Source organism: Phocoena phocoena, chromosome 4, assembly GCF_963924675.1.
Source record: "Phocoena phocoena chromosome 4, mPhoPho1.1, whole genome shotgun sequence".
Classification (NCBI taxonomy): domain Eukaryota; kingdom Metazoa; phylum Chordata; class Mammalia; order Artiodactyla; family Phocoenidae; genus Phocoena; species Phocoena phocoena.
In genome coordinates, this window is record NC_089222.1 from 58,145,921 (window position 1) to 58,218,009 (window position 72,089).

General features: G+C 38.1%; 1 protein-coding gene across 2 annotated transcripts; it reads right to left on the bottom strand.

The window, feature by feature from the left end:
* Positions 1-20,334: 20,334 nt before the first annotated feature.
* ZMAT3 (zinc finger matrin-type 3) lies at positions 20,335-45,689 on the bottom strand. Of its 2 annotated transcripts, XM_065876792.1 has the most exons (6): positions 45,433-45,689; positions 41,585-41,911; positions 25,985-26,104; positions 23,108-23,274; positions 22,887-22,987; positions 20,335-20,955 (listed from the first exon to the last, which is right to left on the bottom strand). In XM_065876792.1, the coding sequence occupies exons 2-6, from the start codon at positions 41,852-41,854 to the stop codon at positions 20,744-20,746; spliced, it is 870 nt and encodes a 289-aa protein (XP_065732864.1). In that variant the 5' UTR covers positions 41,855-41,911; positions 45,433-45,689; the 3' UTR covers positions 20,335-20,743. The 2 variants fall into 2 exon arrangements, with proteins under 2 accessions (XP_065732864.1, XP_065732865.1); XM_065876793.1 differs by lacking the exon at positions 45,433-45,689 and having other exon boundaries at positions 20,744-20,952; positions 41,585-41,854.
* Between the last annotated feature and the right edge of the window lie 26,400 nt (positions 45,690-72,089).

Here is a 72,089-nt window from a genome sequence, read left to right on the forward strand (position 1 = left end):
TAATATTATCAAGCTTTAAATAGGAACATGATGATTTATTTTTTAAGCTTCCACGTTGTTGGTGAAGTTATTGAACTAGTATTGTAATGAAGTTCAACCTCACTATTAATCAAAGAAATCCTGTGTAAAATTTTAAAATACTCTTTTTTCCTTTTAAATCAGCAAATTTTCCTAACTCATAATATTCAGCGTTAGAGTATAGTAAGTCTGGCGTGCTCATGGTCTGCTTCTAGGAGTCAAAATCAGTACAAATGTTCTGGAAACAAATATATATCAAGGGCCTTTTAATTTTTTTCCCCCTTCTGATCTAGCAACTCCCCTTCTAGAAATATAACCTAAGAAAATAATCAGAGAATTGGACAGTTATCAGGAAAATATGTTTACTTAATGTTATCTACACTAGTGAACAACTGAAAACAGACTAAATGTCACAAAAAGGCCATTGAAGCAACACTATGTTATACAACAATTAAAAGTGGTGCTTTTCAGGGACTTATAGCCTAAAGAGAATCCCTATAATAAAATATTAAGTAGAAATAGTAGCTATAGCTCATACCTCACATTAGTTTTGTGGAGATGTATTTTTAAAGCCCTGGGCTTCTGCTTCTGGGAAGGTGGGGAGGATGTACTTTTCTCTAGTCCTCCTGCTAAGTAAAATGTTATATGTAAGACAATCATAGGAATAATCAGAAAGGTGGAGAAAGGAAGGCCCAATGGCTAGGGACCTCAAGATGCAAGGAATGATATGGTCGTGAGTACCCTGGATTTTCTGTTTGCCTCATATATCCCAGACTTGTACAATAGCTAAGGAAGCCAGCTACTCAATATAAGTGCAGATATTTAAAAAGCTCCGACAGGGGTGGGACAGGGAGGGTGGGAGGGAGGGAGACGCAAGAGGGAAGAGAGATGGGAACATATGTATATGTATAACTGATTCACTTTGTTATAAAGCAGAAACTAACACACGATTGTAAAGCAATTATACCCCAATAAAGCTGTTAAAAAAAAAAAAAAGAAAGCTCCGACAAAAGCCTGCTGTCTCTAGCCAAAGGACTAGGAGAGGGGGAGCCAAGCAAGATAGTAAATGTTCAGACAGAAACAGCTATACTCTAGGCAAATACCACAGAAAAACCTGTGGTTCCTAACCCCACCCATGCCAGCCAAGGCTGAGTGGGGAGCTAGACTTCCACCCTCACCAGGTACCCCAACACCCCTGCCAGGGTTGCATCTGAGAAGGCCAAGTAGAGAACCTGGACTTGCATTCCCATCGGCCAGTAATGAGCCCCCACTCTAGCAGTATCATTGGAGATCACATGGGAGCCTGGACTTCCATCTCCACTTAGTGCCCCCTGACATCCCCAGTGGCATGGATCAGAGGAGGCCTACTGATGAGTCAGGATCCTCACCACTGCCCAGCAGTGATGAGGCCACTGGGTGTCAGTTGAGGCTATCTGGTGAGCAATAACAAGGCACTCCAACCCCTTCCAGCCAGGCAGGTGTCAGTGGAGGCCAAATGGGGAGCCAGAATTCCCACCCCTGAAAGGCAGTAATAAAGAGCCTCCTCTTCAATGTCAATAGATGCCAAGTGGGAAACCTGAACTTCCAGCCTCACTTGGCTGTCTCAATGTTCTGCCGCCATTTCCCTGCTGGAGCAGGGCTTCACGAATCCAGCTGATACAGAAGGTTTAATTAAGATCCAAGGTCTCATAACAAAATGCTACCCAAATGTCCAGATTTTGTTAGAAAGTCATCTGTCATACTAAGAAACAGGAAGATCTCAAATGGAATAAAAAAGACAATTAATAGATGCCAACATTGAGATGACAGAATTATCTGACAAACATTTTAAATTATCTATCACAAAAATGTTCAATGAGCAATAATTAACACACTTGAAACAAATGAAAAAAATTGAAAGCCTCAACAAAGAAATAGAAGATATAAAGGAGAGTGAAATGGAAATTTTAGAAATGAAAAATACAATAACCAAAATAAAAAACTCAGTGAATGGGCTCAGGAGCAGAATGAAAGGGACAGAGGAAAGAATCAGTGAAATAGAAGATAGAATGATAGAAATCACCCAACCTGAACAACCAGAAAGAAATACATACTTTTAAGAAATGAACATAGCCTCAGGGACTCGTGGGATGATAACAACAGATTGAACATTTGTGTCATCAGAATTCTAAAAAGGGAGGAGAAAGAGGAAGGGGCTGAGAAAGGACTCAAAGAAATAATGGTGAAAACTTCCCAAATTTGGCAGAAAACATAAACCTACAGATTCAGTTTGGGAGAAAATCCCAAATAAGGAAATCCATACCAAAACACATTATAGTCAAACCTCTGAAAATGAAAGACAAAGAAAAACTCTTAAAAGCAGTAAGAGAGAAATGACATGCCATCCATAGGAACGAACTATTTGAATGAAAATGTATTGCTTATTCGAAACCACAGAGGCCAGAAGGAAGTGGCACAACATTTTTCAAGTGCTGGAAGAAAGAACTGTCAACTGGGAATCCTATATCTAGCAAAAATAACCTTTAGGAAGGAAGAGAAAGACAGTACATTCCCAGATGAATGAAAACTATGAGAATCTGTCACCAGCATACCTACCCTAAAAGAATAGCTAAAGAAAGTTCTCTAAACAAAAAGGAAATGATAATAGTAGGAACCTTGGAAATACAAGGACCAAAAATATGGGTAAATACAATAGACTTTCCTTCTGCTCTTCAGTTTTCTAAATTATGTTTGAGAGTTGAAGCAAAAAAGATTGCACTGTCTGACATGGTTCTAAATGTATGTGGAGGAAATAGTTAAGACGATTATAAGGAAGCAAGGGTAAAGGAAAGTAACAGGGGTAAGGTTTCTACACTTCATTTGAAATAGTAAAAGGACAACACTAGCAAACGGTAACATTAGGTATACATAATGTAATACCTAGAGCAACCATTTAAAATGTTATACAAACAGATATCACCAAAACACTATAGATAAATTAAAATGAAGTCTAAACAATGTTCAAGTAACCCCCAGGAGGGTAGGAAAAAGAAAACAGAAACAAAAAGCAGAGAGAACAGAAAGCAAAAAATAAAATGGCAGTTTTAAGTCCTAACATATCAATAATTACATGGAAATGGTTTAAATACAATAATTAAAAGACACAAGTTGGCAGAGTGGATTAAAAATCATGACATAACTATATGATGTCTATGAGAAACTCACTTTATTTTCTTTTTTTTACTTTTTCTTTTTTTATTGGGCTATAGTTGTTTTATGTTGAGTTAAGAAACTCATTTTAAACATAGCAATATAAGCATGTTGAAAGTAAAAGGATGGAAAAAGGTATACCATGAAAACATTCATTTAAAAAGCAGTAGTGGCTATATGAATATCAGATAAGTCTTCAGAGCAAAGAAAATTACTAGAGACATTATATAATAATAAAGGGGTCAATCCACCAAGCAGATATAGCAGTCCTAAATTTAGATACACCAAATAATAAAGTTCAAAATATGTGATGCAAAAATGATGAAACTGAAAGGAGAAATAGACAAATTCACAATAGTTAAAGACTTCAACACTCCTTTCTCAACAATTACCAGAACAACTAGATAGAAAATCAGCAAGGATATAGAACTCAAAATCTTATCCATCAACATGATCTACTCATTCATAGAATATTCCATGCAACAGCAGAATACATATTTTTGTCAAGTTCCCAAAGAATATATTCCAAAATAGACCATATTCTGGGCCATAAAACAAACCTCGACAAATTTTTAAAAATTGAAATCAGGCAGGGAATTCCCCAACAGTCCAGTGGTTAGCAGTCCACACTTTCACTGCCAAGGGTGTGGGTTTGATCCCTGGTCAGGAAACTAAGATCCCACAAGCCATGCAGCACAGCCAAAAAAAAAAAAAAAAAAAAAATCAAGCATCATTCTTTGACCACAGGGTAATCAAACTAGAAATCAAAAATAGGAAAATCTCCAAACACTTGGAAGTTAAGCAATACGCTCCTCACTCTTAAATAATCCACGTCAAAGAGGAAGTCTCAAGGGAAATTTTTAAAAATATATTAAACTGAACAAAGTGAAAACACAACACATTAGCACTAAAGCTGTGCTGAAAGTGAAATTTACAGTGTTAAATGCATAATTAGATACAAAGAAAAATCTCAAATTGATAATACAAGCACTTGCCTCAACAGTCTAGAAAAAGAAGAGCAAAATCAACTCAAAGCAAGCCTAAGGAAGGAAATAGTAAAGAGAAGAGAAGAGATCAGTGAAATTGAAAACAGAAAAACAATAGAGAAAAATCAATCGAATGCAGGAGTAATTCTCTGAAAAGATCAATAAAACCAACAAATCTCTAGCAAGACTGACAAAGATTAAAAAGAGAAAAGACACATATTACAAATAAAATGGAGCTAGCACTACAGATTCTGCAGCCAACAAAAGGATGATAAGGGAATACTATGCATTTGAAATAGTATATATAACAAACATTGACAGTTTAGGCAAACTCAACCAAGTATCGAGATTTTGCTAGGTTACTCATTTTAATAATAATTCCAGCAGTAAGTTAATTGAAGCTTGAAAACAATACCTTCTTTTCATTTTCTTATCTTTTAAAACAAAAACATTCCCTCTAAACCACTGTGGGTACTGCCCCCCAATCAGGTTCACCGTAGGTACCTGCTCAAAATGCAGATTTCTGGGTTCAAGCCCAGGTTTACTTAATCCAGACCCCTGAAGGTGGGGCTAAAGAACCAGCACCCCAGGGATTCTAGTGCACACTGAAGCTTGAGAACTCCAGCCTCACCTCAAGAAGCCCTGAGGTGAAAACAGCCTGATTGTTTTCAGAATATTACCTTTCGTTCTTCATTCTTGTTCTATCTTTTGTTACCATCCCATGAGTGAAAAATAATTGCCGTAACTAAAGGGCTTTTAGCCTTGCTTCCTAAAGCAAAGATGATGATGCAAACAAGATTTTCACAAAACTAAATATGGAAAAACCAGCCTCAATGGGAAAATGCAATTTCCCTTTCCCACATTTTTTTTCCCATTACTTTACCCATATATGCATCCACACTTTTGGTTGTTTGGTTTGTTTACTTTGATTTAGGCTCCTGACTAAATTTGTTAAACGTAGTTGAGTGTTGCATCCCTGAATCAGGCATATCGTCCTCCCATCACTCCATGCAGCTATATTCCTGCCTGTGTTGTGGTGAATCAGTTGTGCATGTCTTCACAGGATGGTTATGAGACAATGGAAAGATTCCCACAGACATCAAGCATGTAACGTTTATTTAATGGTAAGGATGTGAAAACTTTGAAGATGGTTGTGTAAAGCAGGCAATAACACAAATAGAAGCAAATACATTCCACAGGGAGATTCATGGCTGTGGATAAACCACCCTTCTGGGCATGAGAATTTGCTGGGCAGGAGACATCTTTTCCGCTCTCATGGAGACTGGTGCCTCTCTGTTCTGGAAACCACCCGGACTATGCCAGACTACCAAACACCCCCAAATCCTTCCTAGGTGTTTACAGCAATGCTGGGGAAAGCAAAGGTACTTTTTCCAGAGGCATGTTCCCCCATGTTCTGGACAGTCTGTCCATTCCTGTATCATTTCCAAAATATGTCAGAGCCTCAAGCACTGTGGTTTCTGGAAGTGCCACAAGGAAAACCAACAACAGAGGAATGGTGCCATTTGGCAAAAGTAGAAGTTTAGTTGCCAAGAACTTGACAATGTTCTAAGAGGCAGGCACAGTGTTACTCATATTTTAGGAGCTTTTGAAAAACAAGACCAAGACCAATTTACTCTTCCTCTTTTTTCACTTTCTAGTCAAATTCAAACAAGGTCACCACCTCCTACAATCACACTGGCTGGCTTTGTCTCCTGCTCCATTGGGAAAATTTGGGTCAACTAATATCACCCATCTCAGCTTTCTTTTCCCTAAGTATGTATTTTCTACATTAGCTTCCCTTAAGAAACCATGAGACATAGTGGTCAAGAGCACGAACTTTGAAACCAGATTACCTGGCCATCTGACTATGTACCAGCTGTGTGATCTTGGGTAGTTACTTAACCTTTCTGTGCCTCAATTTTCTAATCTGTAAAATGGGGATAATAATAATACATACCTCACAGGATACAAGAGTCCTTGTGAGGAAGAAAGGCTTACACTCGTTAAATATTTTGAAAACACTCAGAACGTGCCAGGCACATAGGAGATAGTTTTTTGGCTATCATTACTCCTATCTCAGAGAATGAAGAATCCTTCACCTTTTAGAGGTAAGCACCTGCGTCTGCACCCCTGATGCCCTTCCCATCATCTCCAACAAGAGCGGGCTCCATCAGTGTCTTCTCCCTCTATCTGCAATCTCTCCCTCTCTCCTAGTTGTTTCTCCTCAGCCTTTAAAGATGCTCGAGTGTGGAGGAGTTAGGTAAGGGTCCACAGAAGAATGTAAACTGAAGCTGGCCTTGAAGGCTGAGTAGGAGTTTGCTGATGGAAGGAGAGGAACAGGGAACCGGCATAGGGCTGCAGGAGTGGGGTTACAAGCAAAGCAAACAGCACTAGCAAAGGGCTTTGATGTTGCCTGGAGTGCCTGAGGACTTGCTCTGGGTGGTCATGCTGTAGAATACCTGGAGTGAGTCACTAAAGGAGAGTCTCTAGGACAGGGTCACAACTGCAAAGGCCTGCAGAACCAGGAAGGTAAACTGAACGAGCCAAGTTGGCTGGTTAAGAAAATTGGGAATGGAGGAGGTCTTAGCCTTGGTGCCCACCAAGCAGAGCCTGCGACAGGGGCTTAGGTACAGGCAGTTTATCTTAAGGAGGTCTTCCCAAAGAATGAGAGTGAGGGACTGGAAAGAGTGAAAATGAGGAGAGAAAACCAATCCAAGGGTGAAGGTGATCTGGTTACTGTGGTGGAAACCTGCAGCTCCGTTCCACTGGGGACTCTCCAGGAGCTATGGAGAACTACTACATGGAACATAGCTTGGAATTATTCCCCCAAGACATAAAAATAGGGAGTATTTATCAGCTGGCTCTTGATCCTCATTACCAAAGGGCTGCCACATAGGTTATTAACACCTTGACGCTTACAGGTTTGCACCTATAACAGAAAGGTTAGAGTTCCTTCCTGCTTTCCATCCTGCAGCAGCAGAGGAGCTGCGGGGCAGAGAGCAGGCTTGTAGTTCCAGAAGCCCCAGAGGAGTCCAATAAAGGGTGGCAGCCCGGCAGTTTTTGCAAAGTGGAGAGCTCATGCCCCATCCAAAAAGTGTAGCCACAGCTCACACATCATCATCGACTTATACAGAAATGCTGCCCAATATGGCCAGAAATCCAAATTTTTATGGTAAATCCATTGGCTTTAGTCTCTTAGGAACTAATTCTAATTTTTCTAAAACACTGTGGCGCTAGAGAAAATATATCTGCAAGACAAATTCAGCCTTAGGCTGCTGGTTTGTGAGCTCTACTTTAAAAAGACTTTAATTCTATGACAATAGGGAAGCAGTGAAGGTTTTAAAGGCAAAGAATGACACGGCCAGATTTGACTTAGGCTCCTTCCTCAGATGCTTGGCTTTTACTCTTCAGGGCAACAGTCTATGAATTCCAAAAGTGGCAACCACCTGTGATAGGGCAATTACAAGGTAGCACATAAATCTCTCTTGAAATCCAGCATAGGCCACAGTTTCTCTAACTGGTAGTGACTCTGTAGAGTCCTTGAACCCAAAGATGAATTCCTGTTTTCCTTGCCAGCTACCGAGTGATAAAATGGCGATCACACGCAAAGAAACATGAAGCTGCTCATTTTCTTTCCTCGGTCCACTAAGAAGGACTTGGCAGGAGGGCATGTGGATGAAACACATGGCGGCATCAGGCAACAGCCATTCTGAGAGTGCCCATCTGCAGAACACAATGAGCACTTCCTAAGGCCTTTGCTTGTGAACCCATTGGGTGGATACTGTGCTGCCAGCAATCAAAGAGAATTCCTAAGGAACAAATTTCATCATCCTCATACACAGGTGGAGGAAGGGAACAGAGGAAAAACAGCATCACACTCAGCAAACGAAAATCCCCCAGGCTGCTGACTGCGAGCCACTGGCACTAGAGGAAAGCGACAGTGGGTCCTCACGCAGAAATAGAGGCACAGTTCTCGTCCCAGGGAAAGGCTTTGCCTTATAGTTTTATCCATCCAAAACAGGAAACATATAACTAAGGTGTCGCTGCTTGCCTTTTAAAATACAATTCTGCTACAGCAGTGAACTCTTCAGCTTTGGTCATTTGTTTTAATTCTCTAGCGTGTATTTTTAAGCTGTAACGGGGGTGAATAAATTCATATCTAGTGTCACACATGGAAGAATTTAGCAAATCTGGGCTAGAGATGAGAACATATGGTTAAATAAGAAGCACTATAACAGATACTAAAAGTTAAAGGGCTTAGAAAACTTCTCCAGTAAAACATAAAAGCTACATACTTAGAGATACAGTGAAATAGGTTTGGAAGGATGCACATTATGCTAGTAGTACGAGTTACCTCTAGGAAGGGAAAGTGGGGTTGGGGAAATGGGGATTTTAAGGAGCATTTTCCCTTTTCAAAAGTGTTGGAATATTTGACAGTGAAAATGTTTGTATGTCTACTTACGTGAGTAAACATGAACTTAAGTAATGGGAAAAAACAAATTTTTGAGAAAGTTCCTTCAGGTCACATAAATACACTTCAAAATAGCTGATCCAGTTGTGACTTAATGCTCTGTTCTATAACTTATTTGCAAAAATGCAGCATAACTGGATAGGTGAATAATTATTCCCAAGACTCCACTGAAGGTCAGAAATTCTTCCAATTTTAGTGTTGGGCAGAAAAGCCCACATCACTAAAGGGACAACGTCCCAGGTTCTGTTTCTTTGGGAAGCGGCAGTTTTTATGCACTCAAATCCTATGCCCTGTCCAGTAAGTGGGTGGCAGCTTCCCCCAGGAAGAGCCCCAGACTGGATGCTGAAAATGGACTGCTTCACAGCCCGCTGAACGCAAAGCACAGAGCCTCAGCATCCTGCAGTGCGATCTTTCCTAGGACTAACGTATTCTAACTTTCTGTCAAACTGCACTTTTTCACTCAAAATTTCTTAAGTGGAAAGGAAATTTTGCAACAAATTTTAAGAGAGAGAACATTAACAAAGTGCTCTTTAGAAGATTATCTGATATATAGTTAGTGCCTTACAAGTGTGAGGTAAGCAAATTAAGCTCTATGGACTAAGAACTAATTGTACTTAAAATAGGACAAAGCATTTGCTCAAGTGTTTTGAAAATTTCCTGCAATAGAAATTCCATCATAATATCTACCTGCCTGCTCTAGCCCCTTGTTGGTAAAACTGTCCTTTCTAAAGAGCCATCCCAGTAAAAGCCAAGCGACACACACAATGCAGCCACGGCTGTTTTGGTCCAAGCAGTCATTCTAAATCTTGGCTACATATTATAATCACCTAAGAAGCTTTAGAGGTCTCAGGAGACTCAGGCACATCCTAGAGCAATTAAATCAAAATCTTTGGGGAATGACCCAGGCATAAGTTTGCTGTTATTGTTATTGCTGTTGGCTTTAACTCCCCAGGGGATTCAACTGTGGGACTGTTTGAGGACAACTGATCAAATTTTAATATGCCTACAAATCCCCTGGGGATCTGGCATAAAGATAGGTTCTAATTCAGTAGGTCTGGAGTGGAGTCTGGGATGCTGCATTTGTAACAAGTTCTGAGGTGATGAAGCAAGGATCCAGTTTCTAGAGTCTATTGAGATAAATTTGTAAAATCCACTGCAGTATTGTTTCTAAAAAGGAAATATTGAAAAACCACCTAGACGTTCATCAACAGAAGGATGAATTCAGACAGTGGGACACTATATAGTATTTAAAATGAATAAATTATAGCTAAATGTATATCAATAAATCTCAAAAACAATGAGAAAAAAGAAAAATAGAGATATCTGCATATTGTGATGCCATTTATATTAATTTTGAAAGCATAAACAATATTACATATTGTTTACGATACATATGATATTAATATAGTAATGTACGTGGAATAATAAATACCAAGCTCAAGATGTGGGTTTTTCTGGGGAGAGATGAGATTAGAATTGGGAAAATGTGCACAGTGGGCTACAGCTGAATCTGTACTTCAAAATATCAGAATAAAATATGGCAAAATGTTAGGATTTGACAGTGCTGGCAAGCTTTGTGATGAGTATATGTACGTCTGTTCGGTTTTCCTCTATATTGCATATATGAAATAATTCATAATTTTTAAAAGTTTAAAATTTTTGTACACCCATGTTCATAGCAGCATTATTCACAATAGCCAAAAGGTAGAAGCAGCCCAGATGTCCATCAACAGATGAATGGATAAACAAAATGCAGTATATACATACAATGAAATATTATTTGGCCTATAAAGGAAAGGAACTCTGACACATGCTACAACTTGGATGAACCTTGAGGACATTAAGCTAAATGAAATAAGACAGTCACAAGAAGACAATTACTGTATGATTCCACTTACATGCGGTACCTAGAATAGTCAAATTCATAAAGACAGAGAGTAGAACGGTGGTTGCCATGCTCGGGGTGGGGTGGTGGGCGGGAAAGAGCGTTTTTTAATGAGTTACATAGTTTCAGTTTAGGAAGAAGAAAACAGTTCTGGAGTTGGAGGGTGGTGATAGTTGTACAACAATGTGAATATACTTAATGCCACTGAACTGTAGACTTAAAAATGGTTAAAATGATACATTTTGTTATGTATATTTTACTACGATTTTTAAAGGTTTTTAAACTTAAATCACAAGAATATATACATCCATCAGTAGAGGACCAACAAAAGAAATTTTGGAAATTATACAAGGGAACACCACACTGTCAAAAAGAATGAGATCCACATGTGTTGGTACAGAATGACTGCCAAGGCACATTGGTCACTGGAAAAAGTGTATGAAATGCCACCATTCATATTGCATAGAATATCTCTGGGAAAATAGCTAAGAAACTGGTAACTGTGATCGCCTCTGGGGAAGGAAACAGGGAAGCATGAGTTCAGGGGTGAGATCAAGACTTATCTATTCAAAAAACTCAACTGATTTTTAAATGATCGATTCTCTAAACTATCCATACTACTAAGAGGGATGAAAATAAATAACTAGAACTCGCACCTAATACCCCAATTCTGAATAACTGAATGTTAGAGAGGTTAAGTGACATGCCCAAGAGCACACAGGTAACAGAACTGGAACCAGTTATCTTAGTATGTACTTTTTCTAAACGTTTGAAATATTTAATAAAAGACTTAAAAATATGTCTCTTTATGTACTGCTACCTTACTGAGGCAGAAAACATTATGTTCTCCAAAATAAATTATGTTTGAGAAAACCTCAGTATTATCTAGTTTAGTTTGTATATTGTCAGCATGATTTACACATGTCTGTTAACATTTGTCCCTGTATATAATTTTTAAAATTTTCAACAATCTTCTTTGATGGTTTTTCTAGTCCTTTCCTTCTAGTTTGGGACTTTTGTTGACCATCATTTTAATGTAGTTTCCATGCTTGTTGTTCACATACCCAAAAATGTATGGATAATGGATTCTTTAAAGCAAAATAGACATTTTTTAAAACATCACAAAAAAAGTCATAGACACATATGCATATATATACAGACATATACATACATATGTATCCTGAATCCAGATCTGCCACTTTTCCCACTCTGCACACTTTAGCAGATAAAGTTGTAAAAGAATACACTCCTCAATATCTCCCAAAGACATATCTGCCTTTGCTTTATTTACAGATAAAAAGTCCTTTCCACCACTAGGTGTTTTTTAGCCAAAGATCCTGCTTCAAAGGTAGTGTACCAACCACATTCAAACTGCTAACTGCAAGATTTAAAGAATCCACAGGGTGGCACTATATACCTTTGGTCAAAGTCCATAACCTGGTAAGCTGTTTCCAGAAAACAAGGATAGAGAACACCCTCTATCATCAGCAAAGATTAAAAAGTTGAGGCTAATATGAGACATCTTGTTCCTGTCTGGAGGGATGGCTGCCAGCCAAAACACATTTGAAGCTCCAATTACATACTTAAAAACTTATCCAAAATGCCAAGCAGAAGTTATAGACTGCCCGTGGTGGAGCATATTTCTTCCAGTGGCAAATTTCCGTCTGTTCCTTTGGACATACTTCATTACAAGTATTTGATCATCTTAAAACATATTTCCATCTTTCCATCTACTCCCCCCAATACACATCTCTCTCTGTCTCTCTCTCTGTCTCTCTCTGTCTCTCTCTCTCTCTCACACACACACACACACACACACACACACACACACACACTATGGAGTGTATTTTCAGGTGACTTTTGTTTTCTGATACAGGGTAAGAACTCATAATCACATCTCTATTAAATAATATTTATACTTCAAAATAGTTACCTGTCTTTATCTTTTTCTAAGTTCCCAATTTTCAACAGTTTATGAATGTCTCACAAGTAGGAATAAAACTTGGTGGGTTAAGTTTCAACTCAGATGATAAAAATCTTAAAACTTATCACAACAAGATCTATTTCTGATCTTAACAATCTTGTATCAATTTATAACAGACTGGGAAAGTTCAGTGTTAGTCTTTGCCATACAGGCAATTTTAAAAGATAATACCCCATGCGTGACCTTGAATAGATTTTCAGCAAACACATAAGCCTCAGAAATGCCTGAAGAAAGAAAATCTGACAAGCTCAAGTGGTTTAAAACTGTTTTTATGCCCATTATCGTGGCTTTCTTTTAAGCTAAAAATCTCCTGTAGATGATTTAATAAAATATGACGATGCCTTGAGTATTTTACAACACACAGACAGATTCAATACAATCTGTTCACTTCATTCAGAAACATTTTTTCTGTGCAGACACAAGAATTTTTCCCACGACAGTAAGGGTATGTGTCTTGCATCCCAATTAAAAAAACCACAACAGCACCTTCCAGGCCTATAATCTTCTTTTTAAAATAAGCATTCAAGTTCAAAAGCACATTGCATACAGTTAACCAGGGTGCTTAAAAGACCATACCCCAGTAATATATTGTTTATATAAGCTGATTATATTTGCAAGAGTATTTTATATGTGAAATACACAAAAAATTAGCGGGCATATACGCCTTTTAATATGTGTTTATTTCCAGAAGCAGCAGTTATGGTCCCGCTAAGCAACTTTTCTCAGAATTTGAAGGAAAGATAAACTTTAAAATACATCAACAAAATTGAGAACTCACTCCAGTCCCAGGTGAACTCCAGCGATGGGGGAAAGGGGTAGGTAGCGTGGGCAGCTGGGTCAATTCTACTGCAAGCCCAAGTAGCTGACAATACTCTGCAAGAGTTCAAGAAGCAGGTGGTAGAGTACATGCAGACTGATGAATGGTGAATCCACAGCCATCAACCATCTGCATCAAAAATAACACCTCAGCACCTCAGTGCTGACAATGTGCCTTCTTTCCTTGATCTCCAACTCATAAGCAAATGATGTGCAGACAAGACTCAGAAACTCTTTTATTAAATTGAACGCAAGATGACTGTTATAATAATGTCAAGCCTTTATCAGAAATCAATACATAAGTGAGTATACACAGCCAAAATGAGCCATCAACATAAGCAGTGTAAATTTTAAATAACTTTCAGATTTCTCTATCCAATATGCTGAAGAAAATAAAACCAAAAGAGCAATTTCAGTTTCACAATTCACAGTTGAGTGGTTTTAATCCCATGACACTTTTGTCATTTATGTAGCCTCAGAACACAAACAGATTTCCAAAGTGGTGACTGGCACATCGCATATACAGCATATACAGATGTTAAACCCCTGTATGACATTTAGGGAAAATTGTAGGAAACAATCCCAATTTCATACAGTTTTGGCTGGCATTTTTTAGCTATATCCTTTACCAGAGACCTTGTCCTAGTGAAACAGTAAAAGCAGTTTTAAAAGTTTGCCATGCCATTAAATGAAGGGTTCTAAAGCCTCCCTTGGTTTTCCACTATTTTATTCTCTAATTTAAAACAATGACTGCGCTAAAATGCAACATTAACAGTGAAAGCAAAATCAGTTTTGCTTCTGGATCTAGAGCATACATCCAAGAGAGGCAACTTACTGTCCTAGCAGATACATGAAATGCTGTAGAGCAGAGTCTGACATACTCTAGTAAGGCATTTCAAAGCAGACACACCACACCCAAAGTAAATTATTACGGCAGCCGAGGATACCACAAGGTGAACACCAATTAATACAGAATAACATGAAATTCTTACAAAACGACACACTAATTTACAAAACCACAGAAATATGCTCAAGTACCAAAAGAAGGCAAAACAATGACCAGCCACTCTAAAAGAGTTTTGTTCCCATAAATGCCAGATTTTTCAGAGTAGAAATAAACTGCTTTATATGTGCTTTGCCCTAGGGTAATATCGTTCATCCAGACACATGGGGTTACTTTTCCTTAAAAAAATATATCATGTAGAGAATATACATATAATCAGCGATATAGAACATTTATTTTCACTAGTGAGGGGGTCACTTAAGCACTTACATAGAAAGAGTTATGAATGAATCAAGAAAGTTATCTAATGCAAAAGGAAATCTGATAAAACCTGTATTGTTAGTGAGATTTTTAGCAGTTGCATTGACTTAATGAGGAACTCTGACCATGGAAAAATCTTGAAGTTCAAAGAATTGTGAAATGTCTAAAAGTGAAAGTCTAATTAGTAAAAATACATATTTTCATTTTAAGGGCCCCAAAGGAAGTGTTATTTTGAAAGCCATGAATTTTATCAAGCAAGCACAAGAACATGCATCAGGAATACTGACGTTTCAGTTCTGACTTACCCGCTGAATCTTCATGACCTGCAATAAGTCACTTAAATTCTTCCGATTTTGTCCACAAAAAAATTGGCATAAAAATAAAGGCATATGTCAAAACTTTTCCCTAAACAGTACTAGAGTAAAGCTGAAGACAGTTACTAAGGCTCACAATTTCAACGACTCATCGTACAGTACAATCATTTTTAATCCTGCTAATTATGGCTAAGAGAAAGCACGGGCAATTACAATTCTCAGGGAAGTCAAAGGCTTCAGATAAATTAATGGTTCCACTTTCTAAACTACTCAATCTGTTCCTGTAGAGTTGATTAAAACAGCTAATAGTCTACGGGGTTGACTCTTTACTCCTCTCTACTTTCTGGTAGAACATGTGAAAGTAGTAAAAGAAGTGATACCATGGGGGAAAGCAGCAGTAGATTGAAATGAGGTATAGCTGATTTAATAAACCCCAATCAGTAATTTACAGTTTTCTAAAGAAGCTGCATAGTTCAGCAAAAATACACCATAAGAGGAGGGGTAAAGAAAAAATTCTTGTCATGAAGCTTTAAAATGTATGACAATTAGCATTTAAAACGACCAACACCAGAAAACTTCAGTTTGAAAAGGAGTCGTCTTCCCTCACTCTAAACACATACAGAAACTGAAAGTGGAAGGCTAAAGTCCACAGAAGAAAAGGACATATGTTAATTGGCTCAGGTTTTCAACTTCATACACAGCTTTTTAAAAGATGTTAATATGCAGACAAATACTAAACTACAGTTAATGCCACCTATGCTAAAGTGTTTAAGGGAAATGTCTGAAATTTACATTAAAATGTGTATTTTTTTAAAACTCCATTGTTTGATGGATAAATAGAGGGATAGACAGATATGCAGTAATACAAGTACTGGAAAATGTTGATGGTAGAGTCTAGTGGTAGTGTATTGTAAAATTCTTCAACTCTATGTTTAAAAATTTTCATAATAAAATGTCAAGAAAAATGTTAATATTTCTACAAGAAAATTAATTTAGCAGTGTGTTTTAAAGACTCAAAGTACTCAGGCAATTTAAAATTTTAAATTAATTGAAGCAAGGAAAATTTTGTTTTAAAACACCTTGAACCTGATTTGTGAAGATGCCTGTTTTTAATGTAGAGACGAACTAGTACAATTAATAAGTATTGTGAAGACAGTCTCTTCACACACTTCATTTGCAAATACATAATTCTATCCTCTCTACAGTATTAGATAAGTTTGAAAAAGACACTGGAATAACGTTTTTCCAGACTTCGATATCAAGCTCTCCCAATCCACCACACTACTATTCACTAAATATAAATGTAACACAGATCAAGGCGAAAAACAAAAATCAATGACTGTTGCCAGCCTGGGATAACTGGATTCATTTTCAGGGTGTATGGTTCCTGATCAATAATGATACAGTCTTAATATCAAATTGAGATTGCATAAAGAAAAAAAAAGATGTAGAACACAGAATGCGCATAAAGCTTTGTTATTCCAAGCTCCTGTTTTATGAATCGTGATTAATGGCAATAATTCTATCATCTCTTCTCTCTGTGAAATGCTAAAACTTGCTAAAGGCACTCATAATTCTGGGCTTATCAAAGACAGGGTCACATGGTACCATAAGCCAGGTTTTTTTTGGTAGCTACCCAGAAAGGGAGTTGATAAATGATCCTCCATTCATAACAAGAAGGCAAAGTCAAACAGCTATCAGTAGAAATATCATATGAGAAGCTATTTACACAGCTATTTGTCCATTCAGTTAGACTGACAGTAATAGCTCACAATGGCAGGGGTCCAACACCAAAAAACTAAAGCAACAACAAAATATTCTTTATTATGCCTGAAGCTCCTGAAGGGTGATTTTGCTGGTTAAAAAAAAAAAGTTGGTAAGGTGGAGTATTTTTAAAATATCTGTTCAAAAGCCTGCATTAAACTTTTGCCTATACTGACAAAACATTTCTCTATCTCTAAAGCAGCTCTGTTGTCTTTAGTACATGTCCCAACAAGTTTTCTTAGAAGGTACTTCCAGCCTATGTTCTGACACTGAGGAAACAAAACAGATTAGGTTCCAAATCCATCACTCCTAGGCCTCTCTGTAGAGCATATTATGCAGAACAGTTACCTGTCTCCCCTGACACAAGCAAGACTCGTTTCACATGGGTCACTGGATAGTCCTCAAACTGTCGTTGCTCATAATCCCAGCCAATTCAGGAGTGAAGGAATCATTAATCCCACCACTAATCTATCTACAGAGGAAGATTTAACCAGATATAGATATATACATATATCCTTTTATCCTTGTTCAAAGTGTAGATAGTGTAGCTACAAGCAAGCACACCAGTACTGGAGAACAGCTCTGTAAAATAAAGTGGAAGATCTCATGCTTTCCTTTTAGTTGTTTAAGTAAGAGGGACATGGGGATGATCTCTGATAGCCATGGTTCTTCATTCAATCTCAGGGTTTCAAAAACTCTAAATGGTTTTCTAAGTTTACCAACTAATGAAAAGGGGCAATAGGGAGGAGGAGTTGGAGGCAGAACTTTTTCTAAATGAATCGTATAAAACAAGTATTCACCTTGCGGAATTCTGTGCTATAAGAGACAAGCAGACAAACGTCATAAACAACATGCACATATTTACAAGTTGTAGTACGTGATACACAAAGACAAGACCAACACAGTGTTTTCAATGTGGGGTCCAAAGGATTACATGGCACACTCGGTTCTGTAGCTGAACATTTTTGAAAAAACACTTCGAAGGCATAAGCAATCCAATCTTTTAATTGGAACACAAAAATTTTTCCTTCACAACTTCTTGCCCTCGATATCTTAGAAGAGTTTCTAATTGTTATCTTCGAACACTGATTTTTGAATGACAACTTACACAAAGATATTCACAGAGAAAAGAGACGTTGATGCTCTGAGTTCTTGCAGATGATTACTGGAATCTACTTACTTGACTAAAGGTTTTCCATTGGTTACGCCTCTGTCCGTCCTTATATACAGAATATAAAAAGATACTAACATGATTCCTGGGGAGCACAGAGTGCAAATTCTAAAGCACAATAAAGAGCAGGACTCGATTTCACTAAATGAAACCAAATGAGATCACGTATCACTGACTGCAGTAGTAACAATAGCCTTCTTTGACAGGGGAAAAAAAACCACTGTCTGTAAGGAATGCATGAGTATGAGAAATTGTACCATGAAGAGATGTATTTATTTAGGCATTTCCTTTCTGACACCTTTGTCACACTTTGTTTCACCTATGGAACACAGGAGAATATTGCAAGGTAACAAGCTCAAAACATAACCCACTGTCACAGAGATGTGTGATTTTTTTGGACGTGTATGTAACCTTTATAAATGATCATAGAAGTTATTTATCAACTTCCTAGAGTTTGGAAATTAAGGAGCAAACCCAGCTATTGTAGGCAATATGGTATCTAAAGTGTCATATAAAACAAACACATCACTCTTTTTTAGTGCAAAGAAATGTAACAAGTAAGAATTAACACTACAAATCTAACTTTTTTCTTTAAAAGAAAATGAGTTTATGGATTCATAACATCCATTAAGGGCACTGAGAGATGAGAAACCTGAATATGCAAGGCCAGGAAAAACATTAAGGCCTTAAGTCCACTGCTGTTATATATATATAATGAAATTGTTACGTGGGGAGAGTAAAGGGACTCCTTCCTTTAATTTTATTTGCAAAGGAAAAACCGAAAGTGGATGAATGCCACTTTTATAAAATGTAAATTTTTATCCACAATCTTTTACTGTTATCTAAGGATTCAATGAAATCTTCTCTATGGTATCACATAAAGCTATATGTACATAGTTTTATACATATATGTGTGTATATATATAAATACATATATATATACACACACACATACCTATACATGTGTATACATATATATAGTCACACATACAGAGAGGGGAAAAAATGAGATTTTTAAATAATCACAGAACCATGTGGCCAGAACTGTCATATTAAAATCTACCAAAAAATTATACTTAGCAGCAAAATAAGTAACCTACTGACCAATAAGATAAGCTCTAAATTGCCCTAAAATAATCAATTATACTTTATAGGTTACTACAAAAAGGGTTATTATACTAAGAGTCACAGGTCTACATAGAACCTCAACAGAATATTATTTCATTCTTTTGTTTCTGGGAGAAAATAAAATTACTAAGCAATTTTACTTTTAAAAAAACCACCACTTCAACAGAAGGGCAACTTGGTGGTGTACCAGAGGTAAATCACAAAACTTAATTTAAAATATGGGTCTGGTATTTAAAAATTGTTCAGAAGTACTAAAGGAGAGGAATGATGATTATCATTTTCCTTCTTCTCATCTCTTTGCCTACAGAATTTTCAAGAAAAATAGGAGTTTTATTTTTAATTAATAATATAAGCAATCAAAAGTGAATTTACCATAGTACACAGATACTGCTCAATATAAACTACCTGGTGAACATGGCCTTTCAAAAGAAGTATGGATGAGCACCAGTCTTATCCATGTAAATATAGTAAATAGGTAAAACATGGTTAATGAAAGTTCGTAGAATCCTCCATTATTTAATCTAGATGTAACACTAGAGCTTCTCATTTTAAAAACAAAGAATAAAAATAATAATACTGTTGAAATTATCAGATATGAAAGTAATCTATAATATATTTTTATTGTCTTCAAGGAAGCTAGATTATAAAGAATAATACCAAAGTTCAGGTATTTTTCTATTGGAAATGATGATACTAAAATTTGATTAACTTTTTAAAAAAATTCTTCTCTATCTCAGAAATAGTAAAGGTGTGGTATTTTTCAGGACAGTCAACAAACTAGCAAGACAAAGAAGAATGTAAGTAAAACGTAAGGATCTGTTTACCTAAAAGTACACCAAAACAAACATCAAGGGATCTGAACTTACAGTTGAGACCATCATATAAGTACATGTTATTATCATCAAGTAACTCTAAATTGAAATATCAAACACATTTCATTTCCTAAAACCAACTGAAAAAAACGTATATTTTTTTTTTAAGTCACATCTATTCTAAACTCATTAGATATTCAAATGTGAGGCTTGGAAAACCCACAACATAGCTGGGGCATGAAAATGAGCTTATTGGATAAGCTAATTCAACTGGGGGAAGAAAAGAGGTGGGAAGAAGGTGAATTTAAATTTGTGAAATTCACAACTGGAAATGAAGTTTCACTGTTTGGAAGTACACAAGCACATTAGAACTGTCTGAATCCAAGAAAACCTGCATTTCAATAATTGGAGGACAAGACAAAGAGAAAAACTGTCCTGGGAAGGACTCTAAAGCAGTTTTACATAGTATATCCTACTGACAACGCATTGAGTCGAGGTGGTGATTCCAAAGAAGCCTTGGGAAACTAAAATCTTTGCTTACCTGTTTTTACTATGATCTGAAGCAAGAACTCAATAAAATTATTTATTTAGCAGTATGTAACATTAAAATTGCAGAAAAAGATGACGTTTTTAAATAGCTGAAGCTCTAAGTGGTCAGGCTACTAGTTGACCAGAACTCGGTCAAGATAAAACGTTATTTCTCATGGGGTAGGTAGGTCACAGGCTTTAAGCAGCTCAACACAACTGACCTGAAAAAGCATCATGACTTAAGCATGTTCTCTTCCTTCCCCAGTTTTGACACCTTGTGGTACCACTGCAGGTTAGGTGTATTAACATTAAGCAGAGGAATGTACTCATATCAAAAGAATCACAAAGCAGAACATGTTGACAGAAGGCAAACAACAGGCAGGACAAGCTGCTCTATCTGAATATGACAATCACTATACATATCCCAGATTCTCCATCTCATTCCTGTACCGCTGTTCAGACACCTTGCTTTTATGTTGCTTGCTCTCTAAATGCTGCCGGAATTCCATTTCTTCGCCAGCCCCAACATTACACATGGAACAGTAAAACTGGCCACTTGGAGTAACGCACATGGCCAGATCCCGTGGAATTCTCTGCCGAGAGCGGGGATTGAAGTAAGGACCTGCTAAAGCAAGAGGCAGAAGTAATGTACTCACTTCAGCATACTAAGTGAATGGTGGTCTGACCAATTATCACTGTAATTTGTAATTCTAAGCTCAAAGTATAAAATTCACAGATTCCTAGCTTTAAAAGAATGTAAAGTTAATGGGTGTTTTAAATTACAATTTTATACAGGTTCAACCTAAAAAGCTAAAATGATTCCTCCAACTATCGTCAGAAATGTTACTGTAGAGCCAGACCCAAACTCTAAATGGCAATGTCTCTAAAAAGTAAATATAATTTAAAAAATACTTTCATTTCCAAGCATTATATAAAAATCTGTATAATTATGCTAATTCTTTAATCCAAAAATTCTAAGAATTATACTAAGAAAATGTTGAGAATTTTTGCATAGAGATTTATGAACAAGGACATTTATTTCATCAGAGTTTATAAAAGCTTTTTTGGGAGGGTGAGGGGAAAGGAAAGATCCAAAAATATAACTCGAAAAATCATGGTAATGAATGCAATGGAAAACTATATAGTCACTAAAAACAAGGTTATAGAAAACTCTTTAGTAACAATATTTGATTATAATATGCTATTAAGTAAAATAAAAATATCACAAAATATGATTACATTTCCATTTTACAGAAGTAACATACACAAAGAATTGGAATGATGTATACAAAAATGGTGGAATTATTGATAATTTTTTTCTTTACGTAACTGACTTCTTAAGTTGGACCATTAGCTCAATCATTTTCTGCTTTTCCTTTCTACTATAATAATAAACATTTAAGGCTTTTCTCAAAATGTTACTTTAACTGCATGCTACAAATATTGGTGTATTTTTATTACTATCTGGGTCTAAGAATTCTCCATCACCAGTATGATTTCTTCTTTGGCCCATGAGTTATTTAGAAATGTTTAAAAACTTCCAAACACATAAAAATTTTGTTTGCTTTTTTATATTTTTATTATTGACATCTCATTTAATTATACTCTGATCAGAGAACATAAGTCTAAACCACCTTCTATCCTAAAGTTTTTTTAATCTAATATTAAGAGACCTACCTCAGCTTCCTTCATTTCAGCTGAATATTTTTTACCTAATCTTAAAATCTTTGTCTTTTAACTGGGACTTTAGTAAGTTTACATTTATTGCAACTACTGATATATGTGTAGATTTTCATTAATCTTATTACATTGTGCTTTCTATATGTCCCTTTTTTCTATGCTTCTCTTGCCTTTTCAATTAGCTTTTTGTTGTTGTTGTTTGTTTTACTGTTCACATGAGTGACCTCTGCTCATATGTGTATGCATTGGAGGCTGGGGTAGGGAAAGGATGAGGGACTGCTCAGTCCTACTCTCCCTACTGAAGGTAATCAGAAAATGCAGGAAATATTCCTATAAACTAGTAATTCTGAACTGAAGGTATATATCAGAATCACTGAGGAAGCATTTTCAAAACACACATATGTCTGAGTACCACTCTAAATTTACTGATTGAAAATCTCTAAGTCATGGTTCAGCCATGTGTATTTTATAAAAACTCCCCAGATAATCTGAGTCACTATCCTGGTTGAACACTACTGCTATAATTTTTATTTTCCCCAATAAATGGGGATTTAATATGGTGCAACTTTAAACCAAACAGCCCATTTTTATAACGCATTTAAATGTCTCAGCTGACAAATACCAGAAGAAACATAAAGGTACTATAAGAGACCTTAAAACATAGACTTGGTTTAAAATCAAAATAAATAATACTCTAAATAGGAAATAAATAAATAAGACCTGAAATAAATACCAGCTTGAAAAACCACTAGACCAATTCCACAAAACAACAGCTAACCCCAAATTCTCAGGGCTATCTATTACCATTAAAGGAAATAAAAATAGAGGAGACCATTTGCAGAATGTAGTGAAGGTATGTGGAAATCCACAGAATACCTGAATTATTCTGTACTGCATACATATTTCTCCTATTAGGCATCATCTTATATTCATTCCCTTCTTTCCGGGACCGCCGTTGACCAACCTCTGAGGATTCTCTGGAGAAAAGAAATTTTAAAAGTGAGACTTCTAAACAAGGATCCCTTTCAACTCTTTTCTCTCTAGAGACAGTTAGTCTCACATAACACGCTGGCCTAAGAGAAAACAGCAATACCTACGAGAATGAGTTACTCTGAGCTTCCGCCAGCCGCAGCCTCTTGGCATGATTCTTCCCTTGATAGTGAGCCTGGGCCACAGCCGGAGAACTGAAGGAGGCATCACAGAGCTTACAGTAATCATTCTCTGTGGCCAGAATCACTCTGCCTCCTGGCTTAAAGGAGCTCATCTGACAGCAAAGACATGAGAAACAAGGTTTAAAAATGTGCACTTTATTCTCTTCTTCTCAAAGTTCCTTCCTTCTAAGAGTTGAAAAATAACCAAACGTTATGGCATGACCACGAACACTCAGCTTTATAAGGACAGGAAATAATTCATTCCAGAAAGAAAAAAAGAAAATATGGCTGGGAGACAATCGTGGTTTTGCATTACAATCACCTGTGTACCAAACTGATGAAAGCCTCATTGCTATCTCCATTGAAGAAATTTTAGAAAAGAAGTTTAAAAACCCAATATGGAAGATTTAGGGCAGTACAGGTAAGGCCTAAAATCACATTACCAGAAAGAACAAAGTCCTCCCAGAATCCACCAACAAGTATTTACTGAATGCCTACTGTTTATAGGGCTTGCTAGCTAATGCAAAAGTGATATACAGACATGTATTTAAAAAATGAGCCCCTGTCCTCAGCGTCTGTAAATTAGCTACAGATATAATATAATTAGGGGGGAAATAACCAGCAGATCCAGACAATTGTATTCAGGTTGGGAAACAGTGAGTTAAGGGAAACTTAACACAGTGCCTGGAAAACAGTATGAACTCAGTAAGTATTGCTGGGTTAACAAAACATGACACATTAGATTTTGGCTAAAGAAGAATAAAATATACAATAAAGAATCTGGAAAGCATATCATATCAGGACCAGCTGAAGGAAATAGCACTGTTTCACCTGGAAGGGAAGATTTTTCTGGGGACAGGATAACTGTTTTCAAAAATCACAAAGGGCTATGCTATGAAAGAAGCCTAAGGCTGTTTGCCCAGGAGGGTGGAGCCAGTTGAAAACAGTCCCTAACAGGAAGCAGCTGTCCATTTTTAGAGCAGCCTTCAGGTATTAGCACTGTGACAACTACTCAGCCTGAAGATCTCTCTGGGTATTTTCTTGTCCTCTGATTCTCTTTTTAACATATCTCATTTTCCCCACAAACTCATGAGGACAAGAATAGCTAATATTGCTATCCACACTGTAAGTACTGAAAAACTGACACTCAGAAAAGTAAAATTATACCATGGTGTTTAGGAGTAGAGGTCTAAGGTCAAGAGAAATCATTTGCTCCACCACTTTATAAAATTTGTAACATGATGGACAAGTTACTTAGTTTACCTGGGCTTTTAATAAACTTCCAGGTGAAACCAATGCTGCTGGCTCATGGATCATACTTTGAGAAATAAGGTCAATACCTCTGAGTTGTTGCAAGCATTAAAAGAAGTCAGGACCCAGGCCAAGAATGAGGCAAGGGAGGCACTTGCCATGGGCACACAATTTAAGGGAGCATCAAAAAACTCAGCAATCAGGATTAAAAATACTTAATGGGGGGTTTCCCTTGTGGCACAGCAGTTAAGAATCCGCCTGCCACTGCAGGGGACATGGGTTCGAGCCCTAGTCCGGGAAGATCACACATGCCGTGGAGCAGCTAAGCCTGAGCACCACAACTACTGAGCCTGTGCTCTAGAGCCCACGAGCCTCAACTACTGAGACCACGAGCCACAACTACTGAAGCCCGCGTGCCTAGAGCCGTGCTCTGCAATGAGAGGCCACCGCAATGAGAAGCCTGCATACCGCAACAAAGAGTAGCCCCCGCTCGCCGCAACTACAGAAAGCCCGCGTGCGGCAACGAAGACCCAACGCAGCCAAAAATAAATAAATAGAATAAAAGAAAAATACTTAATGGAATATTTTTATCAATCAAACTTATTGCAAAAAAATCAATGAGGAACAAAACAAAAATCAAAATTTTAAATAAAGACAGGATCAGCAACAGTGCCATGCCAAGCCACATTGCTGCCTAAGGCAAAAGGAAAATTAATAACACTTATCCTGTCTTTAAGTTTTTGACATTTTGTTCACCATTGACTTTTTCACGTTAATTTTGAATTTTAGAAATATCACATTATTTATCTTGATTACTGAGTATTTTGGCTCCCTCTTAAATTCTGTGCCTAAGTCAAGGGCATCCCTCATCTCACCCTAGGCCCAGCTCTGAATGAAGTAATGCATGAAAAGTGCTTAGCAGAGTACCTGGCATAGTAAGTACTCAATTAAAGTGATTATTATTTATTATTATTTATGACCTATAGAAAAATAATACTTCAAAGACAGAGTAGCATCCATACTTCAGAGGCTACTAAAGTACAGGAATATCTTGCCTCAAAGCACCTGATCTATCTCCCAAAGAGTGAAAGGAACTTGGCTCTCAAGTGTGTGTCATGATACCAAAGTCCAGAAAGAGTTTATACAGGCTCTCTGCATAGAGGTAAGGAAAGGGCAGCCTCAAGAAACTGATCTTGCTGGAAGGCAAAATATAAAGTCAATGGGATTAACTGCGATAGAGATATAAATGTTTAAAAATCTCTCATTCAGGGCTTCGCCTAGACATTCAGGGCCATTTAACCCAGAATTTTGAGAAATGCATAGAGAAAGACTCATGAAATAATTTTGTTTCGTCATTTCATGCACCGTAACCAAAGCCAATGAGAAATCTTGGGATTCATGGATTTTTGCATGCATTAAATCCAGCACCACGGAGTTCAAGGAGTTAAAAGCACTAAGTAGGACCTTTTAGGAATATTTGCTCAACTGTACCTTGATGGGCACATAGACAACAAATTTTACCCATGACCATCTGTGCATAGGACAGTGCCCACCTTGACACATGTGTCTCACCTGCGGAGGGACTGGAACAGCTGGAGTAGCCACAGGTTCCACTGCATTGCTCATTCCGGCAGGAGGAGGACAGCTGTTTGCTGCATAGTAATTTCGGAGTTTCTTACCATGATTTTTACCCTAGAAGTAACATGAAATGAGAAATCACTGTGAGGAAGATTTGTCAAATTGAGTTAATGTATTTATTAATAAATAAATTTTATTCTTTCAGAGATATGCAACAGTGGGATAAACAGACCACTAGCTAGATTTGATTATTACATCTTGAAGTAGAAGAGTCTACTCTTTGATTCTAACAGAATGATTAAGTTTATCTGGGAACGATAAGAGAACAAAGCCAAAAGACATTAATTTCCTATATATTTCTGGAAAAGTACCACATTTTCCAGATCTGTGTCCTCTCCCAACTTGTTGCCATTCATATGCTACTGCCTAAATATGAATTTTATGACACTCTGATCTAATCTACTTTGTAAGTCAGTAATGAAATGGATAATCCAATTACTTTTACAAAAATAGCACTTACAGAGCATCTTTTTACTTACAAAGAACTCTCATATGCATTAGCTCATTTGCCACTCACAAAAATCCTGTAAGAGGAATTTGTTAATGTTATCCACATATGACAGCTGAGAAACTGCAATCCAGAGAGTGTGGGGAACTTGCCCCCAACACCTTCAGGAGGCCTAGCAATGGGGCCGGAGCTTGAGGCAGGCCTTCTGAATCCAAAGCAAGGCCCTTTTTCAGTACAGCATGATGGCTTCAGGATACACCGTGAACCTCTATTAAAATGGCTTTCCTCTCTCATCATGTTTCGTTTAATTTATTATTCACAAGTTTATGGCTGAGCTGATACAAACTGGTGGGAAGGGTCAGTGGTCTAAAAGCATTTTAAATGAGGGTAAAACCGTATATTACTCTTTAAACTGCACTGTAAAATCCAAACCTGTAGACAAATATTTATTCACCATCTACTACATGCTTAGCCCTAGAAATAAATAGGACTAGCATATGATCTAGAGGAGGAGACAGATACGTAAGCAGTTAAAGGAATGAGCTAAGTTCCACTTTCTGGCCACTGGAATGCTGTAAAGGTGCTTTTACCATGGTCACAGTGATCTCCAGGAGTCAAATACAACAGTCACGTCTGTGCTGTCATCATGCTCTAACTCTAAGAAGCACCAGACTATTCATACTCCCTCCTTCTATTGTCTTCTATGACTACCTCTTACCTCCCTACCTCTCATTCTCTAAATGCTGCAGCGTCCAATGCACTACCCTCAGCCCTCTTTTATCTCCATCTATACACAAACTCTAGGTTATTTGACCCAGTCTCCCAGCTTTAAAATATAATCAATAAGTTGGTGACTCCCAAAATTACCTATATCCATCCCTGTTATGAGCTAATTGCTTGTGTCCCTCCAAAATTCCTATTTTGAAATCTAATCCCAATGGGATGGTATCTGGAGGTAGGACCTTTGGGAGGTAATTAGGTCATGAGGGTACAGCCTAATTAGTGCCCTTTAAAGAAGAGGCCAGAGAGCTCCCCGGCCCTCTTTCCACCATGTAAGGATATAAGGAGATCTCCTTATATCCTTACATATAAGGATATAAGCCTGTCTGCAATCTGGAAGAGGACTTCGCCAGAACCCACGCATGCTAGCTCTCTGATCTCAGACTTCCAGCCTTTAGAACTGTGAGAAATAAATGTTTCTCGTTCAAGCCACCCAGCCTATGTAATTTTATAGCAGCCCCAACAGACTAAGACAATCCCTGACCTTCAGAGCCATATACCCAACTGCCTTCGTGCGATCCACACATTGCATTCTTAAGAGGCATATCCAACTTAAAACATCTAAAACATAAATTTGGGTTCCCTCCCCACCACAGAACTTTCTTATCAGTGTCACCACCACTATTCATCCACATGTCAGTAAATGGCACTACTCTCCACCCCGTTACTCAAGAAAAGCCGAGGGGTCTTTTTCTTGAGTCCATCCCTCCTTAAAGCCAACACATGCAATCCATCAGCAAGTCTTGTCAGCCTACCTCCAAAATATATTTCCTAAGTCATTCCATTTCTTTCCATGGACACTCAAATGCCACAGTAATCTAAGCTACCAACTTTTTTCACTTGTAGTAGGCAGCACCTCCTAATGGTCTCTGCTCTACACTCTCATCCCCCTAGCATTCTCCTCATAGAAGCCATACTGACAATTCTAGACATAAGTCACATCTTGTCACCTCTCACTTAAAATATTCCGATGGCCTCCCAGTACACATAAACTAAAATCCACAACTCTTTCCTGTAAGTCCTATTTGATCTGGTCCTGTCTATTCTCAGACTTGATTTCACACAGCACCCCTTCCTCCTCATCACGTTCCTGCCTCACGGCCCATCATGCTGTTCCTTAAACATGCCAAACACATGGACTCTAGGGCCTGTGTACTCGCTATTCCTTCTGCCTAGAATGTTCTTCTTTCCAATCTCTACATGGCTGGCTCCTTCTTATCTTTCAGGTCTCAACTCAAACAGCATCTCACTCAACCTGAGATGTCACCCCCATCGCCCAAACCCACTCCCCACACACACTCTCCATCACACTGTCTGCTCTCACTTTATCATAGTGCTACTTATCACTATCTGAAATAATGTTTGCTTATATTTTTCTCTTTCCTACCCTCTGGAATGTAGACTCCTTGAAAATAAGGGCCTTGTCTGTCTTGTATAGCTCCAATTTCTAGAACAGCTTCTAACATATAGCAGGCAATCAATAAATATTTGTTGGATAAATGAATCACTATTATAGTGGAGATAAGGAACAAACTGCTTAGGAGAACACAGAGAAGGAATGGCTTACTTCTGCCTGAGTGTGTCAGGGAAAGCTTCCCTGAAAAGGGGACGTGTGAGTTATCTTTTAAAATGAGCAAGTTTACTAGGCAGGTAGGGAGTGAGGGGAAAGAAAATTGGGAAAGAGGAAATAGTGTGAGCAAAGGCCCAGTCTGCTGGAGAGATGGTCTTCAGGATCCTTTGGAAAAGAGGTAGGAATTGATATACACAGGGAGCTAATTATTCATGGTTTTGTCCATGATACAGAACTCAGACTTTAGAGGCAGTAGGGGGGCCTCTGAATGATTTTAAGCAAAGCAGTTACATGACTGGATCACATTTGGTAAATATCATGGGAAATGTGAAGACAGAGAAGAGAGTCAAAGACAAAGCCCTAGGATGATACAATATAGTGCAGTAGAGAATGAGGATCCAGAAAAATGAGATTGAGAATGCCTGGTTTATGAAGTAAAATGAAAACCAGAGAAGTGTGGCATTGTGGAAGTCTAGAACAAGGTGTTTCAAAAGAAGAATCTAGGTATATACATTATTAACCCAGGAACTTTTACTTCCAGGTATTACAAAACAGAAACACACATATAAGGAGGTATCTATAATAAATGTTCCCAGAAGGACAGTTTGTAACCACTGAAAAGTGGAAACAACTTGACGGTTTGTAACCACTGAAAAGTGGAAACAACTTAAGTGTCCAACTACAACATAATGGATAAACTGTTCATACAATGTAACACTATACTGTAGTGAAAGTACACATCTTAGGCCATGCGTGTCAACATAAATGATTCTCATAACAAAATGCTGAATAAAAAGAACATGTTGGAAAAGAAGATATGTAAGAGTAATCATTTTAATCTGGGGGTTAAAATATGAAAACCACTACATTTTTTATAGGAAGATACATATGTAGCAAAAGTACAAAAAAGTGGGGGGCATGAACAATAAATACCAACTTAGTATCGTGGCTACATCTGGGAGCATAGGAGCATCTACTGTTGGGAAAGAACACAGCTTCAATTGAACTGATAATTTTCACTCTTGAAGCTAGATGGCAAATACACATGTTCATTATATTATTTTAAATACTTTTTATGTCTGAGGGACTTCAAAATGATTTTAAAACACCAATAACCAAAAAAGGAGTGGTTCACCAGGTCAGGACGGAGAAGTAATACTTGGATTTGAAAAGACACAGGTCAAGAATAACTTTGGTAAGAACCACTTCAGTAGAGGAGCAGGGGATAAAAGGTCATATGAAGTGGCTTAGAGAGAGAATGGGAGATGTGAAAATGGAGACAACCCATATAAGCAGCTATATAGAAGAGTTCTACCACGACAGGAAGCAGAGAAATAGGGTACAGAGTTAGAAGGGGAAATGGGTCAACAGAAGATTTTTTTTAAGATGGCTTAGGCTTCTTTGCATGACAACAGGAGGGAGTCAATAAAAACAAAAGAACAAATGATGCAGGAGCTAAAGCATAGCTATAGAAGCATAGTCCATAAAAAGGCAGAAGAAGATGAGGTACACAGGACTACAGGAGGGATCAACTTCAGATAGTGTCAAGCATTTTATTTCCAAAGCAGTATCCACAGTGGTATTCGAGCAGATACTGCATCCATACATAATGATAATAATGGCAATTAACAATTTTGAGCACTTATGTTACAGGCAGTATTATAAACACTTCATAAATATTATTTCATTTAACCTTCACAAAATCCCTATCAAGTAGGTAAAATTATTATCCCTATTTTACATATGAGGAAACTAAGTTCAGAGAGTTAAAAATTTGCCCAAGAGCTTTCAGATAGCTAGGTAGAGGCTGCCCAGATTTGCATTTCTACATATATCCTCTATGAACAATATAGAACAATAAGAAAAACAAATAAAACTGCACAAAAACCATGTCCTCCATACAACTAGAAGCCACAGAATGTCCAGACTCCAAAATAACTGTAAGTGAAAAAGAAAAAACATCATATCCCAGTGAGTAATCATTCATGCTCCTGCCACAAGCCTTCACAGTAAGTAAAATCTTCACAGTCCAGCAAAAACTGAAGGACAGAGAAAAGAGGAAGCTAGCAGCAGGCCTAAAATTGTTTTATAACCACTACCAGAAAAAGTAAATCCATTAATTTTATAAATACTAAAACATGATCCAGTCACTGACTGCTGGAGAGGGACTTAAATGTACACATGATCTGAAGTGGGTATCTTCAAAGTGGCTTCTAAAGGAGAAAAAAGGCAAAAAGGAAGGGAGAGGCACCCTTTGGCAACTGGCAGGTGAAAGGGAAAAGAAGCAAAACAGGAAAAGTTAGCGTCCTTTAGGACAAAACAGAACAAAACAAAAATCAGAGGACATGCAAACACTCTCCTGACCACCGTAAAAAAAAACACCTCACAAATTATTAAAGAACTGGACTTTGATACAGTAATAGAAGAGGTTGCCATTGAATTAAGAATCTCATAAACTACCCAAAATCCACATAATGAACAGACAAAAACAAATCAATTCTATACAAAGTTACTACCAAAAAAAGCAATACATCTCAGCAAATGAACAACCCCTCAAAGAAAAAAGAAACAGGGCTTCCATGGTGGCGCAGTGGTTGAGAGTCTGCCTGCCGATTCAGGGGACATGGGTTTGTGCCCCGATTTGGGAAGATCCCACATGCCGCAGAGTGGCTGGGCCCATGAGCCATGGCCACTGAGCCTACGCATCCGGAGCCTGTGCTCTGCAACAGGAGAGACCACAACGGTGAGAGGCCCATGTACTGCAAAAAAAAAAAAAAGAAGAAGAAAACAACGCTCCAAACTGAATTAAATATAGTATTCAAACAAAACTTTGAGGATATAAAAAATCACCTTGAATCAGGAATTCAAAATGTACAAAGAAAAATGGGCAAAATGTAATGAGAAATGAAAAGAAGGAAAATTAAACCCAGGAAAGAAAAAGATAATTATGCCCAAAATGAGGAGTAAATACAAGTGTCAAAGAAGAATAGACTCAAATGAAAATGTAATAAGAGGCATTGAAGAAAGACAGAAAAGTAGTCAAGAAAATAAAAATGATACAAAGAAAAAATTTTAATGGGTCAGAGAGGAAGCAATGGAAATGAAGACAAGTAAAGAAGGAATAACTTATGTAAAACTGGAGTCCCTGAAGAAGAAAAGCAAAACAATCAAACAGAACTAATATTTGAGGGACTTCCCTGGCGGTCCAGTGGTCAAGACTCTGCACTTCCGGTGCCGGGGGTGCAGGTTCAGTCCCTGGGTGGGGAACTAAGATCCCACATGCCACTCAGCATGGCCAAAAAGAAAAAAAGAAAAACTAATATTTGAAACTATAATTGTCCAAAATTATCTAAAATTGTCCAAAAGTAAATGAAGATCTGAATCTACATACTGAAATGGCATACCAGGTATCTGGGAAAATTAACCCAGAACAGTCAAATCTGGGGTAGATCTTTTAAAAGGTATGAGACTTCAAAGAAAAAGAAAAAAGTCCTCAAGCTCTCCAGGCAAAAAGATCAAATAACTTACAAAGGCAAAAGAATTAGAATGGCATCCACAATATGCAAAACAAGGCAATAATGGAGCAGCATATTTTAAAAAATAAAGTGTGAAACAAGGATTTTATGTCCAGCCAACTCTTCCTATATCAAGTGTCAAGACTATAGAAAAACAGTTTTAAATATATAAGACCTTAGGAATTCAATACTTAAAAGTCACTCTTCAGAAACCTATTAGAGCTTCATTCAACAAAGAAATGACTGGGAAAACTTCAGCAAAAAGGCTGATGGTAAGTATTTTCATATGTCTAATTGTATCAAAGACTAAATAAAAGGTGAAGATGAGGGTGAAAGATCAATGTTCAAATATTATACATTATGATACAATGGAAATAATGCAACAAAAAATGGGAAGAAAAAGGACAGGGGAAAGTAGAATAAGCTATTGATTCTGCAATAGGTAACTGTCGGGATACCATTAAAAACTGACAAACCAGACATTAAAACATTAAATAACCAAACAGGCTGGTAAAATCATTTTAAATAGTATAAACAATATGAAAATGGACTACAAAGGATGGTATGGTATGACACTTTTCTAAATATACCTTTATGTATGATTCTGACTTTTAGAACTATGTTAACATTTTACAGACTTAGAAAAAGAATCAAAGCCAACAAGAATTGGGGAAGACCCGAAATGAAATACATACAAACAGAAATAAGCCTAACTATATGAAAAAATAAATACCATAACCGCACTGAAGGCGGAGGGAAGAAAAAAACTATTCACATATTCACATAGTCTCAAAGTATCTCCCCCATGATACTTATTAAGCACAAAAAGAAAAACAGTAACTTTACAAAGGACAAACCTAGTAGGTAGCACCTTTGTAAACTAAGTAACTTTGTAAAATAGTATTTTAACTACACACTGTAATGCTAAAGACAAAAAGAACAATGCACAAATATTTTCTTCTCATTAGTAGGCTTGTTTTTCAAAAGGACATAGATTATCAATCCCTGAACTACTTTATGTGTACTGTGAGTGAGTGAGTGTGTGTCTGTGTTGTGAATAATGAAAGTCCAGGTTTCTCACTATCAAAGAAAGGAGTTAAACATTAAGATAAGGTGGAAAGCTGGAATGAACACTGTCATGTTGTATTGAAATTTTAAGCATCAGCCTGAACTCAGTTTTCAATATGTGTACGTATAGATAAATACAAATGTATGTATACATACATATATATTACTAGCTCTGTCATGAGAAGATCTAGAAGCAATGACACTCCAGTACCAAAGGGCACACCTAACACTTAGATTTTGGTTTCTAAATACCATTCTCCAATAAAAGAAACCTGGCTCCTTGAAGAAATGGTTGGCATGGGGAAGGTACAACAAAATACTGGAACAACTTGTATTGTCAGAAAGTAAGGAACTATGCAAAAAATTATGGAGACATATCAAAAGAACATTAGCAGCAGCCTGAAGGGACACACACCGGTCAAATGTGAGACAGTTAAAACATCAAAATAAATTACAGTAAGTGTTTATATCCCTGGAATAAAATGAGAATCCATAATCCATAGTGATATTCATTAATTAATTAACTAATTAAGAAGAAAAAAGTTCTCCTTTAAAGTAAAATTCTAACTATAAATGTAGAAAGAATGATTAAAACAGAAAAATCACCATTTGGCAAACACCACAGTAATAATCGTTGCAGGGAAGAATCATCAATAGATGCTAAAATCACTGAGTAAAAATATAATGAGAAATATTCACGTAGTCTCAAAGTATCCCCTCATATGATACTTATTAAACATGAGAAGAAAAATAATAACTTTACAAAGGAGAACCCTGGCAGGCACCACATTAACCAGTGATCAAAGTTAACAGCACCAGTGATGCAAAATATTCACATCATGTCCTTCCCAATATGAGGAACTGGGAAGGACACAACCTTGGTTCTATGGTATTCCTGTCCAAAAAAACCACATAACCTGAATTTAAGCATGAGAAAACAACAAACAAACCCAAACTGGGACATTCTACAAAACAACTCTTCAAAAATTGCAAGATAGTAAAAAGCACAGGAAAACTTAATCCATCCAGATTAAAGAATACATAACAACTACATGCAAAACTTTATCCTGGATTGGATCCTGGAATCAGAAAAAGTACATTAGTAGACAATTGGTGAAATGTAAACAGTCTGTGGATTAGATAATATTGTTGTTATCAGTGTTGATTTCCTGATTTTGCTAATTACATAAAATATTAAATTTGGAGAATCTGATGAGGTGTACTCAGAAATTTTTTAGAAGTGTTTTGTAAGTTAAAAGTTACTTAAATTAAAAAGTTAATAAAATAAAATAAAACTTGCCCAAAGCCACAAGTAAATGCCAGAGCTGGGAACATGCTTGTTCCAGAGCCCATACCAACATGCTCCACTGCACCTTAGGACAACTAAACACAATTAAAGACTAACTCAGGTACCAGGAACTGTTCTAAATGTCTTAAACACACTAACTTGCAGGTATTATAAGTATCATCATTATCATCATCATCTTCATGAGGCATAGAGAAATAAGGAAATATTTCCAATATCATACATCTAGTAAGTAGTAAGACTACAACTTGAACACTAGCCTAACCCCAAAGTCCATGATTTCATGTTCTTAACTAATATCCTATAAAACAGATGCTAGAAAAGAAAATAATAAGAAATCAAAAGATCCTTAAAAATTAAAGATATGATTGTCAAAATAAAAAAAAATTCAACACAGCATTAGAATTTAAGACTATCTCTCAGAAATTAAAGAAATAAGAGAGAAGAGATAAGAAGTATGAAGAATCAATCCAGCTAATCCAAGATAGAGCTAACAGAATTACCGGGAAAAAAAAAAAGAGAGAGAGAAAATATAGAGAAGAATATTATCAAGGAAATAGTACCAAAGAAAATTCCCCAGAGTTCAAGAGAAACAGGAGTATGCAAACTGAAAGGATCCACTAGTGCTGACAGGGACAAATGAATAAAGACCCAGACCTAGACACATCCATCATTGTGAAATTTCAGATACCAAGGATAAAAAGGAAAGCCTAAAAACTTCCAGAAAAAAAAGGTCCAAATTAAAGTGGGTCACCCACAAGAGAATAAGAAATCTGAATAAGATTTCTCTTCAGCAACACTAGGAAGACAAAAAACAAAACAAATCAAAACAAAACACACACAAACACAAAAAAATGCAGTATAGCCTTTAACATTCTTAGGAAAATAATTTTCAGCCTGGAACTGAACTGTCAAATATGAAGATATAATACAGACATTTTTAGAAACACAAAGGCTCAGAAAAATTTATTTCCCATTCATCACTCCATCACTTTTTTATTTTATTTTTTTTTGAAGATTTTTTTTTTGATGTGGACCGTTTTTAAAGTCTTTATTGAACTTGTTACAGTACTGTTTCTGTTTTATGTTTTGGTTTTTTGGCCACAAGGCATGTGGGATCCTAGCTCCCCAACCAGGGATCAAACCCACACCCCCTGCATTGGAAGGTGAAGTCTTAACCAGTGGACCTCCAGGGAAGTCCCTCCCTCACTTTAAAGAGAGAGAAGTGTTGTAATATAAATTTATATTTAACCTTTCTTCCTTCAAGTAAGGTGAAGATGTACTCCAACAAAGCAAGATTAAAAAAAAAAAAGAAAACATGTATATTTAGAAATAGTAGCCTAAGCCATAGAGTAATGAAGAGAAGTTCAAAATTAACAGCTGTGCAGCAAAGCCAGAGGGCAACCAGTTGAGACTGGAGCAAGAAGATAGAGGGATCCAGAAGATGGGGCGGGGGGAAAGATCCCACACAACAGACAGAGTGATCAAGAGTTGGAAGGGAAAATGAGGATATGATAAAAATACATTATGTAAGAAAAAGAAAGGAGAAAAGAAAAGCAATGAAAAACTATAGGGAACACAAAAATCTACACAATGAAGTCATGATCCAAATGTAAAATATCTAGTCCAAATTAGAACAGGAAATCAGTGGGTTTCATGAAGATAAGTGAAATGGACTGTAAACAATAAACAGAAAGATTAAGAAACTCGTAGATTTTTTTAAGGCATAAGATTCTTCTCCGTATATTTTTTAAAAGTGTGAGAAACTCAAAGAAAAACAAAAAGCTATTTCAAAGTTATAATCCACCTATGAAGCAAACTAAAATGGACATGATTTTGAGTAACTGGTGACTTAAAAGAAAGGGCTACCCATCTGAACTCCTCTTTTAAGTAGCATGGAATCATGACATTGGAAACAAAGAGAAAGAAACAGCTTTGCAGTGAATATTTCCCTACTGTTAATAATGCAAAAGCTGAATATCAATTTTCAAGGGCCGGAATTAACCTGCAAATATGAAGCATGGGAAACTTAATTTGATTATAGAATAAACAAAAATGTGATAAACCTTGATAGTGTCAAAATAAAACTACAGCCAACCCAAGATGGGAGGTAGAAAGAAGAATGGAGAAGAAAGAAAAGGTAGGGGATGGATAAGGAAGGGAGAACAGGTGATTACTGCTTTTCATTATAAGTACTTTGTTCTATAGGCATTATTTTGCGAAAAATATCTTTTAATGTTTTAAGGAGAAAGCTGTTACCAGTGCAAATGCTACAAAGAGGTCAAGTGAGAAAGCTAGATCTGGCCTGTAAAATCACGGATGACCTTGAAAAGACCATTTCATAAGAATATTGGAATGGAAACCAGAGTACGGTGGGCTGAGAAATGAAGACCTGAAGAGGACAAGTATACCCAGCAGAACTCTAAGGACAGGAGAGAAGAAAAGAAAGGTTGCTAACAAGAAGAATTAAAAAGAAAGGGAAGGTTGTTGTTGCTATTTTTATTTACATGGGGAAAAAACCTGAGCATGTTTCTAATTTGACTAAGGTAAAGAAGAGACGACAGGTGATGAAATCCAGAGTACAGGATGTGGAATCAGCCTTGTACAGAAGAAGGGATATCTATTCTTCTGGAATACAAAGAAATGAGGTAGGGATGGATTCAGTTTGGGAGGCAGAAAGGCGGTGAGATCCAGCTAACAGGATCACAAAGAGCTTCTTCATCCACTAATGAAGTGTATTTTGACCATTCTCAGTACACTGGAAGCTCATATGAAAAACGATCAGATAGGAAATTTTTGAAAACACAAAAATTAGCTGAAATTAGAGATTATGCTATCCAAAGCTGGGTGATCAATGTGAAAATGTATGTGCCAAAATCAGTACTTTAAATTTGGGGATAACATCAGTTGCATTCTCTGTATTATGAATTAAGATCACTACCTTCAGTACTACAATTCTAGAGCTACTTTTTCCCCCTGTGTTCTATCTCTCTTTCTTTCTTTCTTTCTTTCTTTTTTTTAATATATTTTGGCTGCATTAGGTCTTCGTTGCTGTGCGCGGGCTTTCTCTAGTTGTGGCGAGTGGGGCCTACTCTTTGTTGAGGTGCACGGGCTTCTCATTGCAGTGGCTTGTCTTTGTTGCAGAACACAGGCTCTAGGCACGCGGGCTTCAGTAGTTGTGGCACACGGGCTCAGCAGTTGTGGCTTCCAGGTTCTGGAGCACAGGCTCAGTAGTTGTGGCGCACAGGCTTAGTTGCTCCACAGCAATGTGGGATCTTCCAGGACCAGGGCTCGAACCTGTGTCCCCTGCATTGGCAGGCACATTCTTTACTGCGCCACCGGGGAAGTCCCTATCTCTCTTTCAAATTAACCTGATTACTATGATAGGTTATTATTTGGCTACTAAATATTCCAAATAGAAATCTATGTTTATGACAGATTTTTAAAATTTACCTTGAGTAACTAGTTCTTTTTCAAAAGAGTACAGGAATTAACAGGAAAAAAAATTGTTGACTTTATTTTAAAATGTAGATGCTTTAGCAAAATTTATCCATGCTTTTTGCTTTTTAAATTTCTGTTAATGACCTTCCATCCTAAAGTGGTTCTTCCTCTAGGCATTTATGCTGCTGAAACAGTGTTATGTTACTCCATGACAGGCTTACCCTAAGTAACCTGAAGCCTGCAGACGAATTTTTAATAAAATGAAGACATGTTTTTCCTCCAAAGGTTTTACTTTAAATTATAACTAAAACCATGATTTTGAGACCACAAAAATATGTACCCTCATTAAAAATTAAACAACAGCTAAGGGTATTTTGAAGCAAGCTGACTGGGTTAAAAAGTTCTGGGAATAAAACTAAATCTGTGATGATCACTGATACGCATGGGTCATTGCTAAGGCAGCCCCAACTTAAGAACACAGGGATGGCAGGGAAAGATCGCAGTGAGCTTAAAGGGAAGTATTTATTGAGCAGTTTCCATTGTGTGTCCTGGATTACTGGAACATGATACAGTTAGACTCTAGTGTAACACCACTCAAACCAGACTAAAGGTTGTTTACAATACCCTGGGCAATTTGAAACTTTGAGATTTCAACAATGGCATCAACTAACTAAAACATTTTGAGTAGTGTACTCAACCGTGATTTATTACCTCACATGAATGTGTTTCTAGCTTATAAATAAGCTACCACTGACCCCTTTTATCTCACACATAATTGAAATAATGAATTTGTAGTCTTGGTATCACTCTGTATTAAAAATTACAAAGCAGGCGTTTAGAGTTGAAATAAAACTTTACTCCCACCATCTCACCAGCCATTAGCTTTATTAGTCTACAATCATTGCCATTCTGCCTATTTCTGGTTCGCAGTAAGACTTAGTCATTAGTCTTACTCTTGTCTTTAGCAGCCTTTTAAAATCACAGCCTATTCATGTACCCTTGGTGTAGTCTCTGATGCATCTTTCAGGCTAACATTTCTATGCTTTGCTTCTATGTTGGTTCATCCACCTCTAGGTTGTGTTCATGTTCTGATTGTTTATTATTCTGATTTACTCTTTGATCCACACTCTCTCATCTTGACATTTCTATTTCGTTGAAATCCAGATTTCACGTCTAAATTAGCTTTCGTCTATGCTACCCTAATGAAATTGCTCTGTACTTGTATACATGAACTGCTTTGCTTTGTTTCTCTGCAGAAAACTTCTTCTTCTTTAAGAATTACCAGTGACATTGGTTTCATTCAAATCTTTGCTTCTAAGCTCTTAGGAATAGGCTTTTATTACACCCAAACTTTTCATTTTCCATTAGGTTCCACTCTCTTGATACCTGCTTGCTTCTTCTCTACTCTAACCTTCCTTAGTTTTTGGCTGCTTAAATTGTTTCTATGACAGGCTGTCCTTTTCCTCCAACTTTTCCACTTAAAAATTCTGATTATTGAGAAATTTATCTAAAATTCACTTCCATTTTCTTATATTTTCTAGTTTATATATTCACTGTATCACTGAGGGAGCTGAAATTAAGTATATATTACTCATCAGCTAAAAAGTTCAGAGCGCACACACACACAAATGTAGAAGAAAAGAAAAAAATCTAAATAAATGTTGATTCTCTTTCTTATTTAGTTTAAGCCTTAGAATCCAATGACCCTGCTCAAACTGAATTCTCTCTATGTATAACCAAAAGCATCCATCACTGTCTATAAAGTCACAAAGTGATATTAGGAGAAAAAAAGGCAGGAGGTGTATGCACAATCCATGCACACATATTAAAATTACACATTGCCCGAGAGTCTTCCCTCATAAAAGTAAACAACTCTTCTGTAAAGAGTAATTATATGTTTGTATGACACACAAGTGGGCTTGCTCCCGAGTTAATGGTTTACTAGGGGCTTTACACAGCTAAAAATCAAAACTTTAGAACCCAGGCTTGATTTTTCATAGTGCGTCGTAGGCCATAAAACCGAATATTCCACAGGAACAAATGAAGACAAAAATTAGCACTGTGTCTTGGATTTGAGATAGATCATCCATCCTAATAGACTCCAACCGAATGGCAAAACAGGCAAAGGAAGACCCTGTATCAAACCATCGTCGTGGAGAGTGGTACACAGAGAGAATGAGAGTAGGGGTTGGGGAAAAGGAAAAAAATGTAAACTAAAACCAGAAGAGGCCTTTATGAACCAATAATGACACGTGTCAAGATCTGGGTGATAATCAACTCAACTTTTTGCACCAGAGGGCAAAACAAACCCAAACAACAGGAACTCTAAAGAAGTAACATATCATGTTTTCCCCTAAATCCCAGAGAAAACAATTCACCACCAAAATGTTTCTGATGTACAATCACAAAGTGACACAATTATCACTCTTCAAGATCAAAACAAAACAAAAAAGACTTGCACCCAGAGTAAATAAAAACTTTAAGTTGGAGAAAGTTGTAGAGGCACAATAGAAGAAACATCTTTGTAACAGTCATCTTTCTACCATACTGTCTTATTATTTTAGATATTCATGCAGAGAATAGATAGTCAAATCAATGATGACCCAGAAGATACACTTTCATTCAATGGCATTTGGCCTCAATTGCTTCTTTGAGCTCTTTTCTCAAAAAAAGGATATAATTTTATATACAGAAAACAATCTAGAATAAAAAGAAATACTGTACTCTCTTTCTAGCCAAAATTTAATTTTCCATTTGTTCTTAGGTAATAACATCCTTTAAAATTGTCCTTTCCACTAGTTATTCTACATGGAGGTGGAAGCTTTACATCTTAGAAATAAGTAACAGCTCATACTAAAGGCTAAAAGGAGTCAGAGTATGATTACTAAAAATGAAGAACAGGGTTCAATACTGCAATGTCATTTTATTCTCGCTACAGAAAGATACCTGTGTTTTCCTTAGCAGTGACAGAGGTCACCAGGAAAAGCATAAGATTCATAGACAGCGAATACCCTGAACTGATACAAACTGTATTAGCTAGAAGAGAATATTTATAAAACTAATTCTTCTAAACAATTTTGACACTGGACTGAGTTTGGTACACCATGTTTCAAACAGCTGTTCTCCTTAGGATCACAGGTTCAAACGCGAATAGACGATTTACATTTAACAACTGGTAAGCTATCAAATGCCACACAGCTAAGTGTAGGAGGTTGAGAGAGACGCCATCCTATGAAAAGTGATGCTTTTTTTAAAAGTAGGAACATTGTGTTTTTAGCCAAACAAACTAATACTTAGCCATCTTATTATTCCAGGCACAACTGGTCATTTCAGAGACAACTCTGAATTGGGCAGAGCCCTGAAATGTTCTCCCACTAAATGCCTGATTTTTCTCTTCTTCCCTTACCTGATAATGAGCCTGGGCTTGCTGTGCTGAGTTCAAGGTGACATTGCAGAGCTTGCAGTACAGGGGCTTACATAGCTCCTCCAGGGCAGTGTCTTGCTCCCCTCCCTTAGGTAACTCTTCTTCCCCGGCCAGAGGCAAGGAAGCCTCCTGCCCAAAAGGCTTCTGCGGCGGAAGCGGCAAGGTTCCTGTAGACCTGGCGGCCACTGACATAGGAGGAGAGGATGAGGGCCGCTTAGGCGGAGGAAGCCCAGCGTGTTGCAAGAGGATCATTGGGTAGGAAAGACTTGGGCATAATCCAGTGGGTGACGAGAAGTCGGGTCTTCAAATCTGAATCAACAGCAAAAAAATACTTAAAAATGTGTCCTCTGCAATATGACGTGTAAATGACCACACCATCTGCCCCTTCCTCTACTTCTCCAAACCATCTTTAGGACTCCTTTCCTTTTACCTCATCCAGCAGACTGCCCCTGTGTGTTAATCCACACTGACACAGTGCTCTTCCACTGAGAACAGCTTTATAGATCTGGCTTGATTTTGCTTGGCACAGCTCCAAATGCAGTCCCTCTGGCCCAGGAACATTATTAACAGTATTGCATCCGTGGCTAATTAAATCTAAAAATCACATGGCTGAAATGGACATCAAAGGTCACCCAGTCCAGACCCCTTCCCTCAGGCACACTTAAACACTCCTGATGATAATCATGCATAGACAAAAAACAAAACACCACCAGCAAAGAACCTTAGCAAATATCTCCTTTCCGTGCAAACTAGTCTTTCTATCCAAATGATATCAAAAAGAATGAAATAAAGAGTTTCACTGCTCAGATTACTGCCAGCACTTCTAGAACTAGCTAAAATATCACAGAACTCTAGGGAAAAATCTGAGTTACCATGTGACAAAAATAAATAGAAGTGTACCTTCTGATCAACTAGTAATATTTAAATAATTGAGCCAATGACTCCTCAGAGCAGAGGCTGCAAGCAGACAACCTATACGTCACATGCAGCCACAGATGTGTTCTGCTTGGAATATACAGTGTTTTGTTTTGCTTTCATTTTTAAATTGAATTAAAGTCAACATTTAAAAATCAAAAGATTTGTGGCTCCTCTTGATAAAAGGGTGATCTGGCAACACTTGGCCCATGGTCCTACACGGGCAACAATTAGCTAGTTAGGGCTGACAGGCACTGTCCCGTGGTAGCCAAGCTTGCCTTCTCTAGGCCACCTCAGTCCCCACTCAGCCTGCTGCCTATATTCATATTACTGGCCTGCTCCCCGTAAGCTTGAGTTTAAGACCCCACCTCATATAGCCTTAGACGGTATTCATGAGTCCACTATAAAATCAGAGTATTTTCTCTCCCTCTAGAGGTAAATTACCTACATGAAATAGTGTATCAAGTAAATGTCCAATGGCATACTGAATCACACTACCACAAGCCTCAATATAATTCTAGTTCCTCAGTCTTTCGACTACTTGCTTTCCCCTTCTTATTAAATAACTGATAGTCTCTATTCTGTTTCCCTCAGAAAAGACCCAGTATGTTCCAATCCCACTTCAATTTTATCTATGATTTCTCCGGTCTCCCACCCAGACGGCAACTTCTAACCCTGAGTATCTCAAAATGAACCACAGTATGCACTTTGAGTTCCCACAATTCTAATTAACCCAAATTAAAATCCTTATTTCAAACTCCTCTATTCTTTTCACTCTCAATACTATTAAAACCTCTTTTCTTGGTCAATAGAATATGGCTATTTTAAGCTGCTGGAATTTTCCATCTGCAATAGAAATGTGTACATTTTATGACAATAATAGATTTACTAAAATTAACCAAGAACATTTCGAAAAGTTAAAAGTCTCTTTTACCACATTTAATAAGTATATACACATGGAAATTGCAACCAAGTAACAGCTTTTATACTAAATTCAGGGTCTTGGGGCAGCAAAGGACATCAGTGCAATGGGAAAATAATATAGTAAAGGACAAAGTACATAAATTATTAGTCATAGTACTTAACAATACTTCTCATTAAACATAATATTTAGAAATACAACAATATTATTTTATTCTCAAGCAGAAGTATGCTGTCCATTTCTCTGAGAATATTTTTTTAAAAAGCAATACAGATTTAGAACATTTAAAAAGTCAGGGTCTCTATAACCATATTATTTCTCTCAATTAAGTCAAAGACATTCAGAAAGCAAATGCAGATACAGATATTTTGAAAAGGGAAACTAAGGAGACAAAGACCACTTTTTTTAAGTTCAACTACCTAATTATAATAATTCATAATATTAAAAAACTACACATACCACCTGTACAGAGACATACTGATACCAAAGTGCCAATGACAAGCTGTCAGTTCAGAAGAGAAATGGTGGAGGAGGGTGTCAAAACATCTGGATAAAGGAAATCAGCAATATAAACAGAAAATCAAATGCTACCAAATGCCTAGGCATGTCTGGACTTGTTTTATGAAAGTTTACTCCCACTTGAGGAAATACCAGCATGTGTCTCCCCCAGTGTTGTCTACAGGCTTCCATCAAAATAAAGGCCTGATAAAATCCCCTGAATTGAAGAAAAAATTCTCACCAAGTACAGACTTACCCATTATTGCATCTTACCTTTATAATGTTTAAAGAATAGCTAGATAGTCCAAAATTCTTTCTTGTAATATTTAACAATCGAAACGATGTCAACTCCCCCCAAAAGCGTCTCTGCATGACAATTACATCAGGTATTTCTATACTTGCAAAAAAAAAAAAAAAAAACTAGCAGAAAATAAAAAACTAAAAGAAATACTAAAACGAAGCCTTCAGTGAAAGCAGGAATGGTGGAATATAAAGAGACTCAAAGCACTTGCGACTCAGATCTGCTCAACTACTGCATTAGATTAAAAGAAACTAACTTGATAGCTGATGTAAATAAAATATTCCTTGGATCATAAAAGCCATTCAATTTGATGCTTGAAGTGGCATAAATGAAGGATTTATGGTGGTTAATATCCCGGTTTGGAAGGGGTTGAGGGGCAATAAAGAAAATCAAAGCTTCAGTGTACCCTATTTAAAGAAAACGAATGATCATATAGCATAGTTTTCATGATCGGACTGGGGCCTACTCTTCACTTACTGTATTAAAGACAACCACTTTCTCATTTGGAGAAATCTTCTTAGGAAAGGGAACACAATAAAGGAACAGGTTACTGGCACCTCAACAAACTAGGGAAGTCTGTAATTGGGAATTCTGGAAACGAGGGAAAGACAGTGAGCGTTATTCAAAGGTCATCAGAACGCAGCGAGAAGGAATGAGAGAGAGGAAAATAGAAAAACAATCAGTTGAGGTAAGGTATATCACATAAGGAAGACCCAAAAGAACGGAAGAATCTGGGGGAGAAGAGGCCTTGGTGGATTGGCGAATGTTCTCTAGGCTCAGCTATGACGGTTCCTAATCCCAGGGAACCTTTCACGTTATTTGAATCAAAGCTACATATACTTCAGCATCGCCCACATACACCTTACATTCTTAAAATGTGCATGCATACACACGAGCGCGCACACACATACATACACATACACACGCACCTCAATCCCATAAGGATGCCATCACGAAAGATGGAATCCCCGGTCTCCCACGGGGCGGGGGCAAGCGCGAGGGCCAAGGCAGCTGCACGCCTAAAATGATCCAAACAGTACACGTGAAATGCTTATAAACAAACAGATAAATAAAAGCAGCGCGAGTCTGTCACGTGGAGGGCAGGTGGAAAGACCGCACCGGAAAGGAACTCCTAGTCCCGTCGCTCCTGTGCTCGTCCTAAATGCCCCGAGGCTCGCAATCGTCCGCACTTACCGGAACCCCCAGAACGCTCCGGGAGTCTGGGCGCCGCGTCTGCCCGGGACGCCCGCCGCCCTCGGTCCTACGCACCCCGCTCGGCCCGGTTCAACTCCGCCTCCCTCCCCGCAACTTTCTCGCTGGTCCCGCCGAGCCCCCTCCGCAGCTAAAGGCTGACTGTCAAAAGTCAGTCCAACCGGACCCACAGGGAAACAGCTGCAGGAAGTGACTGCGGAACCCGGAGGCGGCGGAGGAGGAGACTGAAGGCGCCGGCCCGGCGTCGCCAGTGCGCATGTGCCTGGTGGAGCAGGCCCCGTGGCGGCGGCAACTACAGCGGCGGCGGAGACTCCAGCCCCGGGCTGGTGGGGCGCGCGCCCGGCAGGTGCGGGGACTGTGAGCGCCGGGACGCTGAGCAGGAGCGGCGAACCAAGGCACGAGTCAGAGGGAGGATGCACCACCGCGAGTCCTAAGACCTGTTCATCATATAACCTGGAATGTTGATCCAGAGCAGAAACCTGGGCAGAGTTTTTGCAACTTTCATCTCCTGTCATTGAGATCCAAACCTTTTTCATTCCAGCCCCACCCTCAGTCCGCTGATTGCTGGCTAAGGCGGCAGAGTGGAGTGGCCAAAATATCCAGGATCTTTTAACCTGCTGCGACAGAACCTTTAAATTGCACCTTTCCCCAGGAAGGAGGAAGACTAGTCCGGCTGCCTACTCATTGATCTCCAATCACACAAGAAAACACGGAGGGAGAGGGAGAGTCAGAGATAGACAGACAGACTTGCCCTCTCCCCAGCATCAGAGTGGGCAAAGGATAGAGAAGACCTTCTCTTGAGCGCGCGCGCGTGCGCACACACATACACACACCAGCCTCGCCTGCAAAACAGGAAAGACTAGGAAGAGACTGGCTAAGGCCAAAATGTCACATCCTCTCATAGTCAACCTCAACACTTTCAGGGTTGACATTGAAAGATGAGCTGAGAAAATTCCAGCTCTAAAATTCTGTTAACTTGTAAATTAACCCATAGGAATATTTCCGGGGGGGGGGGGCACGTAAAATATGCATAACATAAATTTACCATTTTCACCATGTTAAGTGTTCAGTTCAGTGCCATTAAGTACATTCACAACGTTGTGTACTTATTTTTTAATCATTAATTAAAATGTCAAGGAGAGCTACTTATAGAAAGATGTGCCTTAGTAGTAGGCAAACTACTGCAGGAAATTAAAGCTGTTTCTTTGGTTGAAACACACCATCCAATGCTACCACCAACACACCAAATTGACTGTTTTCAAGAAATGACTTAATAAATACATTGACTGTTTAGCAATCACACCCACAGCTAGTGTACACAGGCCATTTGGGGAGAGTAATCCATCATGCTTAGGTAGAAAACAAATTGTTTTTCTGAACTAATTTTCTGTTTATGTATACATACTTTATATGTCAAGTTTTTAAATGGCCACATTGTTTTTAAGTAGTCTGGTTTGATTCTTCCATATGAAACTGTCCAGTTTCCCCATCGCCATTTATTGAAGAGGCTGTCTTTTCCCCATTGTATATTCTTGCCTCTTTTGTCATAGATTAATTGATTATATAAGTATGAGTTTATTTCTGGGCTCTCTATCCTGTTCCATTGATCTGTCTGTTTTTATGCCAGTACCATGCTGCTTTGATCACTGTAGTTTTGTAGTATAGTCTGAAGACAGGGAGCATGATACCTCCAGCTCTGTTCTTCTTTCTCAAGACTGTTTTGGCTGTTCAGGGTCTTTGTGTTTCCATACAAATTTTAGAATTATTTGTTCTAGTTTGTGAAAATGCCATTGGTATTTTGATAGGGATTGCCTTAAATCTGTAGATTGCCAGGGGTATTATTGTCATTTTAACAGTACTAATTCTTCCAATCCATGAACACAGTATATCTTTCCATCTGTCTGTGTCATCTTCAATTTCTTTCATCAGTGTCATAGTTTTCTGAATACAGGTCTTTTACCTCATTAGGTAGGTTTATTCCTAGGCATTTTATCCTTTTTGATATCATGGTAAATGGAATCGTTTCCTTAACTTCTCTTTGTGATAGTTTGTTGTTAGTGTATAAAATTGCAACAGATTCCTGTATAATAATTTTGTATCCTGCAACTTTACCAAATTCATTGATTAGTCCTAGTAGTTTTCTGGTGGCATCTTTAGGATTTTCTATGTATAGTATTGTGTCATCTGCAAACAGTGACAGTTTTACTTCTTCCTTTCCAAATTGGATTCCTTTTATTTCCTTTTCTTCTCTGATGGCTGTGGCTAGGGTTTCCAATACTATGTTGAATAAAAGTGGCAAGAGTGGACATTCATGTCTTGTTCCTGATCTTAGAGGAAATGCTTTCAGCTTTTCACCATTGAATATGATGTTGGCTATAGGTTTGTCATATATGACCCTTATTATATTGAGGTTATTCCCTCTGTACCCACTTTGCTGAGAGATCTTTATCATAAATGGATACTGAATTTTGTCAAATGCTTTTTCTGCATCTGTGGGGTGATCATGTGATTTTTATCCTCCCTTTTGTTAATGTGGTGTATCATGTTGATTGATTTACAAATACTGAACCGTCCTTGCATCCCTAGGATAAATCCCACTATATCAAGGTACATGATACTTTTAACATATTGCTGAATTTGGTTTGCTAATATTTTGTTGAGGATTTTTGCATCTACATTCTGTGATATTGGCCTATAATTTTGTTTTTTTGAAGTGTCCTTGACTGATTTTAGTATCAGAGTGAAGCTGGCTTTGTAGAGTAAGTTCAGAAGCATTCCTTCCTCTTCAATGTTTTGGTATAGTCTGAGAAGGACAGAATTTCTTTAAATGTTTGGCAGAATTCATCTGTGAAGCTGTCTGGTCCTGGACTTTTTTGTTTGGAGATTTTTAGATTACTAATTTAATTTCATTACTGGTAATTGGTCTATTCATATTTTCTATTTCTTCCTGATTCAGTCTTGGGAAATCGTGCATTTCTAGGAATTTATCCATTCTTTCTACATTGTCCATCTTATTGGCATGTATTTGTTTGTAGTGATCTTTTATGTAATTCTGTGGTGTTAGTTGTAACCTCTTTCATTTATGATTTTATTTATTTAATTTTTAATTGCTTTCTTGATGAGTCTGGCAAAAGCATTATCAATTTTGTTTATCTTTTTGGGACTTCCCTGGTGGCACAGTGGTTAAGAATCCGCCTGCCAATGCATGGGACATGGGTTTGATTCCTGGTCCAAGAATATCCCACATGCCGTGGAGCAACTAAGCCCATGTGCCACAACTACTGAGCATGCGCTCTAGAGCCTGCAAGCCACAACTACTGAGCCCATGTGCCACAACTACTGAAGCCCACACGCCTAGAGCCCATGCTTCACAACAAGAGAAGCCACCGCAACAAGAAGTCCGGGCGCCACAACAAAGAGTAGCCCCCGTTCGCCGCAACTAGAGAAAGCCCGCACGCAGCAACGAAGACCCAATGCAGCCAAAAATAAATAAAAATTTTTTTTAAGTTTTATCTTTTCAAAAATCAGCTCTTAGTTAAATTAATCTTTTCTATTTTTTAAGTCTCTATTTCATTTACTTCTGTTCTGATCTATATTGTTTCTTTCCTTCCACTAACTTTTGGTTTTGTTTGTTCTTCTTTTTCTAGTTCCATTAGGTGTAAGGTTTTGTTATCCACTTCATGTGAATGCAAATGTTCATGATCCTCTTTCCTCACTGGGATGGAAAAGAATTTATTTACCAAAATCAGTGACCACAAATAATGTACCTGAAGCCACATTCATCTGTTCTAACAAAAATGCTACACCCAGCATGACTACTGCAGCGAGGCTATTACAGCGAGATAGTCTACAGTTATTCTGCAGGATCTATATGGCTTCTGCAGAGGCCAGTCTGGTGGATTAAATCGAGATTATCATCTTTGCATCTTTTAGATATTTAAGGGACGCACTCCACTGTCTTCTCTGGGATGCAACATTGTTTTTGATTCACTGTTTTGGCTGGGGTAAGGGTGAGAAGTTTCAAAGACTTCCCCTTAGTTTTCCCTGGTATGATATTTCTTACCTCACAAACAAAGACCCATTATGGGGCTATGACATGCTTGACATAACCAAGAATGTCGTTCCCAATTTAGCAACATGAAAATGAACACCGGGTGGGTCTGCAGTCTAATGGGCCAGTGGGAAGTCACACTTTGATCAAGACTCCATTCATTACCTGCCCCCCATGTGCTTCCAAACTAATAGGGTGTATTATGGACTGAATGTTGGTGTCCCTTAAAAATTCATATATTGAAGACCTAGCCTCCAGTGTAGCTCTATTTGGAAATGAGTTCTGTAAGGACATAAGTAATTAAGTAATGATTAAGTGAGATCATAAGGGTGGGGACTTGATCCAGTAGGATTGGTGCCCTTATAAGAAGAGACAACAGAGAGTTCATTCTTTCTCTCTTCACATGTGCACATAAAAGAGGTCATGTGAGCATACAGGGAGATGGTGACCACCTACAAGTGAAGAGAAGAGGCCTCAATAAAACCTACCTTGGGGGCTTCCCTGGTGGTGCTGTGGTTGAGAGTCTGCCTGCCGATGCAGGGGACACAGGGTCGAGCCTTGGTCTGGGAGGATTCCACATGCCGCGGAGCAGCTGGGCCTGTGCGCCACAACTACTGAGCCTGCGCGTCTGGAGCCTGTGCTCCACAACAAGAGAGGCCGCGATAGTGAGAGGCCCGTGCACCGCGATGAAGAGTGGCCCCAGCTTGCTGCAACTAGGGAAAGCCCTCGCACAGAAACGAGGACCAAACACAGCCATAAATACATAAATTTAAAAAAAAAAACCTACCTTGACATCACCTTGATCTTGGACTTCCCAACCTCCAGAACTGTGAGAAATAAATTTCTGTTGTTTAATCCATCCAGTCTGTAGTATTTTGTTATGGCAACCCAAGCAGACTAATATAGGGGCATTATGGCACTTTGGGTTTCTGTTTATCAATGTCAACTTATTTCCTACAGCGTTAATAGTCTTCAACATGTCTGGACAGTTCCTTTTCCTCAGTGAACAGAACTGTCACCTGAATAAATGGCCATAGGTCCCTTTGGGCAAAGACTGAGGCTACCATCAGGGCATGTACTTCGTGTGGTATTTCAGAGAACTTCCTCCTGGGAATCTAGCTACCTCTTCATGTAGCAGGTTCTGGACCTGAACACTGACTCAGGTCTGGGCAAGGGATCATCCCTTTTCAAATTAAGGTAAGATTTACATAGCACAAAACTCATCATTTTAACCACTTTAGAGTGTACAATTTAGTGACTTTTAGCACATTCACAATGTTGTACAATTATCACCCCTATCTAATTCCAAAACATTTTATTACCTCTAAAAAGAAAATCTGTACCTATTAAGTAGTTGTCACTATTTTCTATTCCACCAACCCCCCACCAGCCCCTGACAACAACTAATCTACTTTCTATCTCTATGGATTTGCCTATTCTAGACATTTCATGTAATTATATTCATATAATATGTCACCTTTCATCTTTACTTTTTAATGGAAGATAACCCTCAGTTTCCTGCTTATCCATTGCCACTTTCTTTTGATTATATGTACTAAACAGCACTTTCATTGCCTGCTCATCTCTTTTGTCTCTAGGGATGCCATGCTCTGTTAATCATCTTCACAATGTTATGTGGTTCAAGCCTGCCTCTATGAACCGAATGTTTGTGTCCCCACAGAAGCCATACACTTAAAGCCTTTATCCCCAATGTGATGATATTTGGAGGTGGAGCCTTTGGGGAGTAATTAAATTCAGATGAGATCATGATGGTAGTACCTCCATGATGAGATCAGCATTCTTGTAAGAAGAGGTGGGGACCAGAGCTTCTTCTCTCTACCATGTGAGGATACAGCAAGAAGGCTGCTGTTTATAAACCAGGACGAGGGCCCTCACCAGAAACCACCACACGTGCTGGCACCTTGATCTCCGACTTTCAGCCTCCAGAACGGTGAGAAATAAATTTCTGCTGTGTAAGCCACTGAATGTATAGTATTTGTTATAAAAGCCCAAGCTGACTAGGACAGCTGCCATTCCAGCCCCTCTGGACATTACAATAATTGCAACCCCCTGGCTTCTGGCAGATAAGCGTCACACTCTGGCCTCTATAACTTTGGGGTCCCATTGTTCCCATTGCTATCACGAGCCAAGCTCTGTGACAACTTCTCCTTCCATCAGTTATAACCTACAAAGGAGAGCCACCACTGACCTTGTTAGCTATTCCCCTCTCACTTATGCACTCACGATGGTCTTGGTAATGATGTGTCCTCTGGGTCTTGGGCTATAATTCCTTGGTGGGTTTTCTGGTGGTGCATAATATAAACATTTTGGCATGCCCAATCCCTAAGCCTTCCCAATCCCTAATCCCTTCCTCCACCATCAGCCATGGTAGTTCAGGCATTTAAATTTCATTCAGCCTGGGCCATTGCTTTCTCCAAGCTTCTAAGAGTCATCTTAGCTCTGAGTTTGCACCATCCTCTGGCATCCTTGTCAGGATGTTAAATCTCATATCCTAAGAAAGTGGCCCCAAGTCAATAACCTCTTCCTTATCCAGTCTTAAATTTTAGTCACTTTGATCAAGAACCTTCCCTGGCTCCTGTCAGTACATGTTGACTCATTTTTGCAGCTCCTTTGGTTGGTCTCTTTCTTTCCATGTCAAGTCCAGCATGTCCTTGGATGGGTTATGTTGTGACTTAATCTTAGTTATTGGTCTGGAAGCCAGAAGAGGAAGCAAGGACAGATCTTGAGGGAGCCTCTACTGCTTTGCAGAAGAGAGTCCTCTGTAGTGTCTTCCCCCATGGGGGATAGAAGATAGGAGTACTAGCTCTTAATACGGAGGGGCAGGATATCTCTGCAGGCTCTGACGGTTCAGAGGAATCTGGGGATTCAAAATCTTTGAGGTTATCCACACAAATATCCTCATCCCATACATCAGGGACCCAAGTTTTCCAGCCAAAGCCCTACCTTGACATAGCAGTCCTGCCTTAGCTAAGAAGTCAATTGTCTTTGAAGACCGGTGACTCAAACTAAGTACTGAGTATGGTTTTCAGCAATTTTTGTTCTCTCATTGCAGGAGATAAAGGCCTTTTGTAATTACCAAAGAGGTCTTATGACATTCACACTTAGTTTTCAAGTGTTTGTTAAGTGCCCTCAACATTTCTTTAGCCCCCTGTAAAGCATCAATGCAACTTACTCTCAGTCAGCAAATTTCATGTCATTGTTTTCATTGTTCACCCACTACCACCCTGGCACTTTTCAAAAGCTTGAATTATTGTACCAGTCAAGGCATTCTCCACCAGAACATTTTCCCAAATCACCAATGCTGAAAGTGTAAACAACTTGGCTGCCATCTTGTGCTAGAAACTATCTTTGCCACACATACCACTTGGGATGCCAGCCAAATGGTGAATGATCCAATTCATAATCTTCACTGCTGGTGCCTTACTGCATCACTTCAGGTCCTTGAGTAAGCAGACACTAAGGTAGTATTAGGAGTGCAAGAGTTTTATTGGAGGGTGAGACCTATCAAAGTTAGAGGGAATAAAGCAGGACTAGGCAGGAAAAGCCATCAAAAACCAATGTAGATCTGACAGTCTTGGCATACCCAGTGGGGCTCTCCAGAATTAAAAAATGCCTATTAGAACTCTTGTATCCTACTTTATGATATGTTTATTTGAATATAGAAACAATGTTTTGAATTAGTCATTGCTAGGGAAAATTTTAGTAAAAGCATGTCTTGTGGTAAATTGACAGAATTCTGTAACATGAACACCAATTTGAAAAATTGGATTCAAGCAAGCTCCTACCAAACATATTTTCAATTTCTTCTCAATTTTCTCTATTCTCTTGAGGTAAGAATATTTTGGAGACCCAGAACCCCATAAATGTGTAGGTAGGGATAACAAGAGGTTTGTTTGTATGTGTTTGCTTTTACTACATTTCAAGCTATGAAGGGAAATCATCAAGAGGAGGCACTCAGAATGCAGCTACAAAGATAAGTGGGTGCAAGCAGAAACATCAGGCTAATTTAATGTTAGACATTCTGTAAGAACAAGTCACTAGTGACATAAGAAAAACTGATAGGCTCCTTAATCCAGGGTCAGTATATTTTACAATTTGGGGATTACTTGTCAAAAGACTTTTTCAATGAAGAAAGTGAGATTTTACCATTAAAGCTATAATTTTCAATCACATGTATATTTAACAGTCTCAAATGGTTCATGACCCTCAAGATCAACCTTCTTCTTCAATTCTCAAGATTTACCCTCAAAGTTCACTTTTCATTGAAGCAACACTATTGTTTTCAGTAAAAACATTCACAATTTATCATTTTTACCATCCTGTGAAATGTTCTCAATAAATTCTACAGTATTAGCTAATAAATTCAGGAGATAAGCACCTCCCAACTTTATATGGGATAGATTTCACCACATTTATTAATTTTTTCAGTTTCTATTCTGTTCACTAAAAATTCATCATCTTGTTGAAAATATTTTTGTTTGTACTTTGCAAATAAATATGAATTCACAAATATTCTCACTGTAAACAATAGTAAACAAAAACCAATGAGAAGCTAGATCAATAATGTTTGTCATCAACATGTTTGCATACATGTTTTGAGCATATAAAAATGTGTCCTTCAACAGTGTAGTTCAGAAAGGTCAATTGTTTCAGCTTGGATACCAATTTTTGAGGCAAAACATATTTTAGCTAAATCTGCAGTACCAAAGCTTCTCCAAACTTTCTCCCATTCAGTAGCATCGTTGTCCACAAGAATTCTGAAAATAATTTCAAAGGCAGCTTTAATTATTTCATTTTTGTTTAAAACTTTTAGTGATTTTCTTCATAATTTGTGAGGTTGGTTTTTAAAAACCACTGAAAGATGGGTCATTTTATGCAGTTACTCTGACTTTATCCCCATAAGTCACGCTAAGGTTCAAGCTATTTTGCACCTCCATAATAATAAGACTCATGCTTGAAGAAGCACCAATGGTAGAGTCCTGTACTCCTCACCAAATATACATGTGCTACTCCACATTTCCTTAGACATTTGCAGTTAGGTAAGCCCGTGTGACTAGCTTTGGGTTGGGAAAGAAAATAATGTATGTCATTTCTAACTCAAAGCTTTTAAGAGCCAGTATGTGATCTTCCAATCTGGAAGCCACGTTTTGAGATAACAGTCACAATATGGAAGCAAACTAGATTCTTGAGTCCCTGTTTGGAACAGAGCTGCCCTGCAGAGCAACTGGACCCACAGTTGACTGGTCAAGTGAAAAATAGCCACTGTACTATTAAGCCACTAAGATTTTGAGGTTAATTTGTTAACCTAGCATAGCCTAGCCTCTGAGTACATTCTACAATTTTTTTTTTAAGGGAATAGTTTTTTTTGGTTAGTTGTTTTTAATTTTACTAATTTATTTATTTATTTTTGGCTGTGTTGGCTCTTCGTCTCTGTGCGAGGGCCTTCTCTAGTTGTGGCAAGTGGAGGCCACTCTTCATCGCGGTGCGCGGGCCTCTCACTGTTGCAGGCTCTCTTGTTGCAGAGCACAGACTCCAGATGCGCAGGCTCAGTAATTGTGGCTCACGGGACTAGTTGCTCCGCGGCATGTGGGATCTTCCCAAACCAGGGCTTGAACCCGTGTCCCCTGCATTGGCAGGCAGATTCTCAACCACTGTGCCACCAGGGAAGCCCCATTCTACAAGTTTTGATTACTGCTGACTCTCCCTACTGTGATTGGAGTAATGCTAATTCTTTTATTTTCTGCCAATAAGATAGTCTTCAGGGAAAATGCCACTCGCTCACAACCTTTGATCATTTCAGTTATTTTCTTTATTCGAGTATGAATAATTTACATATTCATAGGTTTTAAACTTATACTATACATCAAAATTTTCATTTGCCACTACCCATGGGTGGCCCTAGTTGAAAATACAATTTTAAATGTATAAAAAAATTTACATTTTTAAGAAGAAAAAGAGAGGCATTACAGTAATTTTTAAAGCAGAATTTCAGGTATATTTGTATTACAAGGGAACTCGCCGCCAAGGAAAGTAAAACTAAGTTTCATATTTATAAACAAAAGATTTAATTATGGGAAATTATGTTAGGAAGTTGAGCTGATTTGTGAGAAAATTATTTTCTACAATCTAAATCATGTATAAACAAACACACAAACAAATGTATGCAGGGGTTTGAAAAGAGGCTACCTTTTCAAAATGCTAAATGTGTGAGCCTCGGCAGGGTGACTGAAAAATCACATGGTCTAGGGGGCAGAGGATGAATAATAGAGTGGAAATGGGTTCACAGCAAAAATGTACCCAATTGGGAGGGGGCAAAGGGGCAAATAAACAAGGTTTCCTTAATGATACAAAAGTCCAAATTTCCCAGTAATTCCCGGTATATAAAAATATTAAAACATATAAAACTTGAACAAATGTAAAACATAAAACTGGTAAAAGACATAAAAACGCAAGATAACTACTGATTTTTCTTGTGGACCTATGTGACAAAATGTTTTAATAAAAAATATTCACGGGCTTCCCTGGTGGCGCAGTGGTTGAGAGTCCGCCTGCCGATGCAGGGGACACGGGTTCGTGCCCCGGTCCGGGAAGATCCCACATGCCGCGGAGCGGCTAGGCCCATGAGCCATGGCCGCTGAGCCTGCGCATCCGGAGCCTGTGCTCCGCAACTGGAGAGGCCGCAACAATGAGAGGCCCGCGTACCGCAAAAAAAAAAAAAAAAAATTCACAACTTTCCCCCAAAATCTTCACATAAATTTAATGCTTCAGAAAGATGGGACATGTTAATTCTTTGGTTTTAAGTATCCCCAGTACGCTGATATATATAGTCCCAGGGACAGAATTACCTCAATTTGAGAAACATCATTCCAATTTCCCTAAAGATTATTCTGTATTACACTAGTACATCTGAACACTTTCAATTTTGAGTGTGTAGATTTTTCATATCAGTGCTTTCACTTAGTGATATTTTGTTTCTATGCCACCAGTTTACATTAAGGGGTACCAGACAGTTCAGGTTGCTACAATAGAATATCATAGCCTGGGTAGATTAAACAACAGAAATTTATTTCTCGCAGTTCTGGAGGCTGGGAAATCCAAGATCAAAGTGCTGGCATATTCAGTGTCTGGTGAAAGCACTCTCTTCCTGATTGGCATATGGCCATCTTCTTGCTGTACCATCACGTGACAGAAAGAGAGAGAGAGAGAGAGAGAGAGAGAGAGAGAGAAAAGGAGAGAAAGCGAACACTCTTAGGTCTCTTCCTATGAGGACACAATTCCCACGTTGAGGACCCCGCCCCCCCATGACCTCATGACCTCATCTAAATTTAATTACCTCCCCAAAGCCTCACTTCCCAATATCATATAACATATATATGATAAATTTTGGAACATAAAAATAAAATTCATATGTAACTCATACCTGAGCTCTTTTAGATATATTGTTGAGAGCTTGTCTATGATTTCATATAATGTTCTCTTTATGCAGTTCCATGAAATAAATTAAATTTCTTTCATATCTCAATCTGGAGGGGGGGGATGGGAAACAATTTTCTTTTTCCCACAAAACTGCTTTGTTTTTTAAATTAATAATGCTGAATCTTTTAATTGGATCGTGGTGAAGCCGTTTGCCAGGACGGCCCCCAGTGATCCCCAATGATCATATTCTTGTGTAGTTGCATCTCACAATGTAATAGGGTTGGTCTGTGTGACCAACAGAATACTACAGAAGTAATGGTATGTCATTTCCAAAACTAGATCACAGAAGGCAATATGGCTTCCTCTCTTGCCTTCTCGCTCAAATCAGTCACTCTGGGAAATCCAGCTGTCATATCATAAGGACACCCAGGCAGCCCTGTGGAGAGGTATGGTGAAAAATCAACGCCTTCTGCCAACAGCCAGCCAAGAACCAAGACCATCAGCCTCAGCCAACAGCCATGGGATGAACTATCTTGGAAATGGATCCTGCGGCCCCAGCTGACATCTTAACTTCAGCCTTAGGAGAGACCTTGAGCCAAAAGCAGCCAGCTACACCCCTCCTAGATTCCTGACCCTCAGAGATAATAAATGTTTGCTATTTTAAGCAGCTAGGTTTTGAGGTAATTTGTTATACAGTAATAGATCATTTATCAATCTGCTTCCCTCTTTCTTTTGACTGTTAGGAATCCTAGATTCATATATGAGGCTCACCTCTAAAATTTATACAGGACTCTCAGCATGTATTTTTGTCTTCTAACATTATTTCCTTATTTTTATTTTTCTCTTACCTCAGTTTCCTCTTCTATTTATATACTCTTATTACAATATATGCTAAAGCCACCTCAAATAGTTTTTATGGGAATAAGGCAAAGTATTTTTTATGAAAAAAATGAAGAAAAATAACCAGAGGAGGATAACAAGATGAAAGTTAAGAAGTTACTATTCCATGCTATACCTAAGTTTAAAGCTTTCTTCAACATGGAAGAAACAAAGCTATTATCTGAGGCTTTCTTAAAGGATTTGAATGTAAGTTCTAGATAGGAAAAAACAAAAATATTCAACAGAAGTATAAGCTATTTGAAATGAATGTTATGCTTTTATCCTCTGAGTAGTGATTCGGAACTACTAGTCCACAAAGATAATTTCACCAGTCTGCTGATAATAAGAAAAATAAGGGCAATGCAGTCAATTTTCCATTAACTTAAATTTATTTAACTTAAATTTGGCTGTTTATATTGAGATTATGTTCTTTCTAATCTTGATGTATCTTCTTTTAGAATATGGTAATGATAGTGTATTGTGGGGTTTTTTTAATGTTCTTAATCACACAATTTCCCCATTTCTCCCAATATTTATGTGATTTTGTTTGGTTGTATCTTATTAAATGTTCCCTGTGCATGAAACCACTAAATGCAGAAACCACTGCTCCTAGAGAAGTATTGAAGGATGGTGGTGGAAGTGGCAGGGCAGTGCACAGATCTCAAGGCAAGGCCATGTTTGAGGGACAAAAACATACATACTTTCAGTATACACTTTGTTTTCATAACACGAACTCCAGACAAGAGAGCTCAACCAACGTGCACCTCAGGCCCTCCCCCTGGAGATAATACAAGAGATTATACAACACTTTTGCTCACTTAACATTACCTACATTCTGAAGAATGTCTACAGATAATATATGTACAGTAAGTCCCCTACATATGAATGAGTTCCATTCCAAGAGCACGTTTGTAAGCCCAATTTGCTGTAAGTGCAACAAAGTTAGCCTAGGTACCCAACTAACACAATCGGCTATATAGTACTGTACTGTAATAGGCTTACAATGCTTTTCACACAAATAACACATAAAAAACAAACACACAAAAATAAAGAAAGCATTTTTAGTCTTACAGTACAGTACTTTGAAAAGTACAATAGTACAGTATAACAGCTGGCATCCAGGGGCTGGCATCGAGTGAACAGGCAAGAAGAGTTACTGACTGGAGGAGGGAGAGGAGGTGGGGGATGGTAGAGCTGAAGGATCGTCAGCAATAGGAGACAGAGGGCAAGCTGCACTTTCAGTCACGCCTGATGTTGATGGCACAGGTTCTGGTTCCTTGCTGGATTCAATTCTATCTACCCTCTTGAAAAAACGATCCAGTGACGTCTGGGTAGTAGCTCCTTTTCTCGTTGTAGATGACATGGTAGCACTGGATTGCATTCTGAATGACTGCTGCAAACTTTGTGTACTGTTCTACGCTTCGGTCCTGTGCCTCAAAAACTAACAGTGCCTCCTCAGATAAAGAAAATCCCCTTGCCATTTCCTGCATCGTGAATCTCTTTGGTTCTTCAGTTACTTCTTCCTCTTGTCTCTCTTTGTCCTTTCTCTGGACCTCCAGTTCCATCAGGTCTTCATTAGTAAGCTGCACAACCTAAGTACACAAAAGCACAACCACTTGCAGAGGATGCATGCACGCGACAATGTACGCCAGACATGTGAACTAACTTATGTGATTGGACGTGAAAAGGCACGTTCGCATCTTTCAAAGTTTGCAACTTGTAGGGGACTTGTTGTACATGTACATGTTTCAAATGCATAGAACTGCTAGGCATAAGTAATCAAATTCTATTAAAAGTGGTCTAAATTTATGGCAGGTTTTTATATATGTGTCATCTTCTAATTACTAGATACAAAAATATAATTTCAATGAGATGGGCATAATAAATTTTTTTATGTTTTTAACAAGGGGCCCTTGCAATAGTGGGAAACTGGTGCTAAACAAATGTTTTTGAATAGGTTAGAGGGGCTTGAAAGCAGAATATAGAAAAGAAAAAAGTGCTTGAATCTTCTTTCCCATAATACAAGCTCCTGGGAAAAGTTCTTAACAGTGATAAACTCTCAATCTGACACATAACTTTTTTTTTTTCTTCATAAGGTTAAGTGGTTCCTTTCTGCTATCCCCAAATGAAGTAAAATTGCCTCACTTTTAAAAAAAGGTGAAATTCTTTCTTTTTTCAGATTATCTGAAGAATGTGTTCAAGTCTAATATCCTATTTATGAGATAATAATAAGACCAATTCCATAAACTACCCTAGAAAATCAGTAATTTCTTCATAAAAAAGAGCTCCAGTTTCCACAAGTAATATAAGTAGATGGCTACAGCCTGCAACTTGTCATAGAGGAGTCAAGATATACTGCATCTCCTACGTGCTTTGAATATTTAAACATGCTTCCAGTACTTACTGTACCTTCCATTCCATTTTCTCTCCCCCCAGCTTTAGGTTTCTTTGTGATAAACTGCATATTATAAACACACATCTTTCCCAATACTGGATATTGAATCCTTTTAATTATAGAAACATGTTCAGACTTAATCTTCTGGATTTTTTTTTAACTGTGAGAGGATCAGGATATGTCTGAAACTATTTTGCTACCTTTTAGCAGATGGACTTAAAAGAAGAATGGCAACCAGTTAACTTTCCTTATTGCTCCAAAAATTCTTTCACTATAATCCCCCACCCTTCAGGAATTATTTTCTAATCAAGGTTTACATTCCCCTCAAAACTGGAGAATAAACAAAGCTCAGCAAAGTAAATAGCAAGAAAAATCACTGTATCTTAGAGACTGAAAGATAAAAACAAAACAAAACAAAAATCTAAACTCAAGCCTCAAATTTATAAAAGAGGACAGTAAGGGCCATGTGTCTTGATTCATGTCACACCACCACTTCCAACAGGAGCTAGAATTAGAATTCAGGTCTCCTGGCATCGGCTTAGAGTTTCTTCTATTTAGGAATTCATGATGTTGATGGTACAACTGGATAGAGAATTGGGGAAAAGGAGAAAGATAAAATATTCTAATAAATCATTCCAATTCTAATTTGGTACTTCTCAGAGGAAACTTCAAGGGCCCCTAAGCCTGGAAGGGCAGGAAGTCCTCCTTCCGGAGTCTCTTCCATCACAGTAAGTACTGGCTTCAAAAACAACTTAATTTTACACTTGCCTTGAAAGTCTAGTGATGATGTCATGGCTGACCTACCCAGCCAACTCTCCTTCAGGACCACAAGATTTCTAAAAATGAAATAAAAACCAAAGCAGTATTTTCCTCTGCACAGAATAAAAAAGAAAGGGGATGGGGTGGAGGGAGAAAGAGAGAATGACACTGTAATAGGCATATGACAAATTAAAGCCAGAGAATAAATTAAATGGCATTTTCTGACCTTAATTTACTTAGGGTTTTTTTTTAATTATCAAGAAATGGTAAGATACACATCATTTTAAACATTAAAAATCATCTAGAGGAAAACATTAATGAACTTTCAGCAGGTGGAGTACATGAACCCAGGAGAGAGCAACCTTGGACAGAGGGTATTCCAAATTGCGCCACATTCCACTGCACTACCTCATAGTGTTAATGTTTAAAATTATATGAGTTACCTTTTGTACCCACAATTCCTTGAATTTTATATCAGGTTCTTTCACTGACTTAGCTTTCATCCCACTGTTGGTGGTATTGCAAATTGAGACAGCCACTATGCAAAACAGTATGGAGGACCTTCAAAAAATTAAAAATAGAACTACCATATGATCCAGCAATTCCACTCCTGGGAATACATCCAAAGAAAACAAAAGACACTAATTCAAAAAGATACCTGCCCCCGCCACATTCATAGCAGCATTATTTACAACAGCCAAGATGTGGAAACAGCCTAAGTGTCCACTGATGGATGAATGGATAAAGAAGTTGTGAGATATGTAACGAGGAAATCCTACAATTTGTGACAACATGCATGGACCATGGAGGCATTATACTAAGTGAAAAAAGTCAGAGAGAGAAAGACAAATACTGTACAATCTCACTTATATGTGGTATCTTCAAAAAACAAACAAACGAAAAACCCAAACTCCTAGAAAAAGAGATCAGACTTTGATAGCCATAGGTGAAGGGATGGGGAGGGGGAATTGGAGGAAGGTGGTCAAAATGTACAAACTTCCAGTTGTAAGACAAATAAGTCCTAGGGATGTAATATACAACAGGATGACTATAGCTAACACTGCTGTTCAATAAATAGGACCGTTGTTTAGACAATAAATCCTAAGAGTTCTCATCACAGCAGATTTTTTTCTTCTTTCTTTCCTTTTTACTGTATTTATATGGGAAGATGGATGTTAGCTGAACTTATTATGGTAATTATTTCACAATATTTTAGATTAAACCATCATGCTGTATGCCTTAAACTCAAACACTGATATATGTCCATTAGTTTTCAATAAAACTGGGGGGAAAATTACAACATCAACTTTATTACACTAGATGGCAGCAAATAATTAGAAGGACCAAATAAAACATTTGCGTATCGCATAAATATTGAAGCGCTGGAGTGAGTAGAGACATAATGGTAATATTTGAGAAAGAAAAACAAAACCTGGCTGACTCATAAACATTCTTTAAGATTTATCATTTATTTATTCCTTCATTCAACAAACATTAACAAATTACTAAACAAAAAGTTAGACTATAAAAAGTACTATGGGAGTACTTCCTCTATGCAGATTCTATAATTCTTAGATACCACACGAGGACTTACTTTGTTGCTCTTGTACAAAGAGCTATGTTTTGGTGTTTGAAGACTCCCCATTTACTGTATAACTTTGATACATAGTAGGTTCTCAGATTTTACATTCAGTTACTTACTAGTTTCCAGTCACAACATGCACTCTCATACCTCTGTAGTTTTTCATATGTTGTTCTCTATATCTGGAATTATGTCCAACTCCCCACCACACACACGCACACACACACACACACCACCCCTTTCAAGTGCTTTCTCTTTGTCTGACCTTCAGTGACTATCATAAGCATATCAGAGCTCACTCTTCCAAGTCCCCACAGCATCCTAAGAATGCCTACAATAGTGGGGAGTTCTGTGTTATATTTGACTGTCTTCTTCACTAGACTATGAGCAGTGAGTCACATTTTTATATAGTCACCACCCAGCACAGCTTCTCTTACAGAGGAGGCCTTCTGTAAAATTTTGTTGAGTGATTTAGCTGTGTTACAGAAAATCAAGCTTCTGTGTTAGAGGTCTGCTTATGACTAACAAATGTAAGTGCCAATATCTTATAATTCGTTGTGGTACCATATGGATAAGACTTGTAAAAGTGGTCAGTAGACCAGAATTCCCTCCAAAACAGATTTAAGGTTCATGATGACACATTGTTACATAATACCAATACAGGAACATGTCCGAGATATTGCACGTTCGGTTCTACACCATCTCAATAAAGTGAGTATCACAATAAAGCGAGTCACATGAACTTCTTGGTTTCCCAGTACATATAAAAGTTTAATTTACATGTAATGTTATATTACGAGTACAATAGCATTATGTCTAAAAAAGCATATATATCTTAATTTAAAAATACTTTATTGCTAAAAATTGGTAAGCATCATCTGAGTCTTCAGTAAGTAGTAATCTTTTTGCTGGTGGAGGGTCTTGCCTTGATGTTTTGATGGCTGCTGACTGATAAGGGTGGTGATCGCTGAAGTTTGGGGCGGCTGGGGCAATTTCTTAAAATAAGACAACAGTGAAGTGTGCCACGTCTATTGACTCTTCCTTTCACAAATGATTTCTCTGTAGCATGAAGTGCTGTTTGATAGCATTTTACCCACAGTAGAGCTTCTTTCAAAATTGGACAATCCTTTCAAAGCCTGCCACTGCTTTATCAACTAAATTTATGTAATATTCTAAATTCTTTGTTGTCATTTCAACAATCTTCTCAGCATTTTCACCCGGAGTAGACTCCATCTCAAGAAACCACTTTCTTTGCTTATCCATAAAAGGCAGCTCCTCAAGCTTAAAGTTTTATCATTACGTTGCAGCAATGCAGTCACATTATTAGGGTCCACTTCTAATTCTAGTTTTCTCACTATTTTCACCACATTTGCAATAAAATCCTCCTCTAAAGTATTGAACTCCTCAAAGTCGTCCATAAGGATCAGAATCAACTTCTTCCGAACTCCTACTACAGTTGATATGTTGACCTCTTCCAATGAATCTCAAATGTTCTTAATGGTATCTAGAATGATAAATCCTTTCCAGAAGATTTCCTATTTACTTTGCTCAGATCCATCAAAGGAATCACTATCTATGGCAGCTATAGTCTTTAAAAAATATATTTCTTTTTTTAAAGATTTATTTATTTATTTTTGGCTGCGTTGGGTCTTCGTTTGTGCACGCAGACTTTCTCTAGTTGTGGCAAGTGGGGGGCTACTCTTCATTGGTGGTGCGTGGGCTTCTCATTGTGGTGGCTTCTCTTGTTGCAGAGCACGGGCTCTAGGTGCAGGTTTCAGTAGTTGCAGCACACAGGCTCAGTAGTTGAGGCATGTGGGCCCTTGAGCTCATGGGCTTCAGTAATTGCGGTGGGTGGGCTCAGTAGTTGTGGCTCGCAGGCTCTGGAGCGCAGGCTCAGTAGTTGTGGTGCATGGGCTTAGTTGCTCCAAGACATGTGGGATCTTCCTGGACCAGGGATCAAACCCATGTCCCCTGCATTGGCAAGCAGATTCTTAACCACTGTGCCACCAGGGAAGTCCCTGAAAAATATATTTCTTAAATAATAAGACTTGGACGCTTCCCTGGTGGCGCAGTGGTTAAGAATCCGCCTGCCAATGCAGGGAACACGGGTTCAAGCCCTGGTCTGGGAAGATACTATGTGCCGCAGAGCAACTAAGCCCATGCACCACAACTACTGAGCCTGAGCTCTAAAGCCTGCAAGCCACAACTACTGAAGCCTGAACACCATAACTACTAAAGCCCGTGCATCTAGAGCCCATGCTCCACAAGAAGAGAAGCCACCGCAGTGAGAAGCCCACGCACCGCCAACGAAGAGGGGCCCCCACTTGCCACAACAAAAGAAAGCCCGCACACAGCAACGGAGACCCAACACAGCCAAAAATATATACATAAATTTATTTTAGAAAATAATAATAAGCTGAAATTACTCCTTAATCCATGGGCTGCAGAATGGATGCTGTGTTAGCAGACATGGAAACATTACTCTGTTGCACATCTACATTGGAGCTCTTGGGTGATCAGGTGCATTGTCAATGAGCAGTATTATTTTGAAAGAAATCTTTTTTTCTGAGGAGCATTTTACAACAGTGGTCTTAAAATATTCAGTAAACCATGTTATAAACAGATGTGCTGTCATCCAGGCTTTGTTGCAATTAGGCCAATTAATAACCCTACAGGCTTTGTTGTTCCACATATAGAGCACAGGCAGAGCATATTTATCATAATTCTTAAGGGCCCTAGGATTTAGGGAATGGTAAATGAGCATTGGCTTCAACTTAAAGTTACCAGCTGCATAGCCTCTAACAAGAGAATCACTGTGTTCTTTGAAGCTTTGAAGCCAGGCATTGACTTCTCCTCTCAAGCTATGAAAGTCCTAAATGGCATAGTCTTCCAATATAAAGCTGTTTTATCTACATTGAAAATCTGTTTAGAATAGCCACCTTCATGGATCTTCTGGATAACTTGCTACAGCTTCTGCATCAGCACTTGAGGCTTCACCTTGCACTTTTATGTTATGGAGGTGGATCCTTAAACCTTTTCTAGATTCATACTTTTCTTTTGCAGCTTCCTTACCTCTCTCAGCCTTCATAGAATTGAAGAGAGTTAGGGCCTTGCTCTGGATTAAGCTTTGGCTTAAGGGAATGTTGTGGCTGGTTTGATCTTCTATCCAAACTGCTAAAACTTTCCACATATCAGCAATAAGACTATTTTACTTTCTTATCATGCATGTGGTCACCGGAGTAGCACTTTTAACTTCCTTTGAGAACTTTTTCACAACTTGGCTAACTGGCACAAGAGGCCTAGCTTTTGGCCTATCCTGACTATCAACATGCCTCTCTCACTAAGCTTAATCATTTCTAGCTTTTGATATAGAGTGAGAAACATGCAACTCTTCCTTTCACTTGAACACTTAGAGGTCATTGTAGGGTTATTAATTGGCCTAATTGCAATATTATTGTGTCTTAGGGAAGAGAGGGAGAGGGAGAGGGAGAGAGACTAGGGAATTGCCAGTCCATGGAACAGTCAGCGTACATACAACATTTATCCATTAAGTTTGTCGTCTTATATGTTCGTGGTGCCCCAAAACAATTACAGTAGTAACATCAAAGATCACTGATCACAGATCACCACAACAAATATAATAATAATAATAAATTTTGAAATATTGTAAAAATTGCCAAAATGTGGCACAGAGACGTGGAGTGAGCCAATGTTATTGGAAAAATAGCGCCAATAGACTTGCTCGACACAGAGTTGCCACAAATCTTCAATTTGTAAAAAATGCAATGTCTGCAAAGTGCAATAAAATGATATATGCCTGTAATAAGGAGTAATATGAGGTGGAGAAAGAGAAGCAGAAAAGGAAGAAAAGAATGAGAAGAGAAGAAAGGAGAGAAGAAGGGGAAGCAGATGGAGAATAAGAGGAAAAAAGGGAACAGGGTGCCAAGTGCTCTTCTAAGCAACTTAGCTCATTAAATCTTTATAATACCCCAGGGTAGGGTCTATTATTATTCCCATTTGACAAAAGAGGCTCTTAACATTTGAAAAACATACTCAAGGTGACAGACAGTAGGTGATGGAGTCTACAATGATTCCACTGACCTTTGGTTTTGTCTGAAACCTACCATCAGACTAACTCAACACTCAATCCACTAGTTATATAAACAATATGCAGGTTTTCTTAACACAGCCTTATAACACCTTGGTTTATCTATCATACAGCTTTAGGAATAGAAGAATTCAATTCAAGTAAAACAGTAAAGAGGCACCACTGAGTACTTCTAACCTACACTATATTAGAAATCTTTGCCAAAGATGCTGTGGATTAAGGAATCTGAGTACTGATGATAGTTGATGATATCATGAGCAAAACAAACAAAGAGTAAAGCAAACAAACACCTCTAAAATATATTCATACATCTCTTTCTCTTACAGGCTATTTAAGTTTTTCCTTTTACTTTGTTTTTCTTGATTCCTGTAGCAGATGTTAGCTGTCTGTTTGCCTCCTCTCCCGTGACCTCATGTCCAGAATCTGTACCCCCTTCCATCTCTTTGGGTATTTTGTCAACTATCCTGAGTCCAAAAAAAAAAAAAAATTCAAAGGAATTAGAGGAAATGTAGTGAGGAAAAGAAAACTTAAAATAAGCAAATAAAGATTACTAATGTCCTATGAAATGACAGAAGATAGGGCATCAGAAACAAGAACAGGATGCTATAAAAAGAAACATTCAGAGGCAAGATACGTTAGTTATCTATTGCTGCATGACAAATTATCCCCCAACTACGCAACTTACAACAAACATTTACTATCTTACACAGTTTCTGTGGGTCATGAATCTGGGAGGAAATTAGCAGCATGGTCTGTCTCAGGATCTCTCATGAGATTGCAGTCAAGCTGTCAGCTGGGGCTGCAGTTTTCTGAAGACTTGACAGGGGCTGGAAGATCTTCCTTCACAAGACTTATTACATAGCTGTTGGCAGGAGACCTTAGTTTCTCACTACATGGAACTCTCTGTAACACTATTGTGTGTTCTCACAACATGGCAACTGGCTTCCCCCAGAGCAAGTAATCCAAAGAAAGAGCGATAAGAAAGCCACATTGCCCTTTATGACCTGGTATGCAAAAATCACACACTCTCACTTGTACTTTTTTTGTAATCATTAGAAGCAAGTCACTAAGTCTAGCCCATACTCAAAGCGAGGATTATTAGGCTTTACTTTCAGATGGCTGCACCAAAGAATTTGTGGAAATTCTTTAAACCACCACACAAGAAGAAAAATAGTTCTAGGAAATTATAAATATGATCAAAGCATGACCATCAAAATAAGAATTTAGTAGGCACATTAAAAGGTAAAGTTAAAAAGTCAGAGATGGTTAGTCTCAGAAAAATGGTAAGAAAAACACAGTTTTAATCCAGATGCTCAAATTCCCAAATAATTGGAATTTCAGGAAGAGAAAACAAAGAAAATAAAAGGGGGGATAATTAAAGTAAAAATTTTCCCCAAATTGAAGGACACATCTCTAACTTCTTAAAAGAACTTCCCCACTGCCTAGCACAAAGCATGAAAAATGACCCAAACCAAAACATGATAACACTAGAAATAAAAAGGAGATCCTAAAAGCTTCCAGAGTGGATTTTTTTTTTTAAATTACAAGTTCCCAAGCACTACCCTTCTGGTAATCAAATTCAATACATTTGCATGGGACCAAAAATCTTTATATCTATTTAGTTCCCCAAGTGTTTTTAAAACTTAGTCAAGGGACTTCACTGGTGGCATAGTGGTTGAGAATCTGCCTGCCAATTCAGGGGACACGGGTTCGAGCCCTGATCCAGGAAGATCCTACATGCCGTGGGGCAAGTAAACCCGTGCTCCACAACTACTGAGCCTGTGCTCTAGAGCCCGCGAGCCACAACTACTGAAGCCCGCGAGCCACAACCACTGAAGCTGCGTGCCACAATTACTGAAGTCCGTGTGCCACAACTACTGAAGCTGCGTGCCACAATTACTGAAGTCCGTGTGCCACAACTACTGAAGCCGCGTGCCTAGATCCCGTGCTCTGCAACAAGAGAAGCTACCGCTATGAGAAGCCCACGCACCGCAACGAACAGTAGCCCCCACTCGCCGCAACTAGAGAAAGCCCACATGCAGCGACGAAGACCCAAAGCAGCCAAAAATAAATAAATTAAATAAATAAATTTATAAAAAATAAAAATTAGTCAAGTTTGGAAACCATTGGTTTAAAGAGTTCTGAGGAGAACGAGGTAAACATTTTCATACTGAAGTATCACTTTTCTAAAATTGTTGGACATATTTTTCCAATATTCTGCTATAAATAAATCCACTTTTTTGGGGTGCAGTGTTTAAGGATCCACCTGCCAGTGCAGGGGACACGGGTTTGAGCCCTGGTCCGGGAAGGTCCCACAAGCTGCAGAGTAACTAAGCCCGTGCACCACAACGACTGAGCCTGCACTCTAGAACCCGTGAGCCACAACTACTGAGCCCACAAGGCTAGAGCCTGTGCTCCACAACAAGAGAAACCACTGCAATGAGAAGCCCACGCACCACAACGAAGAGTAGCCCCTGCTCGCCGCAACTAGAGAAAACCCGCGCGCAGCAACGAAGACCCAACGCAGCCAAAAATAAATAAGTAAATAAACAAAATAAATAAACCCACTTTTTTTTGTGGGTGGCAGAATTATCCTCATTTTATAGAATCATAGTGGAAAGAGGAAAAAAGAATTTCTAAAGCACACCTTAAACTAAATTTTAGTTCCATGTAACCTTCTCAGATTTATACACAAGGAATGGAAACCTATTTTCTAACAGCATTAAAGAAAGAATAAAAGGAAATGACTTAAACTACAGCAAAATAGCCTTAGGGTAAGGAAGTTTCCTGACATTGAGATTTGTCAAACACTAACATGGGTTTCTAGGGGTGTTATGAAATATTCACCTTGGAGAGTTTTTAGAAAATGTTTCCCATCTGTCTGAGTTTAGAGAATAAGCCTGAAGAAAAGAAGATGGTTTGGGAAGATTAAATATATTTGTTTACTCAGTAAGTTCTTGTTGAACTACTACTAAGTGTCTGGCACTGTACTAAGTGTTGGCGGGTATTTTAAGACAGCATTTTTCAAATTTATTTGATCATGGAATACTTCTCAAATGAAAGTTTGTGAATAGGTCTCCATCAAGGGAACTTCTAACATATAATGCTTATTTGCATAAAAAGAAAACAGAAAAAAAGTCTCACAGATTAACTGCTACAAGAAAATAAAAAGTTATAATTATTAACAAAATTTACCAAGCTTAATAAAACAGCTTTCATTTCATATTCTTGTTATAACATGATACACATTTATTAATTACATTTATACATGCTTACATAAAAATATCAACTATACTTTTTCAGAACTTGCAGTTCATCCAAGTGATCAGTACAAGACACAAATCTGTTCTATAATCAATTAGAAATGTAATGGGGGTAGTTGGAGTAGGGAGTTATTCCATAGAGCAATCAAAAACTGAAATATCTATCAGTACAATTACAGGAAACAGGACACATACAAGCTTTATAAGAAGAACCTGAGAGTAATTTACTGAAACATATCAAAGAACCCTTGAATAAATGGAGAATGGAAGATTCAGTATTGTAGAAATATCAGTTCCTCTCAAATTAACCTATGGATTCAATGTAATTTTATATAAATTTCCATGTGTGGATGGGTAGGTGAGTTAGTATAACATGGAAACTGATTATAAGTTCATCAGGAAGAATAAATACATTAAAATGGACAGAAATGGATGGCACATTGATCGTAGATGTTTAGTTCCTCTTCTTCCAGTCCCACCTAAAAATGACATTAAATGGATTCTTGAAAGAGATAAATAAACTCCCAGGGAAAAGGAGGACAATGGCAAATGATATCAGCAAATTTTGGGAAGATGGAAAACAAATAGAAATGATAACAGAAAAGAAGAGGAAGGTAAGATGCCTATCAAAGAGAAGCATGTTGATTTACCTCACTGAATCCCTGACAAGCTCAAAATATGGATGAGTCAAACCCTAGTTGTGAGGATGAGAGGCAGGGATGAAAACAGAGAAATTCGTCAAAAGTTTGTATGCAAAATGACTGGAATAACAGGTTCTCTCCTCAATTCAGCACAGCCAAATCACTATCCTCTTTGAAGAAACTGAAATCAGAAAGGCTCTATGCTTAGACAAAACAGGCACAGCAAAGAGTAGGAGAGAAGTACGTTGTAAAAACCTGAATTCTGAGTAGTAAGGAGCTAGGATCTTTCCTTCATCCTAGGAATCCCAATGATCAGACACATATCTCACAAGCAGAAGACTAGAGGATCCTTTTTTAAAAAGAAACTGAGCAGCTCTGGGACAATTACATACTAGCATCTAATACTAATGTCTAGGGATTCTAACAGCTGAATCACCCTACCTTGAAGCCTACCACTCAGCCTTTTTTAGTACCTCATTCTAAAATATAAATGGATAGTCTGGGTCACCAAACATTTGAGGAAAGTCTCTAACATTTAATACTGAAACAAATAAAACAGGGGTGGAGAGTGAGTGAGGGGGAAGGAACCCCAATCCAGAAGGAAGAAAATATACAAATGAAAACATCCAGACCTTTTGTTATGCTCATTGGCTGGGTACAGGGACAACATTTTTTTTTAAGGACAGGATTTTATTTTAAGTAACAATCAGAGAATAAGAAATAGCTCTGGAAATTTTGGAACATAATCATAAAAACTAAAAATTCAATAGAGGGATCAGATTGATATGTTCCAGATGGTACAGCAAAGGAAAGGTTAAACAGACAGACTATAGTGCAGATAATATTAACAAAAACCAAAAGAAGAATGATACAGGAGGTATAAATATATGACTAAAAAGAATTCCAAAAGAAGAAAATGGAAGAAAGAAAACAATCAAAGTAAGTTTTTCCAAAGGACAAGAATTCCCGGATTAAAAGAATCTACTGAGTACCCAGGAATATGGATAAAGAAAAACTACACCAGTATCATTAAACCCTAGTACCAAAAATCATAAAATTATGGTACACTTAGAATAGAGAGTTTAGAACTCTCAGAGAGAAAAACAGATCACTTAACAGAGAGAAAAACAGATCACTTAAAAGTAAATGTGGACTTCCTGGTGGTGCAGTGGTTAAGAATCCACCTGCCAATGCAGGTGACACGGGTTCGAGCCCTGGTCCGGGAAGATCCCACATGCCTCAGAGCAACTAAGCCCGTGTGCCACAACTACTGAAGCCCACGCGCCTAGAGCCTGCGAGCCACAACAAGAGAAGCCACTGCAATGAGAAGCCCGCGTACCGCAACAGAGTAGCCCCCACTCGCCGCAACTAGAGAAAGCCTGTGCGCAGCAACAAGTCCCAACTCAGCCAAAAGTTAATTAATTAATTAATTAATTTTAAAAAAGTAAATGCAACAATTAATTTAGATCATTTTTAAATGGTGACAATTGAGTCAAGCAAGAATCGACAAAAAATTCTAAAACT

What these genes read in the sequence shown, in the direction of transcription:
- ZMAT3 (XM_065876792.1), bottom strand. Translation starts at nt 41,854, where the DNA reads ATGATCCTCTTGCAACACGCTGGGCTTCCTCCGCCTAAGCGGCCCTCA. An exon ending in AAGCCCAGGCTCATTATCAG is followed by an intron (nt 26,105 to 41,584) that starts GTAAGGGAAGAA and finishes TGTTACTTCTAG; the next exon opens with GGTAAAAATCATGGTAAGAA. An exon ending in TGCAGTACAGAATAATTCAG is followed by an intron (nt 20,956 to 22,886) that starts GTATTCTGTGGA and finishes CTCTTGCTTTAG; the next exon opens with CAGGTCCTTACTTCAATCCC.